The following is a 65769-nucleotide window of genomic DNA, read 5'->3' as shown; positions in this document are numbered from 1 at the left end:
GAAATACTATTACAAATTACAAAATAATTAAAAATTACATAATTAAAATCCTAAAAATTAAAAATTACACAATTAAAATCCTAAAAATTAAAAATTACACTACTCGTTGCCGAATTTCGCCCAAATGTGATTGATTAGATCTTTTTGTAGCTCAGTGTGGGCTCTTGTATCGCGCATTGTGTGTCTTCTTTCCATCCTCTCGTTCACCGTCGTATGCACACCTCGGCGTGGGGGAGACCTCGCGGTTGAGCTTCCGGCTTCATCCTCGTCGTAAAAGTTAGCCGCCATCGGTCCTTCGTCAGCTATAATCATGTTGTGCAAGATAATACACGTGTACATGATGTCGGCGATATTCTTAACGTACCAAAGCCGAGAAGGGGACTTCACAATGTTGAATCGGCCTTGAAGGACACCAAAAGCTCTTTCGATGTCATTCCGAGCAGACTCTTGACGCTGCGCAAAAAGAATCCGTCTTTGCTCTTGTGGATTGCTGAACGACTTCACGAAAGTCGACCACCTTGGGTAGACACCATCGGCGAGATAGTAACCCATGTGGTATGCATTTCCGTTGACGGTGAAGTCGATCGCCGGTGCTACACCATTCAAAACATCATCGAAGAGTGGTGAAAAATATAACACGTTCAAGTTGTTGTTGGATCCGACAACACCGAAATATGCATGCCAAATCCATAGGCGCTAATCGGCGACCGCTTCAAGGATAAGCGTTGGGCCGCCACCTTTGTGGCCGCTTAAGTGTTGCCCCCTCCAAGCAGTCGGACAATTTTTCCACTTCCAATGCATGCAGTCAATGTTAGGTTTGGTATACTGAAAAGCATGTTTCGAGCAAGTTTCGCTCGAATAGAATCTTGCTTGTATACGTAAAACTCTATAATCCACTTTTAACCCGATTCGGTATTATTCGAGCAGTTTCGCACGAATAAAATCAGTATATTATTACATTGTGTTTGCTTGTGCATTTAGAAGATGTTTTATAAACATTTGAATGTATAAGAATCAAACAAAGTCTAAGTCTTTTGCTTAGTAGACTGGTTGTGGGCGTCGTCCACTTTAAGGTAACACAATCGGTTCTATGCAATGATTTGCAAAAGACAAAGAAGAATTTCATAACCCAGATAGGCTAGGACTACCTATCGTGAAAGGTTGCAATGTCAGTCCGATTATTTCTAAGCCTTTCTGAAATAAGATGACGTTGGTGTGGTATAGCACTGAATGGATCTAACAGCAAGACGTGTCTTTATGCTATCTACCGAAAGACTAGGTCTTGATAAATAACTATTTCTTAATCTACATACGTTAGCATTGAGCATACGGTATTGATTATGCACTACTTTGACTTATCAAATGGTGCGGGTTTTTCGCAACCCAATAATCCCGATATATTGGGTAGTGGTGATTAATATCTAGCGGTGCTAGGATTGCTATTATGTTGAATCGTGCGCGAGGTGAGTCTCGTTTGATAATGTCCTCAAGAGGAGCTCGAACAAGGTTTTATTATTCGGAAAACTGGCCAGGTTGGAGTTTTATTACTCTATGAATAATAAATAAGTGTTTCTTGCTAAGTCCACTCTTGGAATTAATAAGATGTTAATTAATTAAGTCCATAGCAGACTTCAATTAATTAATGGACATTTATATCTTAAGCGCGAGAAATAAATCATATAAATAATGGAAACCCGGATTACTTGTAATTTCGAATTTGGATGGGGAGTGCAATATTACTTCTGTAGTGGCTGCCCGTAATATTCCAATATAAGCTTATATTAAATTGTGGGTTCAATTTAATTAGTAAAAAGCTAATTGGGAGAGCCCATATCCAAAACCTTCCATAGATCCCTGTCTGGGCCCAAAAGGAACTTAATATAAATAGGAGAATAAAGGAGACAGAATAATCACAATTTTATTTCTTGTAATTTTCGAAATTTTCGAAAATCTCCAGCTGAGGAGAATTTCGAATTCTACTCACTTTTCTAAAAGGATTTCTTCCGTCTTCTTTATTCGAGTCCTAGTATTTTGATAAGATCAGCCCACCCTGATATCGAGATACAGTTCGGGAACCAGAGAGAAGATCCGTGGTCTAGTATTGAAGATCATCACGTGGAGAAGGCGCAAGCAATCGTCGATTCTTTGGAGAATCAAATCGGTAACTCTAAACTGTAGTATTCATGTTTAGGATCTACTTTCTATGAGCATGAATTATTTGCGTTCTAGCATGCAATTATCTGTTTAACATGTGAATTGATTAATCGCATAATCGTTCAAATAGATCCTACGTCTGATTTATTTGTTTTGTACAAGTCTTCCGCTGTGCAAGGGGCACCAAACCCCATGCAGTCCAATGCTGCCTAGCATACCGGGAAAACCGTGGACTGTTTCGTGAAGACGAAGCAACCGTTGACAATCGTCGATGGTGGGTGCCCGAAGGAATTCCTCGCCGAAAGCAGAACGAACGCCATCGCAAAAATTCTCGAGGCATAGGATTCCAGTTGACTCACCGACATGCAAATACTCGTCGAAGAGGTCAGCCGTTTGCCCAGTAGCAAGTTGTCGGATGGCACAAGTACACTTTTGCAACGCCGTGAGACTTTGCCGACCGGTTGCGTCTGCACCTTCTTGAAAATATTCAACGCGGGTGGACAATGTGTTGACAATACGCATAAACAACCGTTTTGACATGCGAAAACGGCGCCGAAAGTAATCTTCTGGATACCGCGGCTGGTCGGAAAAATAGTCGGCAACGAGCCTTTCATGGGCTCCCTCTCGATCACGAGGGATGTAGCGACGTTTTGCTCTAGTTGGTTGAGGATGAGGGGCGGGTGTATTGGCGGCGATATAGGCTTCATAGGCGGCACGATATTGTTCATAATATTCTTGTTCTTCGCGCTCCGCTTCCGCAATGAGATTGGTGAAATCCATTTTTGAATTTTTTAGAGAGAGTTTGGGTGAGAGAGGATGATGTAGATGATTTAGTATGAAAAAGTATGAATGAGAGATAATTTGATGTGAAAAGTGGATGATGAATGTGTGTATTTATAGATGATTTTGGGATTAAAAAAAAATTAAATCACATAAATCCAAAAAAAGCGTCTATAAACGGCTCTATTTTTTGGGAATCCAAATTTTTTTTTTTATATTTTTTGGTATTATTTTGAATTATTTATGAATTTTTAAAAATAAAAATAAAAATCGAATTTGCCAACGGCTATGCCGTTGGCCAATAAGAAGACGCCACGTATGGCTGCTCAGCGGCACGGGCGTGCTCTTAGCTAAGAGCAGCGCCGTGCCGCTGGCACGGACGGACAACTCGCATCGGCGGACGGACGAGCTCGTGCTCAGCGGCACGGACGGACGGACGGCAAAACGAAACCACTGCGGATGCTCTTAGTTCTTACTTGAAAGGATGAGAAATACAGAGGGCTTATGTTGCATAAGAAAGAGTTACAAAGATAACTGCGAAATTCTATGATTACTTAATCTATAAAAAGTGGGAGAGGAAATTGTATTTGAGAAGAGATGAAAGACAAACAAAATTGGAGAACAATAAAGAAAGAAAAGAAATTAGACATATTTAGCACCCCCATATTTAACACACTTCTATGGCGAATTTTCTAAAGAGTCTCGAATAGTAACGCAGAAAACGAAAGTGAAAATTGAGCGAGGACGAGACGATATTCAAAATTCTGAAAACTACAGAGAGTGAAAAATGGAAAATATATCTATGCATATAAATATAATATTGAATAAAATTATATAGTGGAGTGTTAAGTACACTATCCTACGTAGATCCAGCCGCTCAAATTAAGTGCGCAGCAGAACAGTTCTTATAACTTATTATTATCTAAATCAATTGATAAGACTAAATTACTGACGCCTCATATTATGGAGTAACTTAATTTTTATTTTAAACAGTGGTTTATGACAGACACGACTATTTTTTCAGTTATCATGTGACATGAGAGGCAAAATGTGAAAGTGGATATAACAATAATATGTCCGGATAAGAAAAATTAGTTCGGAGGGGATGGTTGTCACTTTGTGCTCACTAAATCCGCCATTGCTATGAAAGTGCCTAAACATAGATTAAATTAAGAGTGAACTACAAAAATAGTCCCTGGACTATGGGTTTATCTCGCCCATAGTCCCTGGACTTTAAAAATATCGCCAGACAGTCCCTGGACTAAGGGTTTATCTCGAAATTGGTCCTTTTGACTTTTTTTTGTACGAAAATACCCTTTGATATTATTTTGTGGGGTTTGGGCAATTTGGTCTTTTTACACTTTTAACATTTTAAATCTGACATTATTTTAGTTATGTACTAACTTTGATATTATTTCAAAATTATCATTCTTCTTCGATTTGGTTATCTTTCACTGAATTTGTTTTTTTTTTTATTTCAATATTAGATTTAATTTTATAAAATTAAATTTAATATTTGAATTTTTAAATATCAATAAGTTTTTTTAATGAAAACTATTAATTCATGGACACTATAAATATTGATTAAAACTATTAATTTTTGTTATTTAATATAATATTCAATTGAATTGAAGAAGTACAGAAAAATAATATTAATCATGATGGAAAGATAAGAGTTATTCTATTTAGCCTTCATTCGGTTGTTATAATTGCTTGTGATTAAATATTATGAAGTTGACTAAAAATTTGATCCTACTTAAAATTTTATATAGGAGTATTTTTGTTGAAATTTTCTAGTAAATTTTGATTGTTTTCAAATTAATAAACGAAAATTATATTAGTCTTACATTAGATACATATTTATTTCAGAATAAATTGCGTTATATAATTTATTTATGATTAAAGCTAATTAAATATTGATTAAAACAAAGGCGTTGTCATACCTTATTGATTACATAGTACTATACACTATCAAATATTGATTATAACTATTAATTTTTGCTATTTAATAATTTTTATAATTAAATTTTTTTATTGATATTTAAAAATTAAAATTTAAAATTTTGTAAAATTAAATCTAATATTGAAATAAAGAAACAAAGTGAAGGATGACAAAAGGGAAAAAGGATGATAAATTTGAAATAATATCAAAGTTAGTACATAACTAAAATAATATCAGATTTAAAATGTTAAAAGTGTAAAAAGACTAAATTGTCCAAACCCCCCAAAATAATATCAAAGGGTATTTTCGTACCAAAAAAAGCCAAAAGGACCAATTCGAGATAAACCCTTAGTCCAGGGACTACTGACGATATTTTTAAAGTGTAGGGACTATGGGCGAGATAAATCCATAATCCATGGACCAAGATTATTAGTTTTAGTTTATATCGCCAACTCCCAACTCCAGTCTCCAGCCATTCGTCAGACCCAATGACCCATTCCCTAGACGCCAATTCCCATAACTCATTAATAAATGGTTACTCCTATATGGTAGACACATAATTACATAAATATTAAATAGCCATATGGAGTATATTATTTATTTTATATATATATATCGAATAAAATATCCTATTATGGCCAATCATATTATGGCTGCATAGATTCGTTTACATTACTAATTATTTTTGGCCTTTGGACGATTGAGAAAAATGTTTAAGTCCCTAACTGGTGATTATGAGAAATGAGCATTTGCCTAGTATTTAACCTATTAATGACCTTAATTAATGACGCTACTTTGGAATTGGGTTAGAATTAGGATAATTGGGTGGGATTGAGAGTTTGCGCGTTTTCTGTTCTGCTCATCTCATTCTCAACCCCTTTCCTTACTCTTCTTCAAATTTATTGCTTTTACTACATTCCTCTTCTATCTCTCTCGCCCAATTCATCTTACTGCACAACACTAGAGGAATCGGAGCTCAGCCATGTCGCTGCGGCCGGGCAGCAGGGCGGAGGTGCGGAAGAAAGGCTACAAGACAGGCGTCGACGCCGACGAGGCGCGGCGGCGGAGGGAGGACAATTTGGTCGAGATCAGGAAGAGTAAGCGGGAGGATAACCTTCTCAAGAAGCGCCGCGAGGGTCTTCTCAATGGAACCTTTCCCCAGCAGACGCCCCTCTTTACTCCCGATCCGTCACAATCCCCTGCCGCCGTCGAGAAAAAAGTTTGTATCTTCCTCATTTCTTTTACAAAGTTGGCGCCTTTTGGCTGTAAATTGCTATAATACACGGTGATCTGTTATTCTTATGACTGCTGATTTGAAATTGAGGGTCCGTGTGTTGTTTGGGTTGCTGAAAAAATTATGATCTGATAGTTTTTGAGGATCTCTGGGCTGGTATTCGGCAGATTGAATCTGCTTGGTATCTTATTGGGGCTGTCTAGATAATGCAGGAGAATGAAGCCTTTTCTCGAGTGATTTTGGTTTTGTATTGACATAAAGTAATCACCGAGGAATTGAGGATTGCTGCTGAAAGATGGTGTAATTATATTATCTTCTCGATGTGCTTTGGATTTACCCTAATTTTCCCAATCAAAATGGTGAAATTAACCAATGGATGATTGTTTTCTAGTTAATTGTGATGATTGCACCTTTAATGCTAAATGACCTTTTTAGTACAGTTTATAGGTCCAAGTATTTGAGATGTGACTTGAGGATTGCCATGCATATCTTGACCTCTTATGCTATAAAATTATTGTTGGATTTTTCATAACTTTTAAAACTGGCTCTAATTGGGGGCAGCTACAGTCACTTGATTCAAATGTTGAAGTTACCAGCACTTGATGCAATCTATTTTATGATGATGCTCACAGTGAATTCCTCTGGCAGTTAGAAAGTATACCTTCAATGGTGGAAGGAGTGTGGTCAAATGATACAAATGCTCAACTGGAGGCAACTACTCAGTTCAGAAAGCTTTTATCAATTGGTACTATCTATAAAAACCTGTACTATTTCCTTTGTTTTCTGGATTATATTTGCACAATATGTTTTGTGACGTCTCAACTTTGCAGAGCGAAGCCCACCTATTGATGAGGTGATTAAAGCTGGAGTTATCCCAAGATTTGTTGAGTTCCTTTCAAGGCAAGATTTGCCTCAGCTGCAAGTAAGTTCTCCATTTGGATAATTCTTTCATAATCTTGACAAATATAATCGTTAAGTTTTTCTTTATTTAATAAGTTTGAAGCTGCATGGGCTTTGACAAATGTTGCTTCTGGAACATCTGAACACACACGAGTTGTTATTGATCATGGTGCTGTACCTAAGTTTGTAGAACTCCTCAGTTCTGCCAGTGATGATGTTCGTGAGCAGGTATCTGAAGAGTTTTTCTCATATTTTTGTTACTTCTCAACCCAATTGTCGAGGTTGCTAAATGAAAATAGTCATTATTTATTATCAGTGTCCAAATGAGTGCTAATCCATCTTGACTTACTTCTCTTTTTCTGCAGGCAGTTTGGGCACTTGGAAATGTTGCTGGCGACTCTCCAAACTGTAGGGATCTTGTTCTTGGGCATGGTGCTCTTATGCCACTGCTAGCTCAGTTAAATGATAACTCAAAGCTCTCTATGCTAAGAAATGCTACATGGACACTGTCAAATTTCTGTCGCGGGAAGCCACCTACTCCATTTGAGCAGGTTGTTAGGATATAAGATCTAGTTTCTTGGTATTTTTAATATTGGGGTTGCGGAAATTTTACTGTAAATTGCGCTTCCATAGATATGTTCTAATAATTGATAAATTAGCCTTCTGATTTAGCATGGTCTTTCTCTGCACTTTTCAGGTAAGGCCTGCATTGCCCGTTCTACGACAACTTATTCATTTGAATGATGAGGAGGTTCTGACTGATGCTTGCTGGGCTCTTTCCTATCTGTCTGATGGAACAAATGACAAAATCCAAGCTGTGATTGAGGCAGGTGTCTGTCAAAGGCTTGTAGAGCTCCTACTGTATGTTCCTTTTCTTGCTTTGTTTTTCTTTTTTCTTTAAATAAATTAATCATAGTATTATTTCCATAATCTCATATTTCAGTTCATGGAATGTTATTCATTGCATCTGTGCAGAAGTACCAATATCTAGTTATCAATCATATGTTGCTAACAACAATTTGTTTCTCATGAAGCCATCCATCGCCCACTGTTCTAGTACCTGCTCTTCGGACTGTGGGGAATATTGTCACTGGCGATGATGCTCAGACACAGGTATCTGGCTACTCCATATGTTTCCTCTCTCTGCTTACTATTTTCTTCATAACTTGATGTCTTTTAGCTCTCCTTTTAGAAACTTGGAGAGAAATGTGCTTCCAGTAGTAGTCCCCTCCCCCATTTTTACCCCTGAATGCTAATGGTTCAGATTGCTGGATATACATCCATTATGATTATGGATGACCTTCTTTTTGTTGTAAAATAAATAAGGCAAATTAAGTTGTTTTTACAATTATTAATTTATTATGGTGTGAACGTATGTCATGACTAAATTAGTTATGGAAACCAATTCCCCTATCCTAAATAACTCAAAACTGTAAATTTTTCACCAACTCTCTCGATTTAATTATTTTCACAAACAATAGATCAAGTTAATAGTAATTTTATGAGGATTCTAGCGAAATTTTAATTGCATATGTTTACATTGAGAAAATTGCTATTCTGATTGTATTATATACATATGCCAATTGAGTTTGAAAATTACTGATTGAGTTTGTAATATATACTGATTGGGTTTTTAATATATGCTGATTGAGTTTCTAATATAGTTGATGGAGTTCTAATATATGGTGAGCTGATTGTGTTTCCAATATAAGCCAATTGATTTCTAATACATGCTGATTGAGTTTCTAATGTATATGCTGATTGGATTTCTCATACATAATTGAGTTTCATATATCCCTGATTGAGTTTTTAATATATTCTGATTGTGGTTCTAATATATGCTCATTTGAGTTTCTAATATATCGATTGTAATGTTAAATGAAAATGAATGCAATCAGCACAACCATAACATACAATGAACATATTTGAATAATACAATCAGTATATTTGTGACATAAAATCAACATTACCACAATCAATATTCAAATACAGTTTCCGTCCCCCTTTTAATATGATTTTATGAGATTCATGAGAGGTTATATTCCCGTTTCTAAGCATACTAATTTGCGTGAATCTTTATTTGTATTCCGTCATGCTTTTAATCTCAGCCATTGATATCGTACACCCAACTGTCCAGAATCGGTCCTAGTTAAACTATAAGGGCTGAATGCAGTTTAACGTGGCCCTATATACAAGAATTTCGGTGTTGCTAAAGCTTTACTGAGTTGTGTCATTGAAGACACCCATAGTAGGAAGGATTTTACTAATTGGCTGGAATAGGTTCCCGTATTAAGATCTCAATTGATATATGTGGAAGACACTATCTGTAGAATCTTATATGCATGCCATCTCTTTTTTTATGTGTAGTATACTTGTGGAAGCATCTTCACTCAGCTCTTGTTTAGTTTTAATAGTTCTATTCATAAATATGACTTCATGTGTTCCGTGTCGCATTTGTTAGACAAAAAGTATGAGATTTGTTAGAATTTACACTTTAATGATAGCTAATTTTTGGGTTTCTTGACTTCAACTTCATGTTCACAGAATGTTTACTGAGTTAATTTATTTGGCAGTTTGTAATAGACAATCAAGTGCTCCCTTGCCTCCAGCAGCTGCTTACTCAAAACCATAAGAAAAGCATAAAAAAGGAAGCTTGTTGGACGATCTCTAATATCACTGCTGGTAATAGAGCTCAAATTCAGGTACCCACTCCCCCCAATTGACACCCTTTCTCTGTTTCCTGCTAGTGAATTCCTATTTTACAACTGCATGAAGAAGATCCATTTTATGGAAGCCTGCAACTTGTGTAATCCATGATGAACTTGGGAACCTACTGCATCTTCTGATCAAACACAAATTAGTGGACACTGGACACTAATTGACTTTTTCAATTTGTTGTGCTTTTCAGTGGCTGTTCATTCTCTATATAGCTAGAAGGGAATCTATGTTAGATAGCTATTATTCATGCAAATGTATTGACTGAAAATCACACCTAATGTCTTCTCGAACATGGTTAGTTGAGAGTTGACATGATAATGTAAGACATTCTATATGGAAATACTGAGAAATAGTGCAAACAAGTAAACATATTCTTTTTTTGTTAGGTCAATTATCAATTCCAGTGTTATGATTTAGTTTTGATAAACGTTGTGGACAGGATGACTTTAAATTAATCTTTTAAAGGAACTGAAAAGGGTAGATGTTTACGATCTTAATATGAGCTTAACTGAATGGAATTATATGCATGAAGAGGCAAGTTCTTTATGATCTCTATGAATATGGACTGATTTTTTTTTGTAAATTTTCTTTTTCTTTAGAAGTAAGAGAGAAGGATTTTAAAGCATTTTTTTTGTACTTTTTAGTCTACCTATTTTTCTTTTGAGTCTTGTGATTGGTTTCCTATCTGCATCTCTGTTTAATTGCTCTGGAACAGGCTGTTATTGAGACGGGCATCATTCTGCCATTGGTGCAACTTCTTCAACATGCCGAGTTTGAAATAAAGAAAGAGGCTGCATGGGCCATCTCAAATGCAACCTCTGGTGGATCTCCAGAGCAGATTAGGTATGTCAAGTTTATATGGTTATAATCGCGGAGGTATTATACTTATATATATTCAGCTGATCTTAATACTTCATTAGAGATAAGCTCAAATGTACTCAATAAATTGAATTTAAAAGGAATAGGTAGTATTTTGGAAGGACATGGTGTCAGTAGTACCTCTACCCCCAAATGTAGTCCCCTCCTCTTTTCACATTTACTCCCTCATTTCCACGGAATTAGTCTTCTTTACCTTTTCTGGATGTCCCAAAATGTAGTCAAATTTCTTAATTTAAATTGTCTTGAAACTCTTATTTGATATTTGTGAAGATAGTACCATGAGCATTAAATCAGTGTGAAATAGAACAATTGCATATAAATTTCATTTATCAAAAAACATTTCAAACAATAGAGAATGAATTTTATAGCATGCCATCTAACTGCAGCCTAAGCATTTAGCAGTATAAGGTAATTTTCAGAAAATTGTATCTCTCGCTGGTTTTATCCATTCACTTTTGCTTTTGCTAGCAAGGATCGGCAAAGACTACTACTGTCCTTGTATCTATTCTTCCGCTTTTATGATTGTGGACCTCCATATGCCGATTGACTGTATGTAATGTCAAATTGCAGATTCTTAGTGACTCAAGGTTGTATTAAGCCACTGTGCGATCTCTTAATCTGTCCAGACGCAAGGATTGTTACTGTATGCCTGGAGGGACTTGAGAACATTTTGAAGATAGGTGAGGCTGATAAAGAAAATGGCCAAAATGGTGGAATCAATATATATGCACAAATGATTGATGATTGTGAAGGACTGGACAAAATAGAGAATCTCCAGAGCCATGACAATAATGAAATATACGAAAAGGCTGTGAAGATACTAGAGAAGTACTGGGTCGAGGAAGATGAGGATCAAAATCTGGCTGATGGTGCGGATGCAAATCAGGGAGATGGAGGCTTCAGCTTCGCCAATGGCAAGCCAAATGTTCCTCCTGGAGGCTTCAACTTTGGTTGAAAAGGTTTTATCAAGTGCCTCCTGATTTCAAGTTTGCTTATGTTTTTCGAGTTTCAAACTTTGTCTATGTGTCTGTTTCTGTTCTTGTTTTCGTCTGTCATAGTTTTTGGTCTCACAAATCGTATTTTGGATTGTTGGAAGTGTAAGCTTGCTTTGTAGTCCTTTTTACATTTAGGTGTAGTCATTTCAAGTCTCGAGGGATATTGCCAAGCTTCGTTGTTTTTTGTATTTTTGTGATAGCATTGATATAAGAATGGGGTAAAATTGTTGTATGATACTGATATATATAGATACTTTTCAAACATTTAATGTTACTATCTAGTGATAGGAAGAGAAGTAGAAAGGAGTGGTGTCACCTATTTGCAATGGACTCATAGAGATCTCAGAATTCCATTTCTATCACTCACATTTGAAATCAGTAGAACATTTCGATTGCCTTTTTTCTTCTTAAAAAAAATGGATATTCACGAATAATTCATAAATCAAAACAGTATTCCGTGAAAGGAATGGGCATGTGAAGAACGTGGCATACATCCATCAATGAATTGTGACCACCCTCAACACAATTTCTTTTTTGATTGGACGAAAATTTCCCTGCTCCTATTGTTGTTAACATCAACCTAAATAATGTGGGATGTCTCAACTACTTGTATTTATTGCTACAATTACTCTCAAAATTATTTGATTCATTAACCTAAATAATGGGGGCCGACTCCCTAATTATATTTATTTCAACCGTCCTAACATTATATGGCAACAACCAAATTGTAAGCTCCACAATTAACAATATTTTCTGAAATTTGCTTTTCTTTAAAAAAAGGGTTAATAAGTAAAACTAATTCATGTCACATAAAGCGACCTTATTTTAGCAAAAAATATAAAAGTATTACTAGTGTTTTGTGTTTCAAACTTTTAGCATATTACAGAAGGTGTTCTTAACTTTTGAAAAAACGAGAGTTGGATACATAAAAAACTATTAACCCTTCTTATTTAATTTTTGTTATCGTTTATGTGTTGAATTAAATTTCTATATAGCTAAGCATTTTTTAAAATACAGTGAGAATTGTGATATTTAAAGAAATTTGAGGATATTTTTTGAAATTAGAATTTTTTTACTATCAAGTACGTACTTTAGAAGCATCTTAGAAACAACCAAAATCGACCATAACATTTTATGAATAATTTAAATTTTCCAGAGTCATTCTTTAAGGTTTAAAAGGTAAATCTCTAAATATAATTAGCAATCGATGTGTGAAGTTCTACAACTTGTCAATTCTATTTAGTTGGACATATGTCCAAAAATTATGGGGTAGAGCGATTTTGTCAATTGTCAATTTTCACTTAACAGAAGTTGTCTTCTCTATCAAAAAATTTCCAAATGTGAAATCATCCAAAAATTTGAAAAATACATTTAAAGCGTAGGAATTTTAGGAAATCAGTAAACACCAAGCACTATAACTTTTCCATTAAAATTAAAAAATAGTTAGAGATACGAAAGCATTACATTTCTTTTTTGGCAAAGAGGTATGCATAAGACAAAGTTTAGAGCGAGAATGATTCAATTATTGATCTTTATCTTATTGGAAGGCTTACTAATACTAATGTACTAGTATACTACTACTATACACCATGCTATTATATGGTGTTTTTAGAGTAAACTAAACATGTACGACTATAAATTAGATTAGGTTAGTTCAACTGTATAGGGAATAAACTTCCATAAATTAAATAGTATCATTACTCATCAATAATTTTTAAAAAAATCTTTCCAAATGAAGCGGGAACGGCTCGAGGTGAAAGCTTTTGAAACTCCACCCACTTTAGGAAAGACAACGTCAATCATGCCAATGATTTACATTTCTAATGCAAGACTTTTAAATAGGACTACTTTTTTTTATTATTTGGAAATATACTTATTGCACCAAAAAGGCGATTCCATCGCCTTGGCGGCCCCCACACTTCAGTCTGACATCATGTGAGGGGGTTAAATCAGGGTACACAATAGCTCGTTAAGGGGGAGACCTTAACCCACTGACTGCCAAAAGCTCATCTCCCAAGGCCTCACACTTGCGTTGGACTAATACTAGTATTAGTTACTATCACCATAGCAAATAATAAAATATAAAAGATATGGTATACTAGTATACTGTCTTCATTAGTAAGGAAACAAGTTCCTCTATGATAGGGTAGTTGAAATTGAAATTTTGAAATGGTAGTTGAGATTTGATTGACATTTCAAAGGGATAGTAATGTATAATAAATTTTACAGAAAAACTCATAATTTAACAAACTTGGGTCACACGATGTTTTGGTGACTTCCTGTCAAAAGATGGGTGGGAGCATTCTCCTTCTAACTATAACTTTTACAACATAATAATAATAATAATAATAATAATAATAATAATAATAATAATAATAATAATAATAATAATAATACAAGTAGGACTGACATATTCTAATTTGTAGCTATGGTAGTAAAAGTGAGAGCCAAAATATGAGAAATCATATGGCTGGAAATGAAATACTATAAGCTTTGAGATATTATTATTTATATTTAATACTAGTAGCAGCTAATAAAGTGAATGAGGTGGGTAAACTGGAGTGCCCATAAACGTTGGAAATCTGCCTCGGATCGACCGAAGAAAAATCAACGGTTGAGATCGGCCCACAGTGTCCCCAATTATTATTAATAACTAGAATATTCGTCCCCAACCAAGAAAGCATATTTCAATATTCATCAAAACAGAAAACACACACACGGAGAGTGTGAACAGAGAGGGAAATGTCAGGTTGGACGGGGGCGACAGTTTCGCGGTTGCTGGACGTGAGCTTCTCGCTTCCGACGTCGCTTTTCCGGTGGCCGAGGCTCCTCACTTCCTACCTCACGCCGCCGCCGAGCAGCATCGCCAGCCTCACTTTGATCCGCCTCCCCGACGTGGACGACGTCGTCTGGTCCGTCATCTCCGCCATGGAATCGGTGGCGCTGGTCTCCTTCCTCTGCTTCTTCTTCGTTTTCTGCGGCTGCACTCTGTGAATCGGAAATTAATAGTCAGTATGTGGCGTGTAATTGTTCTAATATGCACTATGTTCGTGCCTCAGTTTTGTTGACTCTCGGTGGAGAAACGGCTGTTGGAATTTTGATGATGACGGCGCGTGATGTTAACGCGTGGTTTCTTCTCCCCCTTTTTGGGGTTTTCTGTTTAAAATTTTAGAGAGTGGCAGCCAATGATGGCCTGCCTCGTGACTGCTTTTGACTGCCCCTGGTCGAGGGTAGTTTTGTCAATGTATCATCATAAGTTAACTAATCATCTTTACTTTTCTTATGTTAGTAATTTCCATTATTACCAGGAGTCATGACTCATTACCGTGTGTCTCTTATCATCGCATATGTTCTCTTAGAAGTGGAGTAAAATATAAGAATAAAATCATGCTCCTACTAGAATATATACTCCCTCCGTTCCATAATTGTAGAGATATTTCTTTCCACTACGAAGATTAAGAAAAATGGATTAAGTAAAGCTGGAAGAATAAAATAGGAAATACGAAAAAGATAGAGAGGCGAAGAGAGAATAAAGTAAGATAGAGGAAGTGATAAAAAATGTGTTGACTTTTACTAGAAAGGGAAATGATTTCACTATTATGGAACGTACTAAACTGACAAAATGACTCTACTATTATAGTTGAACGGGAGTACAAATCAAATAACCCTATTAAAATCAGTCTGTTTATTCTTTTAACTTTGGGAAGAGACAGTTATCACAGTCAATGCCGCTTTGTATAGTACTGTAACTTTTGAAATGAAACAAATTACTAGTATAAGTAAATGGTGGTAGTACTTTTTCAATTGAAGCCATTGTCTAACTTGCAGACGAAATAAATCAGCATAAATTGTGGAAGAGATGATGATGTCAGACTACTACTAACTTTTGACCAAGCTGTCTGATTATGACTAATCCCGTGTAATAAGCGGAAATGTGACAGCACTAATTTCTCCTAATGCAATTTGGCTTCCTTTCCAATCAAAAGAATTGTATAAGTATTTCTACTTTTTTCCCTTGTTCCTCCTTATATAACATTCGTACTCCCAATTAGTTGTTATTATTGTCATTAAATTATTGCTATTATTATGTATATAATGGACCAACCAAAAGCAAGACAAGAAAAGTGTAGAACACATAATCTCTATAAGACTATAAGACTACTATTATTTCATTAAAGCTGCAAACTTTAACTAAATTTTTATTGGGTAACTAACTTTCTTTGATAATTGCGAACTATTAATGTGATATCTTAAAGTTTGAGCAGAACAGTATTCAATCAACCAAATTCTATGGATAGGAGGATCCTATCCCAAATTCTAAGTAACTGTCATAAACAAAGTCGCAAATGTCAGTGTCTTAAATTTATGAGTTCTCCTGTGCATACACGATAAAACACTTGTATAACTAAAAATAAACTACAGGTTATTGATTAATAAAGAAGACAAACTCATTCTCGCTCCACCAAGTATATAATTTGATAAGCAATCACTCACAAGAAACTTTCAACTAAAGACAATTTATTAAATGAACTATGTCGGTCACAAATCATACTACTCCATAAACAAAATAAAAGACTCGAATGAACTCAAAACACATGAAAGATAGAGAAGGTAGACATATGTGAAGAGTCAGTCCATCAATAAGTGTTAGGAGGAAGATCCCAATTTGTACAATGATGAATATCGGTGCAGCTGAAAATCCTGAAGACTCACAAAAGTCCTAAAAACAAAAGTCTCTAGATTGTGCTTTGTGATGTGCTGACTTCAACTAAGAGAGTGAGAGAGAAGGAATGAAAAGGCAAAAAAATAAATAAAAAGTTAGCTCTGTGGAGGCACCACACCGGTCTCTGATGCCACCCTCATTACTCTGTGAACTTTTTATGCTATGGCATAACTATGCTGCAGCCTGCAATAGTTGAAGAGAGCACTTTAGACTATATCAACCATCAAACTCATTGAGTAGTAAATTCCATTTACTTTGAAAATTTGGATGTTGTGACTAAATTACTTGCAGCATATCAAATTTCAAGGTTTGCAACATGACAAATGATACTGATAGAAATGTTTGGAGACCATGGGGGTGCTCTTGACAGTAAAGAATCCTAATGATAAAGTACATTGCAAAGAATTGCACTAGATATATGGTGACCTATATAGTAACAGCCATTTGAGGTCTCAAAACATCAAAAGTAGATTAAAAATCTACCATATGGATACTACTAAATAAGAAGCAGAGACATGCTCACTAGAACCCTTACATTACCTAATATTCATGAGACACTATTGTAATGGCTTAAATGTATGATATTTTGAACATGTTACTCTAATCAAATCTACCTGGAGAATTCCAAGGTTAAACAAGAAAAATACCTAAGTAATGGTGAGATATCACTAATTGGAGTCACACTTGTGAACCCAAAAATCATGAAGATTCAACAACTGAAGATCATGATATGCCATGACCCATTATATAATAACTATGAGAACATAAAGAAGAAATTGAAAGACATGTTCCAATGAGTACACTATTCTCTCTTCATTTCCAGTACCATATTCCACTTTATCACATTCTCAAATCTACGACCCATCTTTCACACGACAAAGGTAAATTTGATAACTGGCAATGAAGTCTTACTGATAGCTTAGACCTTGTCACACAATTACCTACAAGTCTACAACACTTTTGGGTAACCATGATTGGCAACGTGAATTATGATTTCTAATGGTATAGAAAGCAAGGGCAGCTTGAAGTGATAAGAGTACATGAAAACTGCAGCTATTGTGACCTCAGAACAAGTTTTCACAAATCAAATTAAAAAAAGGACGAGCGTGGCCTTTTTGTGTGTGATTGTGTGTTTGTGTCATATTAGAGGCACTAAAGCATCTATTCTAAAAGGGATGTCAAACGAATTCTTTCAAGCAATAACCTCATCGAATGGAACATACAGTGTCCTAATATTATGCAAGAAGTGGCATAAGCATCTTAGATTTGAAGCATAAGTTCACTTTGTCAAATATGCGTTCTGAGGTTACTAATACAGTACTCTTGATCCCGGAGTTAAACTAGACATCAACCAGTATTGGATTAGATATTAGCCAGAATCTACTTTAGAATATATCCAGATACTATGAAAATATAGCTTTGGTCTATTATATTTTCAATACCCAAAACTTGAATAGCTTATAGGCCATGACCAGCCAGAACCTACTTAGGCCATGCTTGGTATGATGGAATGGAATGAGGGTGGAATGGAATGAAGGTTGGAATGGAATGAGGATGGGAATGGAATGAGGATTCCATTCCATTCTTATGCTTGGTGAATGTAAGGAATACAAATGGAATGGAATTGATATTCCTTGATTGATTCCATTCCTTTGCTTGGTAACACAAATAATATAGGAATGGAATGAAATACAGACAATTAATTATTTTAAAATTTAATTTCAATTTTTAATTAATCATTATTAGTGGAATTAATTATCTCAGATGTATGATGTTGTAAACTACTGCAAACTGCAGTTAAACTAAAAAAGTTAAGATAGGCACTTCATTAAATCACCATAACCTAAAACGATGTGTCATATATTCCAGCATTCATTACACAGTCTATTATGGATAAAATGTTGTGTGTAGTGTGTGTAGTGTGTGTAATATTTGGAATTTTTTTTCAATTATTTAAAATTCCAAAATTGTATAAAATTTTAAAATTATAAATTAAGATGATATTGAAATCAAATATAATATAATATGTAGTAGAATTTTGTTAAAATTTAAATTAAGAAAAAAGAGAGAATGGGAATGGAAGTGGGAATGGAATGGTCATTCCTTAGCTAAATTGATGGAATGGTTATTCCCATGTGGAATGGAATGGTGATTCAAAAGGGAATGGTCATTCCTAAGAGCAAAATATACCAAGCAAAGGAATGGAATGGAGGTAGGAATGTCATTCCATTCCATCATACCAAGCATGGCCTTAGAGTTAGAGAGACAAAGAATCCAGGAATGAAAATCTTTAGACTAATGCACAACCCAAGAAAATAGACTGAGTATTGTAAGCACTAGATGCTTTAAGAATTATGAGGTTTGTGAGACCCACATATCACTAATTACAATACAAGCCATGAAACTAAAAAGGAAAAGCATTCAAATAAATCAACAAGATTTTACCTTCAAAGATGATAACCAGTAAAAAGGCCACAGTCACCAAGCATGCAAGAACATTAGTTTTCAATGATGATGCCTTCTCCTTTTTTACTTTCCTCATAGTCCTACTTCTTTCAATCGTTCTACGTTTCAACTTGAGGTCAGTAATTTCCTTCAACAACTTCAAGTCAGAAGCATCCAATAAAGGACCCCTAGGAGGACGAGGAGGCTTTGATGGCTTAGTAGAATTCTTCTGCTTCTTAGGCTTTTCATCATCTCCCTTCTTAAGCCCAACCTGTGCATATCTCCCCAACTGTTCCTTGTTCATGGCAAGAATTTCATCAGAACTTATTATTTTGTCATATTGTGAACACGAACAGTCTTCGTCACTTGTACATTCACTTAGTGAATCAGAACTAATTAACCCACTCCTGACCCTACCCAACAGCCTTTTTGAATTCGTATAACCACAGCCTAAATTTCTGCTCACATCCTCCTCACTTGTTGTTCCTCCACTCTCCAAGTCAATATCTAAATCTAAATCACTCCCGCTGGAAACCTGACTCATGCTCCAAAACCTCTTTATGAAGTTAACGGGCTAAAACAGCTAGTATACAGAACTATACTCAAACGTCCCAAAGGTTGTACCTTTCACAATATATCTAATTTTAAGCTAAGGATCTGCAAAAGCTAGTAGTTAAAGCTTCATCAATAGCAACAACTCATAGCTTCACTGACAATCATTCATATATATCCTTCGAATCCACATCGCTGTCTTTGCTTTGCTCCTGAACTGAATAGCATGAAACAGATTAAAATAGTTCGTATGACCGAATCCATACCAGAAAATCATGTCACTCCAAAACTACGATCCTTTAACAAAGAACTAACATATATACGCAATTAAGCAGCTTGGAACCAAGAAATCTATGATGATTTTGCAAACAAAAAAGCATTTTCACACTACTCTTGTTATCTATTTCATTATCTTCAGTTCTTCCCTGGAACAAGCAATAAATTCAACACTGTAGTTTCGAAAAGGATAACCCAGTAAACCTGTCTTTCGTCAATTAGATGGGATTCGGAAACGCTTTCCCACATTTCCTCAAAAATAAATCGTGGACAACAGCAGGAGCAAAACAAAAAAATGGGACATAGAGTGGAGGGGGGCGAGATTAATCGGGCATCCCTAACATGAGCAACAGAAACTGAGCATAATTTTTAGCACAGAGGGATAAAGGCATACAAGAAGATGCATTGAAGGTAGCGGAAAACAACGGGAAACAAGATTAAAATACCATTGAAGTAACAGAAACATAGTGAAGAAGAATTGTGAAGGAAGATTTACCCAACAGCTTCGAGTTTGATTTGGTCAAAGACCTTCCTTTAACTCTTCTGCTACTCCATTCAAGGGGAAAATTTGTATTGAAACGAATTGACTAGATCAACTTTTTTTTACATTAAAACTTCTAAATGCTAAATTTAATTAGTAATAAATACTCTTATTGGTGTTATTATTGTTAAATTTGATGTTTTTTTTCCGTTTAACTTCAATTATAGAAAAAGACTAGAGGAAAACAGAAAACAAAAAGCTGCACACAACAAGTGTCCTAAGACAATGCTGCTGACTCAGCATGAAAATATTTAAAATGAGAAATTATATGCCTAGTGAGCATTAATAGTTCAATGCATGTTTGACGTTATTTTTTTCTATATATTTTATTTGATTTTAATATATTAAAATATACATTATTAACAATTTTTCATTTTATAATTTTGTAAAATTCAAAGTTTATTTGTTATTTATTTATTTTTTAAAGTTATATATAAAACAAATAAATTTGATTTTTGATTTTTATAAAAATTTTAAATAAAAATACTAATAATAATTTTTAATATATTAAAATTAAACTGAATGATAAAACAAAATAAATATCGTATAATAAGAGTACAAGAGTATGCTCACAAATTTTGCTCACATAAGGTGTTACGGACCGAAAGTTGGTAACTAGAAAAACATGTTTCAAGACGAATGGTTACTTATATACGATATGCTTCAAACTCACTTTTACTTGTTATGAAAATAAGTGATTTTATCATATTGTGTTAGCTTATTTATTTAAGATATAGTTTACCACCATTCAATGTATAAGGCAAATGAATCTAAGTCTTTTATATCGTAGATTCAAAATAGTGGACATGTTTATCATGATAGGTGACTCAGTCAATACCTTGTAGAAGTAAAATCAAATTTCACAACCTATATATGTTTGACTACCTATCGATAAAGATGTAGCGTCGGTTCAAAAAATTTCCTTACATAAGAAAACTAACGACCTTGATCAAGGAATACATGGACAACAACATCATTTATTTGAGTAATTGTATCTTGTATTTCTTTTGGAGATTAGTGGCTCGACCTCCACAAATACATCAATAAGAGAAGCTAAGATATTGTTGTCACTCGGGAACAAATCCATTTGTGCAGAGAGGTATAGTAGTTTTTATGGAATAAAGTAGATGGAATAAATGTGAAATAGTGGTACTATTGTAGAGTTTGAATTTTGAATTAAAAATTCGTATAGTTTACCCGCCCATGAAAACCATCCTTACTTGCTCCCCCTTCCCATCCCATCCCCTTGCAACGGACGTTGCACCGCGGTGCCCACCTCCTGGTTGTGCAGTGTTCTCCAACCCGTTATTGATGCCCTTAGTGTTGGAATTCTGTGATACAAAGAGAGAGATATGGATGGTTAACATTCCATGTTAATGAAGATAGAGTTCCCATAATGAAGTTGGAGTTCCCATGTGATGATGGTTCATGTTCCAACTTCCAAGCCTCTTGAGGTGGTTAGAGTGCATTAATTCAATTGTGAATTGTGAATAGAGAAAAGAGAGATACAAAATAAAATGCAAAATTTGCCCAAGAGAGAGGAGAGGAAGAAAATACATCATTCTTGGGTGAAAAACACAAATCTGTAGGCAAGTTTTTCACCATGCACGGTCCAGGATCAAGCCACGATCGCATGATTAAACCTTCTCCGATCGAGCTGAAATTTTGCAGAGATTTCCCATACACATTGGACTAGCTAGTTCTGGACGGTTGGATTGTTCGATATACGATCTACATTTTCAGCCATTGTTTTAATTGAGATTTGTATACCAAGAACACTCCATTCTTGAAGTCTTGTTGATGGTAGATGTATTCCTCTAGCATTGGTCGATAGGGAAGAAATTGTATCCCCATTATCTTTGTTATAGCGAAAGTTGTTCGGAATTGGTCTTGTGATTTTTTCCCGCATTGGGGTTATTGTTGCATGCTCGATGTAGGAGCTGACGTCGGCATGCAACGTAGATGGTGACGCATGCGCCTAATCTGCTAGTAGGATGTGTGATGAATAAGTGCACGTGATTATACCACATTGGCATATGAAGGAGTGTGGTGGCTTGTGGAGGGAGTGTGGCAGAGTGTGGAGAGCTGAGATAACAGAATGGTGATGTGGATGTCGGCTGATAAAAGGAGAGGGGACCACAGGAATGAAGGTGTCGATTGTGTGTGTCGAGTCATGGGCCAGGATTGCTAATCCGAGGCAGAGTATCTTTCTCGTTTTCAGTGTTCATTCCTTTTTTAGCAACGTTGTAATTTCCCTTTCAGTATTATCAATAAAGCTCCATTTTATCCATATCTGTTCTCGTGTGGGTGTGTTATTTCGCTTTTGTGAGTGTGAGATTGGTTCTTAGCTCATCCTACGGCTGAGTACCTATCAAGTGGTATCCAGAGCCTTCGATTTCCGGACGATGCCGCCGCATATGCGTCTGTCAGAAACGGAGAAGCTGATGATGGAGGCGGTTTAACGGAGAGTGGAGGAGTTGCTGAGTCAGGTGGAGGAGAGGCAAGCAAGGACGGACGGAAAGATTGAGGAAATTCTGCAAGCGCTTACGACGCTCAGCAAAGGGAAGTCGATGGAAACACTGCTGGTGGGAAACGCGGAGGGAGGAAGTGGAGGAGCGATTCCTTCTGGGGGATTTCACGAGGAGCTAGGGAGGTCGACACGCTACGAGTTTCCAAAGTTCGACGGAGACGGGTTCGAGGGATGGATAATGCGGGCAGAATTCTTCTTCGAGGTAGCCAAGGTCGCAGATCGTGAGCGAGTAAAGGTGGCGGTTGTTCACCTTGAAGGAAAAGCCCTACAATGGCATCGGGGCTACATGAACTTGCAAGGGCCAGTGGCGGCTCACGACTGGAAATCTTACATTGTGGCGCTGGGGGCTCGATTTGGGGTGCAGGCATATGATGATCCTTTAGCGGAGCTACGCAACTTGCGCTAGACTGGATCGTTGCAAGATTACGTGAACTCCTTCGACGAGATCTGCCCGAGAACAGGTATACGCGAAGATCAAGCGTTAAGTCTATTTCTCTCTGGATTGGTTGCGGAATTGGAGATGTCGGTCCGAATGTTTAAATCCAGAGGGTTAGCCGAGGCATACTCGTTGGCAAAACTACAAGATATCACGGTTCGAGCTTTGGGAGGAAAGGCAAAGGGGATAGTGAATACAGGGGTGAATGCGGCCAGTCAGTATTCCAATACTAGATCTCTAGTTGTGACGGCAACGTCGTTTAAACCCAATGCGAACCCGGCAATGGGTGGGGGAAGGGATAACACGCGAATGGGCAACACTCGGTTGGGTCCAAAGCTATCAAACCAGGAGATGGATGAAAAAAGAGCAAAGGGCCAATGCTTTTGGTGCCCAGAAAAATATACACCTTCTCATAACTGTGGGAGGAGGAAGACGTTTTCTATTCACATGATTGAAGAAGTAGATGGGGCAGAGACGGGAGGGACGGTTGGGCTGGTCGAGGAACCGGACGAACCTGGTGAAGATCATTTGCAGTTATTGCTTCATGCCTTGTGTGGGAAAAATGGACCGCAAATCATGAGGATCAAGGGTACTTGCCAGAAGCGTATGTTGCGGGTGTTGATTGACTCGGGAAGTACTCATAACTTCTTAAATGAGCACTTAGCTGGGCGACTCAAGTGCAAACTCTCGCCGGTAACACCACGAAATGTGGAGATAGCCAATGGCCAATTATTGCAGTGCACCCACAAATGTGAGGAGTTCGTGTGGGAAATGCAGGGAGTGTCCTTCGTGGCAGAGGTTTATCTCATCGCATTAGAGTCCTATGATCTCATTTTGGGCGGTCAATGGCTGTCTACGTTGGGATATATTGGCTGGAACTTCGGTGAATTGAATATGGTCTTTGAACTGCGGGGAGAAAGGGTGGAATTGCAAGGAGAGTGTTGGCCATCGAAACCTGAGCAGCTCCACTGTCTACACATTTTGAACCCACAAGCAGGGGATGATAACATAGGAAAATTGAGTTTGATCATGCCCACAACAGAGGCAGATAACTGATCTTGTTTCACTGCAGAAACAGGGGAAGTGTGGCCAGAGTTAGAAGCCCTTCTCAAATCTCATGAGGTGGTCTTCGAGGAACCAAAGGGGCTACCGCCACAAAGGAAGCAAGACCATCGTATTATTCTCAAGGAAGGAGCAGAGGCGATCAATATTCGTCCCTATAAATATGCCTCCCAACAAAAGGATGTCATAGATTCTCTAGTGGAAGAGATGATGAAGAGTGGTATTATTTGGCCAAGCATGAGCCCTTTTGCCAGTCCAGTGGTGCTCGTGAAGAAGAAAGATGCTACATGGCGAATGTGCGTGGATTATCGAGGGTTAAACGCGATCACTATCAAGGATAAATATCCCATTCCCATCATTGAGAAGCTCTTGGATGAATTGGGAGGTGCACGGTGGTTCACGAAGATTGATCTGCGTTCGGGGTATTGGCAAGTAAGAATGGCCCCAAAAGACATATTCAAAACGGCCTTCAAGACACATGCCGGTCACTTCGAGTTCCTTGTCATGCCTTTCGGGTTAACCAACGCTCCGGCAACTTTCCAAAATTTGATGAACACTGTCTTCAAGGATTATTTGAGGAAATTTGTGTTAGTCTTCTTTGATGATATACTAATCTATAGTGCTACGAAAGTTGATCATGTGCAGCACCTATCTATGGTACTTGAGCTTATGCAGGAACATAGTCTCTTCGCCAAACGGTCTAAATGCAGCTTTGGTTGTGAAAAGGTGGAGTATCTTGGGCACGTAATCTCTAAGGAAGGGGTAGCTACCGATGAAGGCAAGATTGAGGCTGTGAAGGCTTGGCCTAAGCCAAGAACTGTTAAGCACGTGCGAAGTTTTTTGGGGCTAACCGGGTATTACCGGAGGTTTGTTCAAGGTTATGGGGCAATTGCTAAGCCATTGATAAACCTTATCTAGAATTCTACCTTTACTTGGACGGAGGAGGCTCAAGGTGCTTTTGAAAAATTGAAGGGGGCTCTTATTTCAACACCGGTGTTGGCACTGCCTGATTTTGCTAAGGACTTTACAGTGGAGACCGACGCATCCGGGGTGGGCATTGGGGCTATATTGATGCAGGAGGGGCACCCGATAGCCTACATTAGTAAGGCGTTGTCCCCAAAGTACCAAGGCCTTTCGGTCTATGAAAAGGAGCTGTTGGCGATTCTTCTAGCTGTGAAGAAGTGGTATCATTACCTTCAATGCCAAAGGTTCATAATCTTAACGGATCATCAAAGCTTAAAGTACTTGTTGGAGCAAAAGTTGACAACGCCTACACAACAAGCATGGATGGCAAAGCTAATGCACTTCGATTATGAGATTCGATACAAAAAGGGGGTTGAGAACTCAGCAGCTGACGCCCTCTCCAGAGTTCCTGAGGTCATGCTACATACTCTTACTTCCTTTGTTATTCCTGTAGAGTTGGTAGGCAAGATCAAGGAGTCTTGGCAGGAAGATTCTCACGTTCAGTCCATCATCACAAGTAAGGAGCACAGGGTGGAGGTTCATCCGAAGTATACCTAGCTGAATGGTGAATTAAGGAGGTCTGGCAGGCTGGTGGTGGGGCACAATTTAGAGCTGAAGGCACAAATACTCTCTCTGTTTCATGGCTCGATGTTGGCGGGCCACTCTGGTGCTTTGGCAACGTATAAAAGATTGTCTTCCTTGCTATATTGGCCAAAGATGTTGTGAGATGTTAGGGAGTTTGTGCGGCTATGTGTGACTTGTCAGAGGTTCAAGTCAGGCAACTCGCCACCTGCAGGGCTGCTCCAACCGTTGCCTTTGCTCACGGCGCTCTTCACGGATCTCACCATGGACTTCATTGAAGCTCTACCCACTTCGCAAGGGAAGAATACCATCTTTGTCATTGTTGATCGGCTGAGCAAGTTTGCTCACTTTGTGGCTTTATCTCACCCATTCACCGCCAAGACGGTGGCTGAGGCATTCCTCAATTCAGTGTTCAAACTCCACGGGTTGCCTTCACGGATAGTAAGTGATCGGGGTTCTATCTTCATGGGGGCTTTTTGGAAGGAGTTGTTTGCTTTCCTCGGGGTTGAGCTTTTGTATTCCACGGCCTATCATCCTGAGACCGATGGCCAATCGGAGGTGGTCAATAGGTGTCTTCAATGTTACTTAAGATGCTCGGTGGGGGAGAAGCCCAACTCGTGGGCACAATGGTTAGGGCTGGCAGAGCATTGGTATAACACCACCTACCACTCCAGTATCAAGATGGCGTTGTATGGCTATGCTCCCCCGTTACATATTCCCTATCTTTCGGGTGATTCAAGGGTGGAAGCGGTGGATATCACACTGAGGGATCGTGAAGAGATGATCGTTGTACTCAAACGGAACTTACAGAAGGTTGTTGACCGTATGATAGTGCAAGTTAATCGGCACAGGGTGGACAAGGTGTTTGAGATTGGTGAATGGGTTTGGCTAAAGTTGCGTGAATACAGGCAGACATCAATCCGGGGGAAGCATCAGAAGTTCGAGCCTAAGTTCTATGGGCCATATCAGATTGTTGATCGAGTAGGCGAGGTGGCTTATAAACTCAACTTGCCTCAATCCGCAGCTATCCACAATGTGTTTCATGCTTCACTTTTGAAGGCTGCGTCTCCACCGACTGACCCTGTTCCCGATCTACCCCCTGTTTCTCATATCCACGATGCAGTGCCGTTGGCAATCTTGGAGAGGAAAATGGTGAAATGCCGCAATGCAGCGGCGACTCAGTGGTTGATCCATTGGTCTGGAAGTTCTCCGGCGGATGCCTCATGGGAGTTCGCTGATGTAATCAAAGAACGGTTCCCTTGGTTCCTTGAGGGCAAGGAACCTTAAGGGGAGGGTATTGTTGCATGCTCGATGTAGGAGCTGACGTCGGCATGCAACGTAGATGGTGACGCATGCGCCTAATCATGCTAGTAGGATGTGTGATGAATAAGTGCACGTGATTATACCACATTGGCATATGAAGGAGTGTGGTGGCTTGTGGAGGGAGTGTGGCAGAGTGTGGAGAGCTGAGATAACAGAATGGTGATGTGGATGTCGGCTGATAAAAGGAGAGGGAACCACAGGAATGAAGGTGTCGATTGTGTGTGTTGAGTCATGGGCCAGGATTGCTAATCCGAGGCAGAGTATCTTTCTCGTTTTCAGTGTTCATTCCTTTTTTAGCAACGTTGTAATTTCCCTTTCAGTATTATCAATAAAGCTCCATTTTATCCATATCTGTTCTCGTGTGGGTGCGTTATTTCGCTTCTGTGAGTGTGAGATTGGTTCTTAGCTCATCCTACGGCTGAGTACCTATCAGTTTTTCATGCAAGTCTTAGTGTCCTTTTCTCTGTTGCATTTTTGGATATTCTCTACTCGATTGGTACGGATTGAATAAACTTGGGGAGATGATAATTTATCTCGAGTTTATTTTTTACTGTATTTTGTTTTCGTTGCGCCACTCCTCTCCAACACACGAATGTGACATGGGATTTGTGAATTAAGAATAACAGCAAACTCCAGCTCTTATTTAGGGTGGTATATTTTAAAAAGGAAATACATATGATAATACTGAGCAATTAAACCTCGAAAGTGAGCTTATGGCCAATCTTGTAAGAAGCAAAAGCATCAATGCAAGCATACTCAACTTGAGCCTCACTGAGCACTCTAGCCTCCCAATTACTTCGGCTTCAACATGTTGAGCCCACACAATTCCTTCGCAAGATCCTTCAGCCCGGGCCTGTTAAACCTGTAAGGCCAGTGGGCTTTAGCTGCAGCCCGAATGTCCTTGCTCTTGAGGCAATCCAGCCCGTACTCATCCCTCAACTTCTTCACATCGTCTTCCACCTCGATCCCTACGAATGTGAAATTAGGGCTGAGGAGAAAGTCCTTGATCGATTGGGGGATCTGGTCCATGTAGAAGAGCTGCATGATGAGGCATTTGTCGTTGATGCACAGCTGGAGTGTAGCGGACTTGTTGCTCATGTAGCTGACGTGGTGGGGCCGCCACTCGACATCGAGGCCGACCACCGTGGGGCTTGTGCCGTGGAGGGCGGTGATCTCGCGGACCCAGTCGGAGGCGATGTTGGCCTTGTCGGTCACGGTGGTCTCGATGGTTGTTCCGGCGAAGGTGACATGGTATTTGGAGGTTCTAGGGTTCAACGAAATTGAAGACATTTCTGTTTTGATTTAGTGATCATAGTGATGGTGATTGCATTACTATCCTATTTATAATGATTGAATGGTTCATATACAAATGCATGTGTAGTTAGGAGTATACTACAGAAGATAAAGGGTTTGTTGTTTAAGAGATTTCTCATCTTCTTTACTGGACCTAATTTGATGCATAAGTTAACTGTCGAATGAAGAAGATGAATAGAAGTTGGGACCGATGTCATTATTCTGTATGGAGTAAGTGCATGGGCAATTAATATATGGAGGAAAAACCGCTTTGTAGTTTTGAACTAAAACAATGTTCGATTCATCTACAAAAATCAGTTTTATTAGATTATTTTCAAAATTTCCATTTTATCTACGTATAAATTTAGCCGGGCCGACTAATTTCTCACTTCTTTTTACCCAATCCGGATCACTTAATGCATTCCCTAATTCATTTCCTACTCCACCCCTCACATACATGAGAGTGGATCCCACTATAATATAATATGTTTGTGAGGGGTGAAGTAGGAAATGCACTAGGTGATCCGAACCGCTTTTTACCTCACAAAAATAAGTACCAAGTGAGTAATTCCGTTAGATATAACGGAAACCGCATCACAGAAATAAGTAGTGACATTAGTGAATAATTCCGTTGGATATAACGGCGGTATTGCTGCTGAAAAATTCGACACCAGAAAAAATAAAGAGGGAAAAAATGAGAGAAAATCTTCTAACAGCTACACGATTGCGCAGAAATTATGCATGTTACGATAAGGTTGTCAACTCCCTACTACCATAAACCAGACTCAAACACTCTCCTTGCTTGATCACCAACAACACAATCGATGGCCTTGAGACCAGTTCCAACCCCCTTTTCACTATGCAGTTCAAGAACCCACATCAATAATCTGCGCTTCTTCAACTCCAAATCAAGATTTCTCGAAAACCAGTTGCTCAGAAAGGATAAATCTTCGAATTTATGTGGGAGGAGAACGATTGGAAGAACGGTGAAGGCGTGCGTGAGATTGGAAGAGAGAAACCCGCAGGAAACCGGCAGCAGCGACTGGGGGGAAGTGTCGGCGGTGCTGTTTGACATGGACGGGGTGCTGTGTAACAGCGAGGAGCTCTCCAGGTTGGCGGCGGTCGATGTTTTCGCGGAGATGGGAGTTCAAGTCACGGTTGAAGACTTCGTGCCTTTCATGGGCACAGGTAGGTAATCTCATGTTTTTGTTTCCACTAACTGTTTCTTATCAATGTGCAATCTCTAGAGATACTTTTTAAGATGTGGTCCATTAATTTGAATCAGGTGAAGCTAAATTTTTGGGAGGTGTTGCTTCTGTGAAGGGCGTGGAGGGATTTAATCCCGAGTCCGCAAAGAAGAGATTCTTTGAGATATATCTGGATAAGGTGATTCAACATAATATCATGCGATTCATTTATTTACCTGTTTCATTATATTGATAATCAGTTTGATTTGATTAAAGCATTTGACTTTTTCTAGTATGCAAAGCCAAATTCTGGCATAGGCTTCCCTGGTGCATACGAACTTGTAGTGCAGGTATACCTGCAACAAAGGCATTTTATTGCTCATTTCACAATTTTATTTGCTGTTGAATTTAATGCTACTGAATAACAGTGTAAAACCAAAGGCCTTAAAGTTGCTGTTGCATCTAGTGCTGACCGTATCAAGGTTGATGCCAATTTAGCAGCTGCTGGTTTGCAATTATCAATGTGAGTTTAGTTGTAAAATCTTGATAACATTGTTTACACGGTTAAAAGCAATCTTGAAGTAACAATGGAGAAAAGGTTGTACTAACAAAGAGATAGAATGTTAACTTTGTCTCAAGACTCATTCGAGATTGAACCTCTTTTAATGGCAGGAATGTTGATTCATCCTAGGCATTTTAATCAATATCATTATTATTCTAAACTCTAGCTCCATATGAGTGTTAATACGACTGTGTGAATACTTGGACATAGTGCATCGTAATGACCATATGCAAATAATGATTGGTCAGTAGAACCATCACAGAGTTGAGCATTTAAGTAATGCAAGGCACTTGTGATGGCTACTGACATATCATCATGTAATGATTTGAAAAACTTTTATGTGATTATACCATTTTCCAGGTTGTGAGTCTGTTCTATTTCTGTTACATGAACAGGTTTGATGCTATTGTGTCTGCGGATGCATTTGAAAACTTGAAACCTGCCCCTGATATTTTCTTAGCTGCATCAAAGATATTGGATGTGCCAACAAATGAGGTGTGCTTCACTGCTTCTATAACTTCCTTTCTTGGTGGCTATTGTCCTTTGGTTCTTATTCTTATTTATTTTGGTGTTAGGGCTGTCCTTTTAGTTCTTATTCTTAATTCTTATTAGGCATTATTAAGTTTACTGTTATCATCCAATAGTTATTTGGACATTTCAGATATCTGTACATTGTAAAATATCTAGTTACAGCTCTTTGCTACAGAACTCATTGATCCTTTTAAAATATAAATATTGAGGGCTTGCCCAGTATGAAAAGATTGTTAGAACTTAGACTGATGGGAGGAATCTTTGTGCAGTGTCTTGTGATTGAAGATGCATTAGCAGGAATTCAAGCTGCAAAATCTGCTGGCATGAGGTAAGGATTTGTGGCATTTTTATCACTTGGATTGTTCAGCATTGCTCCCGACTCTATCTGCAGGGTTCTCTTTGTTGCATTTGAGTGCATTGATGTAAGTCTATAATTTCGCTTCATATGCCAAATTTCCGTCTTGTTCTGGTTTCAAAATTATCATATGTAATGAGATTTTTGAACTACAGCATGTTGCGATAGGTTGGGCTATACCTATTAATGTATGTAAAAGTATGACTAAATGCTCCACATTATAACAGAGTAAAAATCACAGAGAATATTAAAATGTTTTTGGTTTGACGCCCAACAGCAAGTGATACTACCTTACTATATCCCAGACTTTATTTGCGAAGTCTTCTAGGTTTTCAAGTGCTTGCTTTTTCTTTTATAACCAAAGGAACCAAGATATGCTGGGTACAGCAGTTTTCTATAAGAACAAAAATCAATAATGATTGCCACACACCCATAAAAGCCCCACCTTTTTAGACAGCTTGTTCTGCAATTCGTCTGATTTCACAACCGCTTTTTTTTTCTATTAGGTCCGTGCACGACTCACAATACTCACTACACTTTTAAAGCAGGACCCTTTCTCCACTCCTCACTCACACACCACCAACCATTTTATTAAAACCCGTGCTCTTGATGGAAGCGGTATCTCCTATTTAGAGTTACTCCCTCCGCCCCACTCAAGATGGCCACATTCTTGAGTGGCATGGGATTTTAGGAAGAGTTGTTAGGTGGAATAAAGTAGAGAGGAAAAAAGTAGTTGAATATTTTAATGAGGAGAGAGGAGAGAGGATGTTATTTCCAAAATTGGAAAGTGGTCATCTGATTGGGACAAACAAAAAAGGAAAGGTGATCATCTTGAATGGGACGGAGGGGCTATCTTATTATGATTATCCAGTGTAGTTTTTTTTTTACTTTTGTTTTCTTGTTTTGTTTTGTATATTTTTTTTTATGTATATCTGTTCTTGGTTTTTGTGTGATTAACAGTTTGACCTCTTTGAGAAGAGGAAAGTAGGTGTGGGGAAGGGTTTGGACCCTAAATCTGTTGTCTAGAGGTTATAAAGCATTATCATATTATTCAAATGTATCAGTTTAATGTTGAGCATCGGTCTACTTTCTTTTCTTTTTGCTGATCATCAATTAAATGTCACCCCCTTTCCTCTTCTCTTTCTCCACTTCGACAAATTTATGGGTTTTAAGAGAATTTGGTGCGCTTGCAGATGTATAGCTGTTACAACGACATTAGCTGAAGATACTTTGAGGGCTGCTGGTCCATCACTTATCAGGAAGGAGATAGGAGATATTTCCCTTGATGATATTCTTAATGGTGGCTCTGATTCTCATAGTATGTAGTTGTGGAAGTACACATTATTTCCATTTTGCATCATAAATGATGAACTAGGCTGAGATTCCTCTTGTATAAGATCTGAAACATATTTTTTATAAGTTCCATGTATATGACAGATTTTATTCATTTTGATGATTAAAAATTTTGTTTTCACTATTTATGCTTTTTTGTTGCTTTAAACTTCATTCCTTCTTTCAGGCGATCAAGGGTAAACTCTCTTAGCTATGCACTTTCTGCAATAGCATTGGTGCTTGATGTTGAAAATTTCTGATGCAAAACAATATCTAATGACAAGAAATATTGCAGATCCAGAGAGGCAACCTTCTCAAAACAATAGTGCTTCCGCACAAAGTCTGTCCGATTTGTACAGTAAAGAAAGTGAAGCATTTCAGGGTAAAGATTCTATGGCAGATCCAATCTTCTCATTTGGAGGGTAAGGTTTGCATAGGAACTGCAATATCTAGATGACCTCTTAAACTAGTTAGAAACCTATTATTGGGAAATGCAATTTTGTTTACTCTCATAGAGTTTGCTAGAGAAAGATCATCTAGGCTTGGACATTAGGAATGCTATGTTCCAATTTGTTGTGGCCAGAGGGCCTCAGTAGATATCTGACTCTGCTATTAGTCATGATTGCCTATTTTAGTTACTGAATTGAATGACTGTACATTTTTATTTGTTTAATAAATAAGCACCTGACTTCAAATTTGTTTGGTCTCTTCTTCTTACTCATCACATGTTTTCACTTGACCAGTTATTCATGATGAACTTTAAATGCTATGAGTAGTGTAAAAAGGACCATTCAGTCCGTTACTACTTGAACTGTAGAATGATTCTTTGACAGGTTTCAGGGTTCTCGGCGTAATATTTTGAGATATGGAAGTTTGGGAATCGCTCTTTCTTGCGTTGCCTTTATTGTCACAAACCGTAAGGTACTACTTTTATTTGAAAAATGCAACTTGAGAAATTGATGACCTATGCTTCATTAGTTTAATTAAAGATGTATCTTTGCAAGCTTTCATGTCTATGCAGGCTATGCAGTATGCATCTCCAAAAGCCATCTGGAATGCATTATTTGGGGCTGGCAGTCCTTCTTTTGGACCCAAAAAAGGTCTATCATCAATAAACTTTTGTTAATTTCATCGTCCTCATGATCGTATGTTTTTCGCTGTTGATTATAAGATAAAAAAATACAATCTAGTCCCTTTTGATTGGTTGCAGAAGAATCTCGTGATGATAGAATCCAACAGTTTGTCAACTACATATCTGATCTGGAGAAAAAGTATATAGAACTTTGATTTGTTAATAAATTTTTAAGATACTTATGCAAACTGACGCATGCTACTTTTTGTTATATAAGGGGAACTGCGACAACTGTGCCGGAGTTTCCATCCAAGCTAGACTGGCTGAACACGGCTCCCCTTCAGCTACAAAGGGTATATCTGTGCACTATTAAGTTTGCTTTTTTACTTTTATCTGACCTGATTGAATAGGTTCACTTGAAAAGAAAATATGTTCCAATCTATACGCCCGCTTAGATAGTAGAAGCAAGTGTAGATCAAGTACACAGTGCTACTTCTGATGAAATCCTTTTATCGGACAGGATTTGAGAGGAAAAGTGGTTATTCTCGATTTTTGGACCTATTGCTGCATAAACTGCATGCATGTCTTACCAGATCTTGAGTTTCTTGAGAAAAAGTATAAAGATGCACCGGTATGATCTTTTTCTTCTATCTTTTCATATTTCATATTATTTCTCTAGTTGTTTTATTTACGTTATAGTTGATCGGGGTGAAAGTTATCTGGTTCAAGAGTTGCTTTTATGTTGATTTCATTTATGTTCTATCTCAAATTCAAGTTCCTTTCTTTTCTTTCAAATTTTTTTTATCACTTGATAATCTATATAAATGGAAAATGATGTCCACTAAAAAATTTACTATAACCTATATTCAGCAAAAGTTGATTATGTCCATCAATTTTAGTTATTATTGAAACTACCATTTCTTATCCCATATCAACTTGGCAAGGATCTTGTCTAGCTATATATGAGTAAATAACCCTCCCCCCTTATGAGGCCTTTTAAGGGGGTGAGTGACTCATTTCTACATGATGATATCAGAACAGAACCAAGTCGATTATTGATCTCTTTGTCTATCTCTTTGTTTCACACGTGGAAGTTTGATGTGCATTCCTTCCCACATGTCATTTGGTGTTCACCGTCTAAAGTTATGTAGAAGATACAATCTATAAATTATTGTATGATAATGAATTCCCATGTTGTTTATAACGTTATTATGTCATGGTTTGTAAATGTTGTGAGTAATATATGGTTATTGCAGTTTGCTGTAGTAGGAGTTCACTCTGCCAAGTTTGATAACGAGAAAGACTTGGAGGCTATTAGAAATGCAGTTTTAAGATATGGAATCACTCACCCGGTATGTTTATGCATTCACCTGACTGTTTATTGGCTATTAAATTTTGACAGTGTGACTTAGGCAGGACCATCTAACTTAACAAAGTCAGGAGCATGGAGAATTTAGAAGATTATTACCAATAAGATGAAGTAGTAAGGCCTTCTTGGTATGATGGAATGGAATGCGGGTGGAAGGGAATAAAGGTAGGAATGGAATGAAATGACAACTCTTTGCAATTTTATTTCATTCCCTCCTTCATTCCATCATACCATGCAAATGAATAGCATGGAAGCAGGAATCACATTGCATTCCATCATACCGTGAAGGGCCTAATAAGACATTTGGATCAACATTATACAAGCATATAATGTTTACAAAATATAAAGTCACACTTTAAGGTTGCTTTCTATATCTGATCCCTTTTTTAGAATACTATAGCTGATCCTTAATTAAGCAAAAATAAGCTATAGTTTATGTTACTGGTTGCTGATTCTTTATTCCATTCAGGGATAAATACCACCACCCAGAAACTCCTAATGGAAAAAAGGAATGTAAATAAAAATTAAAAAAGCTAAAAAAAAGGTGAAAACGAAGGGAAATGAAAAAAGAAGAAGCCAAAGAAAGTGGTTTGTTGCATTGATGGTGGAAATGGTAGCAGCAGCCATGCTGGCCAAGAATAGATATGCGAATAGTATAAAAGGGGAGTAACAACATATGAAAGAAAAATAAGATCTAGATGGATCAAGTTTTATCACCACAATCAATCCAACACCACTGACCTCTATGTAAATATTTTCATGCCTATCTATGCATAATCGACTTTCTGGAAAGGCCAATCATATTTTGATCAGTCTTCACTGTGCTACTTTTGAAACTGACTCAGGTGGTGAATGATGGTGATATGTATTTGTGGAGAGAGTTGGGTATAAACTCATGGCCCACATTTGCCATTGTTGGGCCAAACGGGAAGCTTATAGCACAAGTATCTGGTGAGGGTCGCCGGAAGGTAATCACTTATGCATAGAGTAACGCAAAGATAATTCATCATTTTCTTGTTACCTCTGGCATATTTGTCTCTAAACTTTCTAGTGCTGATGTGTATGTATAGGAAAGAGATAACTGTGCTTGCATCAGTTCAGTCTTGGGCTTAATTCAGTTATATGCCTGTCTAATTGTTGGCATCATGTTCTTTTAATAGTTTGGTCCAACCCATTGCTAATACCTGATTGTGATTGATCATCTGATTCACTTTCAACTCAGTAGTCTGCTAATAATTTGGTTTGTTTCTTGTCTTTGTTTCTCTTTTCCTATGAAGATTATGTAGAGCAGATATTATGTTCATGATGTTTCACTGATATTGTTTCAATTTGTTTCTGAGTTTATCCATCTAGGGTCTGTACCCATTAGAAATCACTACATTTCCATTTTGGATTGTATAATATTGTTGCTCCAGAATGTATATACTTTCTACAGTTTATCACAATTAGGCATCGCTGTAACTTTAAAATAAGGTTCATTTGCAGATCAAATATATTATACTCAGTACTGAATGATATAAACAGCATTAACTTTGTATATACTTTCCTTCGCAAGGATCTCGATGATTTGGTTGAAGCAGCATTACTATATTATGGTAGTAAGAAAGTTTTGGACAACAGACCTCTTCCTTTGAGTTTGGAAAAGGACAATGATCCTCGATTATTGACATCCCCATTGAAATTTCCTGGTAAATTGGAGGTTGATGTTCTCAATAACCGGCTCTTCATTTCTGACAGCAACCACAACCGCATTGTAAGTGTCCATTATCTACCTAATCTCCTTGTCTTTGTAAAAGGGAAGGCTTCTTCCTCTCTTTGTGATTCCGCTTCTGTAATCGTGTCTCAAAAGGCTAGCAATTACCTTATTGCATCTGTTTGCTTTTTCCTAGAGTGAGATGCATCAAATTGGTATCATTAAATAACCATCACATTCATCTTTGTATTGCTTTTTTTAAAAACTTTTTTCTGGTGATGTACAGTTGATTATACTTGGAAGGAAATCAGCAGGAAAATATATAAAGTTTCAGCATTTTCTAGAAATGTTAGCTTTTAAAACACATCCTAAGCTGCATACCTTATCTTCATTTTCATAAAGTGATGTTGCCAGTGGCCACATCATATATTCTCAGCACACATTATCTTATTTATTTGAATGGAAGCCAAAGCTTGTGGAGATGCATGTAGACTGAGAATACCTATTCGAGTTTTGATTGGTTTCAGGTAGTCACTGATCTTGATGGTAACTTCAAAATGCAAATTGGAAGCTCTGGAGAAGAGGGCTTTCGTGATGGTAACTTTGATGATGCCACGTTCAACCGCCCACAGGTAATAGTATTTTTATTCTTTTCACACTCATCTACTTTTTCAGTTGCTTGTACATTTTGAATCTGGCAATACTTAAATAGTGATAACATTTCGTATGATTTGTAGGGACTTGCCTATAATGCAAAGAAAAACCTCCTATATGTAGCTGACACTGAAAATCACGCTCTAAGGTAGCAGTTCCCCATTGAAATTTTTTTAGCTTTCTGCATTCTGAATGCATTTTCCTTTGTATTCTTTAGGGTGATTGATTTCGTCAATGAGACAGTGCAAACACTTGCTGGAAATGGAAAAAAGGGTTCTGACTACCAGGGAGGAGGGTCTGGAACATCCCAGGCAAGATTTTCTATTGTATTATTCAGATAGTACTTAATCTGCAATGATAAGCTCACTGCATGGCTTGACATTCTTAAACTTTTATATTTTCAGCTCCTTAATTCACCCTGGGATGTCTGCTTTGATCCTGTGAACGATATGGTTTACATTGCGATGGCCGGCCAGCATCAGATTTGGACATATGCACCAGATGGAACGACTAGAACTTTTAGTGGTGACGGCTATGAAAGAAATTTGAATGGTTCGAGGTAAAATATGTGTTGCAGTTATGCTGAAGTTAGGCTTCTGAACTAAAAAGTGACGTGAATTCGCCTCATATTAGGTTCACGAGCTGGGTTGCCATGACATTTTATACAGTTTTCACAAGCAATTATGGATCTTCACTAGTCTACGACTATGACTATAGAATCCAAGTCCAGTGTTTATTTTCATCTTTAGTCGCTTGTTTGCGTAATGCCATTGCCTAAACAGTTAGTGATGATATACTTTGATAGTGATAATCATCATAGTTTTCAATGAATTGCTAACTTGCTTTAGGCTAAAAAATTACCCGTGAAGCATAGATATCATAACATCATACTTTTCATACTTGTGTGATTCTTATCTTGCACAATATCTGTGCTTTCTGGGATTATTCATTTATTCCAACATTTATCCTGACTGAGTTCTTTAATACGCTGATACAGTTCTGGAAACACTTCATTTGCTCAACCGTCTGGAATTGCATTGTCACCTGGTACATGTTGACACATCAAAATTAGCTGCATATTATTGGTGAACTGCTATGGTTTATATGATAAATTGTAAATTTTGAATATTTGTACTCGTTTCATTTGGTAGATTTAAAGGAAGCATACATTGCTGATAGTGAGAGTAGCTCAATTCGAGCACTAGATCTAAAAACAGGAGGATCAAGGTTACTAGCTGGTGGAGATCCGATATTCTCGGACAATTTGTTCAAGGCACTCTTCTACCCGCTCAAAGTTTATAATCTAGCTCTATATATGCAAAAAGTAAACATATTTGTTAACTTCACTTTGTTATTTGTTGCAGTTTGGAGACAATGATGGAGTAGGTTCCGAAGTACTTCTTCAGCATCCTTTGGGAGTATTTTGTGGCTGTGATGGTCATATTTATATAGCAGATTCTTATAACCACAAGGTAACTTAACTGCATAAGAAGATGATAGTAATATGAGCTTTGTAGGTGTAAGAGTGCTATTCTACTATTTTATTTTAGAATAAAGTTCACCCTCTGCTTGTTAATTTACGTTTCAGATTAAGAAGCTGGATTTAGCTAGTAAAAGAGTCACAACATTAGCTGGCACCGGGAAGGCTGGATTCAAGGATGGGCCAGTTTTGGAAGCCCAGGTTGAAAAGATACTTATATTTAGCTCTTCAGTATTTGTTTAATTTAAATGCACATGTTACTGCAGATATTACTTTTTCATGACCCTAGACTGCAATGGGTATAAGGAAGGATAAACTCCATTCAAACCCTAATACCTTGTTTGTTTTGACGTATTAAAAAATCTGGACAGACTGTCTACAATTTCGGGCAACACCGTTTCCCTTGGGCAAGTATAATTTTATACCAAGGGAGGATTTTATAATCTTCTACCACCTTTTAGGCTTTCATCATTCAAAACAAATAAGGTGTAAAAATGTGGTATAAGGCTTCTTTAATACCACCTTTTATTCCTCAGTGGAGTGAAAATGGGGAATAAGAAAGAGTGGGAGTATGGAATAGAAAGGAGGAATTTAAAGGGTGAGGCCTCGTTTTCTCTTACCACCAAAGAGTAAAGTATATGAGATGAATACGAATGATTGTAAACATTATGCTTTGATCTTTTTAATGTGTAGGTGATAGGAATCATTCAGACTTTTGAATACCGAGTCTAACATTATAATGATCCTAATTCAACCTAGAAGTCCTTAATTATTATATGCTTGAATATACATGTATACTATTAGCGTCACCTTGACGGTTTGTTTTGTCCCTTGAAATATTATCGCTAATGAATTCAAAATGTGCAGCTTTCTGAGCCTTCCGGACTCGTCGAAGCTGGAAATGGTAATTTCTCTGCTGCAAACTCAGTCGAAAGAAGGGTTGTTAATATTGTACTACAAGCTTTCTACGATTTTTTGATTGAAAATTTTGAAAATAATCTATCGAAATAGATTGGATGATGGTTTAGATGTGAAAATAGTGTATGAGTATTTTGTGGTTTGGATTGAATGCGTCTTCTTCCACAGCTTGAACTTATGTTTTCACCTCATAGTCAAGAAACCTTATATTTGACATTGTTTCAGGAAGATTACTCATAGCTGATACAAATAATAGCTTAATAAGGTACTTGGACCTGAACAAGAAAGTACCAGCACTTCTTACTCTGGAGCTGAAAGGCGTCCAACCTCCTACCCCAAAATCAACAAAATCACCACGCCGTCTAAGGAGGAGAGCCACATCTGACACGGAGACCGTAGTCATCGATGGTGGTTCCATCAATGAGGGGAGACTACGTCTGGAAATGCGGGTACTAGAAGGCTACCATTTCTCAAAGGTTCGCTTTGTCCCTCTCTCAAGTTTAAATATGTAGATAGTATATTCTGATGTTCATATTCTATAATAATCTGTTCTTGTTGTTCCACACTTTACACTTCCATGCATGTCTAGGAAGCACAAAGTAAATTCAGCGTGGAAATTGAGCCAGAAAATGCAGTATCTGTCGATCCTATGGATGGTAATATCATCCCTGAAGGGTCAGCGGTTCTACAGTTCAAACGATCCTCCCCTTCACCTTCCAAGTGTAGAATTTTCTGCAAGGTATGTCCTATCTTTAATTGCTCTGTTTAGAATAGTTATAGCTTTTGTTTAGTTCCTTCAATTTCTGTTATAATAATCAAAGTTCCTTTTAGATGTTGTCCAAAGCATTGTAGATAGATATCTGATTATATTGGTTTGAAGGAAATGTTGAAGTATGTTAGTAACATTGAAGCTTTGATCCACAGGTTTACTACTGTAAGGAAGATGAAGTGTGTCTATACCAGCCTTTGATGTTCGAAGTGTCTTTTCAAGAAGTTGCTCCCGACCAAGCAGCTGCAGCAGAGATACCATTGCAGTACGTCGTGAAACCTAAAACGGAGACATACAATCAGCAAACTCCACTCGCCCGCTGAGCTTCACTGGTGAATTTACATGTACCTATGTTGCATTTATACAGCCATTCTGCAAATATTGTTGATTAAGAAAAATGTTCATGTATTAATATATCTCACATTGAAAAACAGTCTTTGTTCTGAGACTGCTTCATTGAAGAAAAAGCAATTTATGACATAGTATTCCTTTTATTTTGGTTGGATGTTTAAATTGTCCAAATTAAGGGTATAACTCAGTTAAACTGAGTTTGCAGCAGAGAAATGGTTAAATAATTTTCCATGGGGAAGTACTACCTTAGAGCGTGATTTTCAGTGCAGCTACATATAGTAGGTTTTTCTTTGCATTATAGGCAAGTCCCTGCAAATCATACAATATGTGATCACTATTTCAGCATTGCCAAATTCAAAATGTACGACCAACTGAAAAAGAGATTAGCAGACTACCGAGTTTAAAGTGAATCAGATAACCAATCACAATCAGGTATTTACTCCATGTCCAATATCTAACCGTAAACGCGAACGAGTTTTGAGAAAAAGTTAGTAGAATGTGGAGCACATTTTTATATAGTAGTACTCCTTCCGTCCCATAAAAGTTGACACACTTTCCTTTTTACTTTCTCCCACAAAAGATGTCACATTTTCCTTTTTGGAAAAAGTTCTCTCTCACATGAATATAAAAATTATATTTTCTCTCTCCATTTAACACACAAAACAAAACCTCCTAAAATCCCGTGCAATTTTCAAAGTATGTCAACTTCTCTGGGACGGAGGGAGTATTAGTTTTATAATATAATGTGGGCGGAATGAATTAGTGGAATGTAGGGTCAACTTACCAAATATAGTAAAAATGAAATGTGACATTTACGAATGAAAAGGGAAAAATGAGACATTTGATGGTGGACGGAGGGAATATTAGTAAATGGTTGGACCAAACTATTAAAAGAAAGAACATGATACCAACAATTAGATTGAAAAGTAAAAGATTAAAATAATTTGACCTCAATTTAGAAATGCTTTCTTTTGCGTCCTAAATTATGATTATTTTTTAAAATTTCTGAACGATAGTAATTGCGTCTCAATTTGTGTTGCTAAAATTTAAGTTTTCTTTAGTGTAGGTCCATAAATGATAAACAAAAAGAGAAAGAAAAACATTCTTAAATGAATATAACTATGGATTGCGTTAGTGTGCTAACTATCTTAATGTGATACTCCCTCTGTCCGCGGATAGGAGTCCTGTTTTGCCATTTTAGTCCGTCCGGGAATAGAAGTCCCGGTTCACTTTTACCATAAATGGTAATAGGGTCTCACCTTCTGATGCACTATTTTTAGCACTATTAATACCTGCAAGTATACAGAATAGAAATAGTATAGCCAAAGGTAGGGATGTCAATATAGCCCGCAACCCGTGGGCCGGCCCGAATAGCCCGCCAAATTTACAGGGTTAGGGCTGAAAATTTCTAGCCCGATAAAATTACAGCCCGATTAGCCCGCACCCGATTAACCCGCAACCCGTTAGGGCCAGGCCCGAAAACCCGATGGGCTGGCCCGGAAACCCGATAAGATTTCTATCGTTCTATTTGTTTGACTCTAATTCGACAATTCATTGATATTTTATAATATAGATTACTAAAAAAATAACTTTCAATTTTATATATTAAATATATAAATTATATATTAAATTTTTATTAACATAATAATAGATATATAAATTAGAAACTTCAAATTCATTAAAATATATACTTTTAAATTTCTAAAACATGTTTTAAAATTTCTTGATTTTATGTTTTATTTTACATAAATCTCAAATATTAGTATTTGGTCATGTTTATGTTTGAGTTTAAGCATATATCTCAAATTTATCATAATTAAATATTTTACATTTTATAAATATAATAATTTTCACTATTATTTATTGGATTGAGCGCATGTTAATTTTATCGTTAGCAACCCGATTAACCCGCTGGGCTAGCCCGAAACCCGAGCTTTTAGGGTTAGGGTTGAACTTTTATAACCCGAAAAAATCACAGTCCGATTAGCCCGCACCCGATTGACCCGCAACCTGAATAGGGCTGGCCCGAAACCCGATGGGCTGGCCCGATTGACATCCCTAGCCAAAGGTCAGTACCAGATATCGAATACGGGGAAGAAGAACACAAAGTGTCTATCTCCTACTAGAACTAAATTACTATCTGGAGAACCGAAAGATTTTGAAAACTTTTGAAAACAGAAAATATGTAAAAGCAAATAACAACTGATTGCAAATAAATGATGGAGATAAAATATAGAGATGAGGGGAATTCCAGGGATGTGCGTTCACAATTATGGGTATACAAATTCCAAACTACAACACCCTAGCACAGTTACTACTTTGATAGGACGAGTCACCTAGCTTATGCTCATGCGATACAAACATTGATTACAAGATTAGGGTTGTCAATCCTAACACGTAACTCCATAAAGTTCCTAAGACCCTTGAAAAGCCCCCACTCTCAATTAAAAGTGTCGTTTTAAAGGAAGCTAACTGTAGTGTCTACTAAGTGGATCTAACTCGTTAGAACTCTCTCACAGTTATGAAGCAAGTTATATTATATCATGCAAGATTGTGTCACTCAATCATGCAGCATCAGAATTACTTAGGAAAGAAACAAAGTAAAAACGAAACGGATATTAAATAGAAAACTGGAATTGTATAACCAAAGTCGTTACTAACACATCCCTAGAATCCTATGAGTTTAGTTACACATATTGGAATAAGCTAAACACATAGATTGAAGGGAAAACAATTTGAACATAAAACTAAAGCAAATAAAACCCGTAGGTTGAATCCTTGTCGTTCTTGATGTTCTTGAAATCCTTCTTCAACTCCTTGCACAAATGACGTACTCTAGCTTTTAATCTCTGGGAATTTATGTTGCAAAAAGAAGCTCCGGTTTGATGAAGCTCGAGGTCCTATTTATAGGGGAAAGTCAATCCTCATTGTAGAAGGAAAAGATCTTCAAAATATGGTAAATCTTGGAGCAGATCTAGGTCTGATCGGATTCGCCGCCTTTCTGCGCCGGACCCGCCGCACCTTGGCCGGCGGTCGCTGCGTTGCGTCCAGTAGTCTCTGTTCCTTCGGCGGCGGACCGCCATATGACTTCTGGCGGTCGCCGGCGAGACTCGTTTCCAAGCGTAAGTTTCGCTACATAGCTCTGACCGCTGGGCGCCGGCAGTCGCCGTACAGCTTGCGGCGGTCGCCGTCGCCGTCTGACTCCAGAATTTCCAGACTTTGCGTTTTGACTCCCTTTTTCGGCTCAAATATGCACATTTATCACAAAACACGTCAAAATACCAAAATATATAAAATATGCTAATAATGGACATGTAGATGACTTTGACATAAAAAACGGACCAAATAATGGCCATAAAACAATGCAAAATCCGAGCGTATCCCTTCCACTAACTCATTCTACTCACATTTCATTTAAAACTAATATATACAAGTGAGACTCTTAATAACGAACGAAGAGAGTACTTGCTAACTAATCAACACATTATATTAAAAGAGTCCAAACTGAATAGAGCGTTATTAAAATATAATTAGGCACAAGCAAGTTTGCTTCTAGATTAATGTTGAAAATTAAATTTACATTTAAGCATGTCTTAAATGAATAAGTTACTTATTAATTACAATTAGGGCTCGTTTGATAAGTGACGTGGAATATATCTAGGTTAGTTAGTGACCAATATTTAGAACCAAGTTAGGGAAAGATATGATTTTAATAACACATGTTTGATACCTTAGTTAAATTTTTTCTAATAAATCTATTTTATTTGATAGGGAAGTTATGAAATCAGAAATTAATATGCAATGACAAATTTGGCCTAAATAAATTCATTTATTTCATGTATTGTCCTTTTCCATTGACCTAATCAAATCTTCTATATTTAGATATACTCTGCGTAGGAAACAAAAAGATTTGGCTCTCTTTTTTCCCTTCTTATTCTCACGACTAAATCTGCACGCCAAACCTAAATCAAACTATGTTTATTTCCTATATATACTCTATGTGAGGGGGCAAAAAAGAAGAGAACATCCAATTTTGCCTTATTTTTCCCTTCGTATTATTCACGGAGGCTTGTTCTTGTGCACTGTTCTTTGAAAGGTAAAAAAAATTCTCTTTTCTTCCTTCGTAATACTCTTGTTACACACAATAAAATTACCATGATAAACAAAATAAATCCTTCACCATTGGAAGAATAAATAAAGCTCTATTGTTGGCACAAAGAAACAGACTATGATCAATTACACTGCATAAGGAATTAATGAAACCAATACATACATATATTGTTATTTAATACTTGCTTTATGTAATGACGGCAGACCATTTGCAGCAAAGTCTTTGTTGGACCAGATGTGTCAAAATGGTTATTTGCCGAATGCAGAAGTATACAATGAGTTAATTTGTTCTATTTCTAGGGGAAAATTTGTCGAGGAAGCACTGGAGTTGAAAATGGAGATGGTGTCAAAAGTTTGAAGCCTAAAATGAGTGCATATGGAGCTATTATTGGAGGTATGTGTCAAACAGAAATTCTTGCTGTAAATTCTAATAGAAAGAGAGAAAGAATTGAAAGAGCGTTGGAAGAAAAGGGTATGAAGGAGATAAAATTGTACTCCCTCCATCCGCCATCAGGAGTCTCATTCCTTGGCGACACGAATTTTAAGAAATGTTAAAAAAAGTGGGTGGAAAAAAAGTTAGTGGAATAGGGGTCTCACTTGTATGTATTAGTTTTAAATGAAATGTGAGTGGAATGAGTTAATTGAAGGTGTGACCCTATTACTACCATTTATGATAATAGTGAACCGGGACTCTTATTCGCGGACGGACTAAAATGGAAAAACGGGACTCCTATTCACGGACGGAGGGAGTATTTGGATTCATGAATAGAGGCAGATTGCTATCCGACGAATTTGAAGAGATACATATGTTAGGGTTTGTATACTAGAAATCACGTTTCGAGTGATTGAATACTGTAAATCTCTTATTTTATTTTCCAAAGAATAAAACAGATTATTTTTGTCATAATGTTGTTATGTTTTATATTTAATGGATGTTAATGCATGTTTAAATGTATAAGTTAACTTAACAAAGTCTAAGTCTTTGTTTTAGTAGACCGGTTGTGGGCGGCGTCCACTTTAAGATAACACAAAGTCCTAAACAAAGAAAAAAAAGAATTTCACAACCTAGATGGAATTAGACTATCCATCGTGAAAGGTTGCAATGTCAGTCCGCATATTTCTAAGTCTTACTGAAATAAGATGACATTGGTGTGGTAAAGCACTGAACGGATCTAACAGCAAGACTTGTCCTTGGGCTATCTACTGAAAGGCGAGGTCTTGATAAATATTTGTTTCTTAATCAATGTAGGTTAGCATTGAGCATACGGTATTGATTATGCATTACTTTGACTTATCAAATGGTGCGGGTTTTTCGTAACCCAATAATCCTGATATATTGGGTAGTGGTAATTAATATCTAGCGGTGCTAAGATTGCTATTATATTGAATCGTGCGCGAGGTGAGTCTCGTTTTATAATGCCCTCAAGAGGAGCGCGAAACAAGGTTTTATTATTCGGAACCTAGCTAGTTGGAGTTTGATCACTCTATGAATAATAAATAAGCGTTTCATGCTAAGTCCACTCTTGGAATTAATAAGAAATTAGTTAATTAAGTCTATAGCAAACATTAATTAATTAATGGATATTTTTATCTTAAGCGTGGAAAATGAAAGTTAAAACTTAAAACAGAAACCCGGATTACTTATAATTTCGGATTTGGATGGGGAGAGTTCAATATTACTTCTGTAGTAGCTGCTAGTATTCCGGTGAGATCAGCCCACACTGATATTGGAGTACAGTTCGGGAACAAGAGAGAAAATCTGTGGTCTAGTATTCAAAGCGTCACGTGGTGAAGTCGCTAGCCATCATCAATTCTTTGGAGAATTAATTAGGTATTATTTCTGTTCCGGAGAAAAGCATGTTTTAGGTTTCAATATTCTTAAAGCATGATTAATTCAAGTTATGAGCATGATACATGTGAGAATTACACGAATAGCTTTTGTCTGAATAATCTGCTAAATAGATCTGATTATTATGTGATTTATTTGTGTGATTAATAATTATTAAATTATGATAGTCTGACGCACGCTTCCGCTGCCAGTTCCTTCAACATATCAGCTCATTTTGACGCTGAATCTGCCGAGCCGAGATGGGCTTTAGAGAAAAACAAGGGCTTGTAAGAGCATCCGCAGCGGTGCTCGCTGGGACGGCGCTGCTCGATGCATCGAGCACGTCCGTGCTAATGAGCAGGCGACATGACGCGTTTCTATTCGCCAATGGTTTATCGTTGGATTTTCTTTTTTCTTTTTTTAAAATCGAAAATATTACCAAAAATAAAAAAATATATTTTCAGATTTGCAAAAATATAGCCGTTTTATTACCCTTTTTTGAAAATTTTTAAATTTTTTAATCCCAAAATCATCTATAAATACACACATTCATCATCCATTTTTGACATCAAATTATCACTCATTCATATATTTTCATACAACTCATCTACATCAAATTGTGTAATGTTTAGCTTTTAGGATTTTAATTATGTAATTTTTAATTTTTTTGTAATTTGTAATATTTCGTATTTTTAATGCATTTTAATATTGTGAAAATATTTTTATTTAAATTGAATAATAGAATGTTGGAACCCTTCAACATATCCTTGTGGAAGAGTATGTATAGATGATAGTAGTACTTCTTTTATTTGGATTTAGGCCATCCAACCAGCTTTTGGTTTAAAATATTTTGATATCTTATTATATTTAAAAGATAAAGATTTCTGTAACTAGAATTTTCAATTCTATAAAGAGTGAACTACATAAATGGTACCTGATCTTTCACTTTCGTACATAAATGGTACCTGATCTTTATTTTATATCATTTTTGGTACCCGGTGATAAAAATAATCCTAGGTACCAAATATGTGATTTTTTTTCATGGAGGATATTTTTGGAAATTTCCATTAAATAGTACCAATTATGTGATTATTTTTTCTTCCTTTCTTATTTCTCTTTTTCTTCTTCTTTATTTTTTCTACATTTTCTTCTTTCTTTTTAGTATTTTATCTTCCTTTTTTTTATTTTTTTTCTCCTTAGTTTATATTTCTTCTTCCTTCTTTTTAGTGGTTTATACATATATCTAATTGCATTCATAATATAAATAAAAAATAAAATACCTAATTAAATTAATTATTTAAAGTAATTAAATCAATTGAATATTTTTTACTAAATAATTTTATACTCATTTTAAGGTTGAAACACCTAGCTAAAAATATTCAACTTTTTATATCATTATGAATGTACTTCACAATGTTAAATTTTTATTAAGGCTATATTGATTAGTTACTAATTTAATGTAAATTAATAATAATAATTATTACATAATATTATGTGATTAATAATTTATATAATTATACTATAATTATTTATTAATTACTATCAATTTTGAGTATTATAACAATAATAATAGTTATAATTATATTTAAGTATATTTGAATGATATTAAAAATGAATATTAATATTAATATTGATTATAATATCACTTTTGGTACTAATTATGTTTGCCCAAAACACCCTCTATGATATAAATGGGAAAATATATTTGTTTAAAGGGTATTTTGAGAAGAAAATTGCATCATGTACTAAAAATGTGATTTATATATACTAAAAATGATATAAAATAAAAATCAGGTACCATTAACGTGCAAAAGTGAAAGATCAGGTACCATTTATGTAATTCACTCTTCCATAAAAGTAACTACTAGTATCATATGTCTTAAATATTATGTTTAGTAGCTACTTGTCCTCAACATTACAAAAGGGTAGTACTATTTTAGATCCAATTAATCAATTATGTTCGTTCCCGGAATTTTATTCTTTGCTAAGTTGGTAAACAATATTACTACTCTTTTCGTCTTAAAATAATTGTGTAATACTCCTTCCGTCTCACTTTAGCAGTCTCATTGATTTTTCTGTCATCTTTTTGTAAAAATAATAAAAAATACTTTACCATTACTTTAACTATTTTTTATTATTTTTACAAAAAGAGGACAGAAAAGTCAATGGGACTGCTAAAGCCGGACGGAGGGAGTATTTGAGGTGAGTAACAATTATTAACATAAAAATAATTATACATTTGGCTAGGTTATATTTTTTATTTGGATTTAAGCCATGTAACCAGGTTTTGATTTAAAAAATTATGATAGCTTATTGAAATTAAAGGATAAAGATTTTTCAGCAAAATTTTTCGATTCTAAGAAAGTATTGTTAGTTGCGTTTGATATGGACATTACAATTACACTTGGTAATTTCTTGTCTTCAACACTGAGAAATTTTGTATATCTATACTAATGTGACAGCGCCATTAAATGACAATGGTCAACTTAATTTTGTACCTAAATTTTGTCCAGATCAATAAGTAAAAATTATATCTATAGACAGACAACAAATAAATTTTGTCCAGATCAATAAGTAAAAGTTCTACCCAATAGAAAATATCGTCAGCCCAATAAAAATATAAACAGAACGGCCCAAACACCTAAAGCCTAGAATTAAGGATGTCAATCGGGCTAATCTAATGGATTTTGGGTAACCCTACTCCAGGTTGCAGGCTAATCAGACTGAAATTTTATCGGATTAAAAATTTGCAACATAATCCTAAAAATTTCTGTTTTTAAATATAATTATTTTTTAATCATTTTAATTTATTTATATAGAAAGTTTGTATTTGTTCTTTTTAGTTTGGAAAAGATAAACTTTTGTCCATCTTGCAACATGTTGTCTAACATTTACATTTGTCATAATAGGTAACATAAGACATGTATATCAACTTGATTAAAATAATTTATTAATAGGAGTATAATTTAATGGCACCCCATCGCCACCCTAGACTAATTTCTTAGCCCAAATTGGGTCTTGGGAATATGTCCAAATCTTATCCGCTATAAACCTTGCATCGTCAGGTTTGGCAGGTTTGGCATTGCAAACTTTTATGCAAATTTCTGTAATATCGTTAACCATAACATTAAAACATGAACCACTTAAAAATTTTCAGTGTTAAAAATTGGCCAGCATCCCCTGGTGGAGTATAGGGGTGGGTCGATACGATATATCGTATCGAGAACGTTGTATCGTGTATTGTATCGAAAATATCGATATGAAAGAATTTCATATCGTTATCGTATCGAAAGTTTCGATATATCGAATTTCTATATATCGAACTTTCGATATAAAAAAATTTCATATCGTTATCGTATCGATATTTCGATATATCGTATCGAAATTCGATACGTTAAATATCGGTATATATCGAAAATTTCGATATATATCGATATATATCGAAAATAAAATATCGATATATATCGAAAATATCGATATATCAAAAATTTGCGATATATATCGTATTTTCGATATAAAACGATATATCGCGATATAAGGAAATTCATATCGTTATCGTATCGAAAACTTACGATACGATATCGTATCGTATCGAAAATTACGATATATCGAAAATTCGATAATTTTTTGATATTTTTCAATACGATACGAGCGATATATCATTTTTTCGATATTTTTTCCCAGCCCTAGTGGAGTATCTGACATAGATTCATCTAAGATTGCTGCGAAGATTACAAGGAGTGTCACCAACCTTATCGTCGGTTTGACTCTTGTCATATTTCTTTCGTTTGTTCAAATATAATTTTTCATCAGTCTTTACATACGCAGCCCATTTTAGATAGGTTTCTTATGAATTTAATGTTGAAAATCTAACCTATCTTCAATTAAATTCATTATTAATTGCATTGCCAAAACATAACTTTTGAGTTTGAACCGAACTAGGAATATGTTTTTAAATTACAAAATCGCCATTGTTATGCATCTTACTATACTCCCTCCGTTCTCGAATATGAGTCTCATTTCTTTTCGGCACGCGTTTTAAGAAATGTTAAGAAAATTGGGTGGAAGAAAACTAGTAAAATATGAGTCTCATTTGTATATAATCGTGTTATATACATTATCCAATTTATCATTTCCAATCTCATTAGATGCATATTTATTTTGTAATAAATCGTGTTATATGATATATTTATGATTAAAACTATTAAAACTATTAAACCTTTTTCCGGGACTATTTGTGTAGTTCACTTTTTTTTTCAAATTATAGACTACGAGATGATTGAAAAATATTAAAATTATAATATAATTAATCATTTTTTAAAGTTACAGAGCTAATCTTAATTTAACTAAATTTTATGTTTTTTTATTTTTTTCCCCATTTATCCTTTTCATAAAACACGGGATGAGTAGTATTTTATCCGTTACTGCACATTTTCAACTCCATCAGAAAAAAAGAAGGATTTTCCACATTTTCTGGCAACAATTTAGCACGAAACAAAATCAAAAGTGCGAGCCGAATTCACGGGTTTCAATCTATCAGCTGCATGAAGAAGAAGTAGAATTAGGTGTAGACATCAAGGATAGTTTTGGATTCAAGAGAAATATGGTTATCGGCGTGGTTACCACTGCTCAGTCCGCCGGTTTGGTTTTCCGTCGCCGTCTGCAAGCTATTGCTACGCCGTTTTCTCCTTTTATCAGGTTACGCCCTCCACGACGGCCGAATACCTGTCTCATCCCTAGTAGGTACCATCCGCTTCGCTGCTATTGGAAAAACGTACTATCTTTTGCCGCTATAAGTAGTTAATTGAAACTATGTTATTAGGTTTTCTTTAATTCACTTCCTGTTTCACCTGAAATAGTGAGACTCAGGTGTTAAAAACACTCCAATATGATGTAGTACTACTAGTTTATTGTTATTCATCTTTTATTTTCTTGCAGGCTTGACTCTTTTAGTTTAAGGTGTTCATTCACTGACACTGATGTCTGTGACTATGTTGCTAATGATGAAGTCGATGAGGATCATACTACATCTCCTTGTTCAGTTCCAGTTGTTCGTCTGAAATCTGATTGCCTGGACGCAGAAGGACTTCATTTACTTGGTGGCAATTTTGTGGATACGGTATTCACAGCATTGCCTGTAAGTTTTGTGAGATTCCTCCATTTTTCGAAACAGTGAATTCTGCACTCTTACGTTGGCTGTGCTTCTCCTTGGGGTTTATGTAGGTCTTGTCCGAAGAGGAGCAGAACACCATTGCTTCAACTCCTGCTCATCCAGCTGGACTCTATGGTTAGTTTTCTCCTGTGGGAAGTTAGAGCAACACATGCTTGATGTGATGGTGACATATTTACTAAGTTTAACATGTAGTATATCCAAGTACACATATTTTCCTATGGAAAGCTTTTATGATAAAAAATTAATATAATACTACGTTATTCTCTGGTCTATAAGATATTTGATTAAACTGTTACAACTATAGAGGGACTGGAAACTTCCCAATTGACTAGGTTTTTAAGTGTTGCCTGATCATTGAAATATTGCTTGGCATGAAATCACTGTTTACCAAAGGAATTTTAAGAAAAGGTGAAACTAGTTGATGAAAAGAGATATTTCTCGTTGATCCATGATTCCATGTCATATATTGCTACAATTCTTGAAAGTCTAGAACTAATTTCTCACCATGTTCCTGTTAATGAAAGCAAATTTTATATCCAGCATATTATGGTATTTATTTGTATGATTGAATCTTCTAATGAAATTGAATGTGTAACTAGCTTTATACGCTAGCTGCTTGGTCGGGAATTTGGTTGAACAGCTGTGGAATTTTGCTTGGCCTGCTTCTATTGCATTGATTCATCCAAGTCTTCTTCCAGTGGCTGTCATGGGCTTCTTTGCGAAGGTATCCGTTCCTACAATCATTAGGCCATCAAATTTAGGATCCATGGAATTACCTATTGTACTGCAAGAATTGATGTTCTATGTTAAGACAATTGAAATGATTTTTATTATTTTTTTATTTTTTATTTATAGTTTAAAAAAAACAATTGAAATGAGTTATAGTCATAGAGAATCATGATGATGTTCGAACCTGGGTCTTGGATCTATCAAGAAGTTCTCTTGCAACTCCTTTGCGACATCTATCTTTCCTATAATTCCCTTACTTCATTTCCCTTCATTTAAAACTATCGCTTATGCCCTGCCTAGAAAAGTTCAGGTCTTTTCATGGATATTGGTCACATTCGATGTGTTACAAAGACGCTTGTCATACATTCTCTTTCCCCAATGGTGTTATGTAATTAGCCTGAAGACCTAAAACTTATCATTTGTGCAGCTCTCTAACGCTTATATTATGACATAAGAGTGTTGAATGCACTGGGTGCAAAGTAGATTCCTCCACATCATCTACTGTTTTGTTACCATCTAATTTTGTCAGGTTCACATGAAAAATGGGTAAAGCACTGTGCGGGGTTACCATTCTGGTCCCCTCCCTTTATAATCAAACTCACCCTTTTCCTAGTAAAATTCCATATTTGGTTGTATTACAAAAAGGAAAGAAAAGAAAAAGAAAGGAAAACTATTGAACCTTCTGTATCTTAACAGCTTGCTGTAATAGTTGGAGGGCCTTTGGTAGGGAAGCTGATGGACTGCTTTCCAAGAGTGCCTGCATATAATTGTTTGACTGTTATCCAGGTAATTTTACTGGGACTACAAGAATGTTCAATTTCAACATTTGGCCAAAAGTTATATTCTCATACTCATTCACTCCAGGTTGCTTCTCAATTGTTATCCGTTGGAATGATAATTAATTCAAATATTATACACCCCAATTCTGTGTCTCCTGTACTTCTCCAACCTTGGTTTGTTATGCTTGTATTAGCTCTAGCCATAGAGAGGCTCTCCGGACTAGCTCTAGGGGTTGCTATGGAGCGTGATTGGGTTGTTTTGGTATTTCCTTTTTCTTCTTAACTAGTAATTTGGAACCTCCTTTAAGTATTTTCTCTTATTTATACTGTTAATATGATATTTCAGTTAGCAGGAACAAATAGACCGGTTGCTCTCGCTCAAGCAAATGCAATGCTTAGTAGAATTGATCTACTCTGTGAGGTGATCATCAATGTCTTCAAGTCTGTTTTTGTATCTCTTTAGTGAATTTATAGTTTATTAGCTCTGGTGCTTATAGCTTTCATATTCTTGTAATCATAGATTGCAGGGGCATCATTATTTGGCATATTGTTATCTAAGTATGAACCTGTGATGTGCTTAAAACTAGCAGCTAGCTTGATGATGTGTTCACTGCCCATTTTGGTAATATGCAGCCTTTCTATTTCAAAATTGTCCATTACGTCTAAATGTTTATCAATTTTAGCTGGCCTTTGCTCTGTGGCAGATTTTCCTCACATGGCTAACGAACAAGCTTTCTGCTGGTGTTCTGGCCCATGCCAAATCTCTACAAACTGGTTCTGGATGTTCACCTACAGGATATTCCCATGAGACTGAAAATATATGTAATATCAGTGTTTTCAATCTTTTTCTCAGTTTTGTTCTGTTGTATTATCTGATTTAGCTGTCCTTCTCTTCTGCACAGTGACATCAGGTATACATGCTATAAAGCATGGATGGTTTGAATACATTCAGCAGCCTGTTCTGCCGGCAAGCCTGGCCTATGTTTTACTCTTCTTCAACGTTGCTCTTGCTCCTGGCGGCCTAATGACTGCTTTCTTAACACATCATGGTATTGTCCACTCTTTGAATTTTGCAAACAGCTCGATGAGTAGCATCTGCTGGCCTTGATTTAGAAGAAACTGATTAGTGCATGGCCATGTCAGTATAGTATAATTATTTTTTTTTATCTTTTATTTTTATTCCTTGGATAGTTATTTGACTGAAAAAATCTGCTTTTATCAACTTTCATATGCCCCATTTTGAATCTCATTTAATCCATTGATTGATTTCTTTTCTTCCACCAACTAATGTGTCTAGTCTACTGCTTGTTTGGTTACCTGGCTTGCTGTTGATGTGAACATTTAGTTTGCAAAAAGGCTAGTCACTTGTCACACTTCTAAATTCCTTTTGTAAAAAGGCGAAACACAACCTGCTGGAGAAGCATGGGAAGGTATAATGCCATTATTAAAGAAATGGGAATAAAGTGCTAAACTTGTTTATCTCAGGAAAATGAATAACTTAAGCAGGAAAGAACTTGCAAGTTATTCTGTTGGTAAATTGGTTTACAATTTGAAGGTCATGAGGGGAGATACTAATTTTAGGAAAAGTAGATTAGCTTAGTTTCTTTGAGGAGACCATTTGTTTGTATTTGGAGTTGGTGATCCACTGCTTCCACTAGCAGATACAAGAGACTCTTAGCGAACATACAATACTATTTCTATTTGGTTTTATTGGAGGTATATGCCTATTTTTGTGAAAAAAGTAAAAGAAACAAACCTGATATCTTATACTCCCTCCGTCCGCCATTGGGAGTCCCATTTATGGGCAGCACGAGTTTTAAGAAATGTTAAGAAAAGTGGGTGGGGAAAAGTTAGTGGAATAGGGATCCCACTTGTATATATTAGTTTTAAATGAAATGTGAGTGGAATGAGTTAGTGGAAGGTTGGACCCTATTACCATTTATGGAAAAGTGAACCGGGACTCCTAATCGCTGACGGACTAAAATGGAAAAACAGGACTCCTATTCGCGGGCAGAGGGAGTACCTAATTACCTATACTATTCCACTAAATGTTGAGGAACCTACAATCTATATCTCTTTGTTTCACAATTCTCCATGGAACACTAACTACATGTAAGGATGTAACATTTATGTTTGGATGGATGATTAGCTCATCAGTTACAAAATTGGAGTATTGAGTTAAGTAGGGACCTAAAAGATCCAATGTTATTCTTTGTTTTGGTAGACAATGATTGCATGAATCCAGTTGGCCTTTTTTCTTTGTTGAGCCTGAGCGCTGGAAGTTTATGATGAAACATAAAACGTGAAATGTTGATAGGGTTGGGCATTTAGAGGCTTTTGATGTTGATATAAGTATATAATTTTGCTTTTATGTTCTCATCTTGGTTATAGAACAATGACTAACGATTTTGTATTCTTTTTCTATTCGACTAACAATGCATTTTTTGTCAGAGAAATGGACAGATGTTATGTCATAGAAAGCTGTACTGATGTTCTCAACATTGTTTCCAGGCTCATGCATTTTTAAATTACCCAACTTACATGCATGTCCTCTGATCTCTCCTGTTCTTTGTACTGATCCTTGTCTCTCTGAAGGATGTGAAATTTAATGTTTGAAGATAATATTTTCCCCTTCATATTGGTTCTCTTTCTTTGTATTCATGTGGTTGTTATTGCTACAGGTCTAAATCCTTCAATTATTGGAGCCTTCAGTGGATTATGCGCTTTCATGGGTGTCACGGCAACTTTTGTGTCCACAAAAATGGTCAACCAACTAGGCATTCTGAAGGTGTTGTTCTTAAAGTATTTATTTGTTGAAAGATCTTATGTTGTTGTTACTCATCTTTGGTCATAATGTTAATCTTTTACACCAGGCTGGAGCAGCTGGTCTTGTCTTTCAGGCTTCACTTCTTACCATAGCAGTTGGTGTATATTGGAGTGGTTCTTTTTCTCACAAGATTCCACTCATGTTGTTTTTGTTTTTAGTTGTAAGTTTCTTCACTGTTTTCATCTAAAACTTGAAAATAATAACCACGTGAAATGGATGCATTTGAAGTTGCATTCACCTAATCACTGAGTGCCAGACAACTAAACCGCTGCATTACCAAAAAAGAACACACGGTCTTCTTAATAGATTTTGTTTCAAGATACTTATATAATTACAATAGATTTAATGTTTGACATATTAATTATCATGTGTGTTGGCGACCCATATGGAATATGGGGGTGCATATTTGAACAGGATTGTGTTCTTCTTAGATACTTGTAAATCATATACCTTATAGATACTTGTAAAATAAAAGGTGGGTATATATTTATCGTGTTTTGCTTGTCTTAATCTTGTAGGATGTGTGGTGCGCCTTGACATTCTCTAATGTGTCAAATATATTTGACCTGTCTCTGTTATATGTTCAAATTTAATTATTTATTCTTTATGACAAGAAAAAGCTTGAGATTTTATCAATATCTTGTGTATGCATATAATAAAGTTCTTTCGCAACTTGAAACTATATCAGAGCTTCATTTGGATCTCGCTGTTAAAGTACTCATATGCTAGAACAATTTGTATTGGCAGGTATTGTCTAGACTGGGGCACATGTCATATGATGTTATAGGGGCACAGATTTTACAAACTGGGATCCCTGCCTCTAAAGCTAATCTCATTGGAACAACTGAGATTTCATTTGCTAGTTTGGCAGAGTCGATAATGCTAGGGGTTGCCATAATTGCAAATGATGTTTCACAATTTGGATTTCTGGTGATGCTGTCGCTTCTGTCAGTAGTTGGAGCAGCTTGTTTATACTGTAGATGGTTGAAGAAACCAACTGACATTCAACGAGATCTTTTTTCTTTTGAGCTGCTGCAGTCTTCATAAAGTAAGTAGATAACTCTATGTTCCTAGTGTTTTATTTTGTTTGTATGCTGATAACTTCCCAAGAAGTACTATCCTGCTGAATGTCAACTTCGAATGATGATTGTCTAACAAAGAAATATGAGGAACAAATATGCATTAAATCTGGTTCACATCCCCCTGAGAGGTAATGAGTATTAGAATGGTATGGTAGTTTTCAAAGTAAGAAACAATGGAAAATTTTTATCTTCTTGAGTAGAAAATCTCACAGTAATAGTTTGTCCAAATTCTAGAAAACAGAAACTGGAATGAGTCCTTGGTTAAGAAAATAAAATTAGAGGAGTAAGAGAAGATTGTTAGTTGATTTCAAAGAGTTGAGCAAGAGCTAGGAGTTAATTCCCTGGTGCTGATGTTAGTTAGTCCCTCAAAATATGCTACTAATTAGAAATATAAAATCATGTTAATCAAATCTCCTAATTGTTAACCTTATCCAAGGATTTCCCTTGAGACTATTCATCCTGCATGCATAGACTTGCTGAACCTAGTGCCATGCCAGATCCATTTGGCATGTTTTTGAAGCTGGATATTTCATGTTGTGGGCTTGATATTTCATGGCAAGATAAAGATTGTAATATATCTGTTTCTGGATTCAGGATACCTGTAAAATCATCCCAAATTTCTAACCGAGCATCCCTTGTCATTTTGGACAGTGGCAGTTGATCTAGGAGGAATTGGAAGAACAAAGCAAGTAAATAATGATTAGGAAATCTCAAATTGCCCACTTTACTTGATGCTTGAAACCCCAATCAAATAATTTGGCATTGTGGCTGAAAATTTGACATTTCTAAGTCTAGAACTGAATTACTAATGTATTTGCTGTGTAAATAGGTCTGCAGATTGCCTCTAGTTTGTAAAATGATACTACATTTTTTTTTTTTTGTGTACCTCAGCTGCAGGGCTAACTTCAGCAACTGAAATGAAACTGGATTCAAGTATGAGGTGGAGTTATCTCTAACTGGCTAGAAGCCTTAAGTATAACATCCTGTCACTCAGATACTAGCCGTGGCAGTACGAAGAAGGCATTTCCCATGGTATACGTACATGATAGCTCATCAGATGGCAATGATCATGTACACATATGATATCAGTCAGAATAGTCTCTTTCTATAGGCAGGCTGTAAATACATACACATACTTTCTAATCAATTGTTCAAGAAATGTAATTTCCTTTCGCTAAGCATCTATTCTTCTGTATGTGGACACCATTATACGAGCGACCATCCTGAGAAGAGAAGAGCTATGGTGCATTAATTTAGAAGTTTAGCAATGGCCTGCAACTGAAGGGAAAAGATGGCATGCAAATATCAGCAATCATGAAAATACAGTCTACCAATATATGACATTCATTTATTTTGGTACGTTTTTAATAGTCGGCTTGCCTTGTGGCTGGTCCCTTTTATTGCTCGTCTTTTCATCTGTTTGGTACACTTTACCGAATAATTCACTGTTGATAAATGCGAGTGAGCAAGATGGATACAAAATGATGGAAATTTATTGAATCGGAGTACTGAACATAGATGCATTTGATTATTGCTTCTTGAAGTGGTACTGCAGCTTTGCTAAAGATAGCCGATGAAGTAAAACATAATCGAGTGGCAGAACAGGGCTTGCGGGAGGAACAATCGGAGAGATTCAGGCTTTGTTCACTGTGGACCACCAATTTGCTGTCAAACAATAACAGTAATGATCTTTTCTTTTCTCTCCCTTGTTGTATATGCATGTGCTGTAACATCTGCTTTGATGATCTTTATCTGTGGGGATATGAAAGGTGCTAGTTTCATTAAAGTTTCTACGCGTACGTTTTGTGGATGGGGTCATTTTATGCAATTCTGTTAGAATCTTTATTAGGGTCAACCAAAAATAATTTCATCAGCACCGTACATCTGGAAAGATGAAAATATGAAATTTGTGAGTGCTGTTGGTTAGGACACAGCTCCTATAATGTTCAACGTGTATAATTGGTTATAGTGTGTTGCATAGTTGTGGAGATGAAATGCGTTAGGTTGGAGAAGCTTTCTAGTATTAATTATTAGTATTAAAAGTAGAATTTATCATTTTTTGTGGTCAAGTTGAATGCTCCAGGACGAAGTAACAGTGTCTATAACTTTCTTTACATGTGTGATTTTGGACTATCATATTATTTTGCATTTCTAAAGTATTGACATATTATTACTTGTTTTGTCTAATGGCGTTTGAGTTGGCGGAAACCGGGACTGATTTTTAAAACAACAAATTTAGTATCAACAATTTTATTGTTTTTTACATTCTTTTCTCACTAGTAAGAGCAAGACCTCTTCTTATTATCCTACAAAAATGATTCTTTACGTTAAACTACTGTCCTCAAGGAATGAGAGCGTCCTTATAAAATTGGATGTCTATTATAGCTTTTATATAGTAGTACTATAAATTAAAAGTAATGATATAAGAAATACTCATATGGTAGTATTATTTGTAGCAGTAACAGTTACTATATTTATTCTGAGTTTCACAATCACATGCATTATAAAATGACTGGAAATCTGGCCTACTAGTTGGAGTCTTGGATGTGAATTATCTTATCAATTGATTGCACTCTCTTGTCATAAATCAAGTAGTACTACATTTGGTTACTCTTTTATAATTTAGTTTATTTTTATATTTTTGAGAAATTGAAAATCACTAACGTGTTCAAACAATGCATAAAAAACGAAATGTAGCAATTTCGGTCGCATGCCAATGCAAATGCGCATACTATTACTTAGAACTAAATAAAGTCATGACTTACTTGTAAGAAGTTATTTGGTCGACACAAAATTGGCACGACAAAGATTGAATTTTATTACATAAATTATGAAATTAAATGTTTCTTATTGTACTTTACTGTCTAAATAATTATAATAAATATAATTATACTTATATATCCATCCCATGGAGCTGTACCATCAATCCATCACGTCCGCAAATGGGAAAGAGACTTCTGTGCTCAACGGTTTTTTTTTTAATTTTGTTGTATGAAATTAAACATGCATATGATATTTTTCACGTACAAATTTGTATGTATGAAATTAGTAATAACTAATAATACATCCCCGGTTGGATCCGCCCCTAAGTACTGGTCTCAGACCGGCGAGGAGTACTCAACGCGGATGAACAGCAGCAACTCAAGCGTGGCTCAGGAGACCACCACCGTAGAGTCTCCAACAGCGATTGGGCGCCTGAACAGCTCCTCCAGGACCAGACCTGCAGACCACCACCATACACTCATCAACTCATTAATAATAAAATGAGTATACTAAATAAAGAAATCAAGTCGCCGCATTATATTATATCTAGGTAACATATGATATGAGACATCCAATAGTTGTCACGTCGAAATCGAAATTGAAAATCACAATTTAAGTTGTTTGAGCAAACAATTTAATTTTGTCACGAAATAAAACAATCTGTGTTGCTGGGAAAATGACAACCAAGATAAAAGGAATAAAACTTGAATTAAGAAAATACAAAAACACACATTTGCATATTTGTTGGAGCTATCCTATTCTAGAATATTTGTTACAAATTCATCCACTCAATATATCCCACCGCTTAGATGAAACATCCCTCTAATGAATGAAGATCTTTAAATTAATACGTATTGCGGCCGAAGTTTGTTTATGTAATAACTAATCATATCAAATCTAAGTACTGATTGACAGTGACACCAAAGTTTTTGCCAACAAATGAAGGTGTTTTGTCATGACATATTTTAGCTAGATTAAGAGTAGTGAGTAATTAGTGGAGGGAATGCACATGCAATGCATCCTAATCACATCGTGTGATATATATAATCTAATATCATCATTATGGAACTGAATTATCAACTCCATAACTGATTTGATATTTCTTTAACTCTCAGACGTTAATTATGCAAAAAAAAAAAAACCTGATTAGTTGGAAAACGATTAGTGTGTTAGGTTTAATTTAATACAATTACGACAAAGCAATCTTAATTAATTTGAGATATCCATTCAAAATGCACTCTTATATTCACATTAATTTTAAACAGCCATTTTCAATTAACTAGAGAAATTAGAATGATTGGACTAGTTCATATGGCAAAGTTTACCACAACCATAAGACTTGTTTGGCACGAGGGCCGGGGTCCAATCATGTTTAGTTGCAGTATTTATTTGTCCACCTTACACTATTACTCTCTCTGTCCAATAAAAAGAGTTCTATTTCTTCATATTAGTCCATCTGTGAATAGGAATCTCGGTTCATTTATAGTATAAATAGTAATAAGCTTCACATTTCACTAACACATTCCACTCACATTTCATTTAAAACTAATACTCCCTCCGTTCCATAGTAATGGAGACGTTTCTTTTCGGCACGGAGATTAAGAAAAATTGTTTTAGGTGAGTTAAGTAAATGGAGAATAAAGTGGAAAATGAAAAAGGTAGAGAGATGAAGAGAGAAAAAAGTAAGAGAAAGTAAAGTAATTATGGAAAAATGTGTTGACTCTTACTAAAAAGGGAAATGACTCTATTACTATGGAACGTACCAAAACGATAAAATGACTCTATTACTATGGAACGGAGGGAGTATATACAATTGGAACTCATATACCACTAACTTTTTCCCCCATTTTTCTTAGGAGTAACACTTTTTAAAACTCGTGCTAGAAAGAAATGAAACACACATTCGCAAACGAAGAGAGTACTATTAATGAGTTAATAGTCATTTAAACCATGAAGTTTAATAAAATTTCAGCCAATCTTATAAGATTTGAATAAACTGAAATAGTAGTAAATCATTAAATTCCAAATCCTTTGTTTGGCAAAATGAAATAATTGATATGTAATTGAATTTAAAAAAATGAATGTGAGTGTGTTGTGTGTGTGTGTGTGTTTGCTTTGTGTGTGTGTTTGTTGTGTGTGCTGTGTGTGTGTGCAGTGTGTTTGTGCAGTGGGTGTGTGTGTTTGTTGTGTGTGTTTGCGTGTGTGTGAGGATGTGTATAGTGTGTGTGTGTGAATGTGTGTGTGCAATATGTGTAAGAATTATGCATTGTGTGTATAATTTAATAAATATTTGAAATTCCACTACTTTTAATATGGAATTCAAATTGTGGAATATTAGGATTTGGAATTGTAATTTAATTCCAAATCTAAAAAAATTTATAATACCAAACACTAGATTTGAAATTGAAGGCTTCAATTCCAATTCCATACTATCCAATTTCATATACCAAACACAGTGTTTTATTTTTTAACTTCAAAATTTAAAATAGATTGATTGGCCTCCAAGACCGCAGTATGAAAATTGATTAATTAAAATTAGCTTGATACTATCGCACTTTTACACACGCATACGCCCACAGTCATGTCATATGAAGTATTCCACTAAACCTTTCCTACCGTCATCACTCTTCTCTCTCTCAAAATACATAATTTATAGAAAAAGGTCGCCCGTGTTTATCGCGCTCTCTGTCATACTTTGGCATAGTTATATCATTCTAATATCAAACAGTATTTTACTATGCTTTTCAACTTGTCATGTGTCGTGTTTGCGCCAAACCAAAATCTGTTTACTCCTTCGTCCCCCTTTGAAAGTCCCAACTAAATTCAGCACAGATATTAAAAAATATAAAGAAAAGTTGATAAAAAAAATTATAGAATGTGAGTTTAACTTTTTTATATTAATTTAATAATAAAATATAAGTGAAAAAATGTGAGGCATAATATTATTTATGGAATAAGCGACTCACACTCCTTTTTGGGACGTCCCAAGATAAGTGACTTATTTCCTTTTTTTTATTCTCTCCTACTTTTTCTCTCTACTTTATTTACTCTATTACTTTATTCATTTTTCACTCTACTAACAAAACCTCATTTCTTTAAATCTCGTTCCAAAAAGTTTGTGCTCAGTTATCTTCGGACGGAGGGAGTACTTTCCCCCAATTCTATTTTCGACCATTTCTAGCTAAAATTATGTTAGTGGGCTAAATAAATACTCTCGCCATCTCATCACAAGTGAGGCGTTTCTTTTCGGCCGTTGTTTCGCAAAGATGAGAATAAATAATTAGAGTGAAGAGAAAGTAAACTAAAAGAGATAATAATATATACATTATTCTCTTACTTACTTTACTTTCTCTCCATTCTAACTATTTAGTACTATCAATTTTGCAAAACAACGTCTGAGCTGAACCGTCTCACTTGTAGTGGGACGAAGGGAGTAGATTAAAATAAAAAAGAAAAATTATAGAAATGACAATTGAATAAAGTAAAAGAGAAGAAAGATTGTTATATTTTGCTAAAAAAAAGGCTCAACTACAATAGGACAGCCCTAAAAAAAATATGACTCAGCTATAGCGGGATGGAAAGGGTACTTATTTCATCTCAATCTAAACGAGAAATTTCTATTTTAAAATACTAATTTAGATAGTGATGTTTGATAAAATAAATTATAAATATTGTAAATAATAAAATATAAAAAAATAGAGAATATAATATGAAAAATAAGAAAATAAAGTAAAGAGTTAAATACTACTCCCTTCGTTCCACAGTAATAGATGCATTTCATTTTCTGCACTCGTTTTGGAAAAATGATATTAAATTGTAAAAGTGAAGAAATAAGTAAAGTAAGAGAGAGAATAACGTAGAGAAAAGTCTTATCTACAATATTCCCTCTCCTAATTTACTTTTTTTCACTTTAACTATTTATAATTATTTTTTTAAAATGAATGTGCAAAATAAAATGTCTCTATTACTGTGGAACGGATGTAGTATTAATTACTCCTTCAGTTCCCTAAGAATATGACTCAGATATACTCCCTCCGTCTCATATAAGTTGAGACAAAACTTTTGGGCACGGAGATTAAGAATTTATATTAAATAAATAGGAGAGATGAAAAAAGTAGGAAAGATAAGAGAGAGTAAAGTAAATGATGGAATAAAGTAAGAGTGATTAGATGTTTTGTTTTTTGTTAAAAAAGGAAATGACTCAACTTTATTGAGATGGAATAAAAAAGAATACGATTCAACTTTTAGGGACGGAGGGAGTAGCATGGACTGATGGAGTATTAAAAAAGGAAAATTAATCAAATAAACCGGTGCATGTTGGGTTGATGATGTAGACTTATTACATGAAGTAGATATGAAATGGTATACTAAACTGAACATATTACGTCATCTTCCTAGCTAATCAATAGGGAGTAGTATTTCAGATAAATTACATCAAGGCCGTCAATGCGCCATTTATTATTTGATTGATTGACCTCATTTCACAACAAGCAAGTTTTATGGTGATGAAAATACATTTTAGGGCTATGCTTGCACACTATGCCCTCCAATTTTTATTTCATTTATATAAATAACACAAAATGCAAATTGTCAAATTTTATATCTCTACTAAAACGACGTTATTTTGTTAGAGCATCTCTAATAAAAAAAATGAAAGAAATATATCTATCTATTTATATTCTATAAAGTGAAATATATCCTTTTAAAAAATAATATATTCCAAAAGAAAAAAATATATAGAAAGATAACTCATTTTTTTAAAAATAAAATAATAATATAAAATGCATTGGAAAACATAAAGTGTAATACCTTCTCAAATATACCTTTTTTCCTTGAGGAATAGTTTTTCGTGAAAAAAAGGCAAATATGGTAGTAGTTACTCCCTCCGTTTCTTCATAGTTGAGTCATTTTACCATTTCGGAAAGTTTCTCCATAGTTGAGTCGTTTCCTTATATGGTACTCCCTCCGTCCCGGGGTATTAGACTCACTTCTTTTGGGCACATGATTTAAGGAATTGATATTTAAATAGTTAAAGTGGAGAGAGTAAAGTATGAGAGAGGGAAAAAGTAGGAAGAGAAGAGAGAAAAAAGTAGGTGGAGAATAAAATAAGATAGATGCTTTTTGCTAAAAAAGGAAATGAGTCTAGTAAGTTGGGACATCCCAAAAGGGAAAGTTGGTCTAATATCTTGGGACGGAGGGAGTAACTTTTTCCTCTTTCTTACTTTACTCTCTCATACTTTATTCTCTCTACTTTATTCACTTTATACTTTATTCTCTCTACCTTTTCCTCTCTCTTACTTTTTTATCTATTTATTTAACACACCCAACATTTATTTCTAAAACTCTGTGCCAAAAAGTTCCGCCTCAACTATGAAGAAACGGAGGGAGTATAAGATTTCACATCTCCATTGATGGAGAGGTAAAAATACCTCTTTAAAATGGAAAAAGGTATAATACATTCTCAAATACTTATTTTTTTGAAAAATGATTTTTCATAGAGAAAAGGTAAACATGGTAGTTATATGATTGAACCTCTCCATTTATCTCTCCCCTTGGAGATGCTCTTAGAGTATGTATTTTTTCTTTTCTTTTCCTCTTCACCACCGGTCAATGCAGTTTGACTGTGTTTTAAAGGTGACAAAAGATTTAATTTTGTGAAATTAAATACTTCCTACATCCCCAAAGAATATGCACTTTAGGAATAGCACGGGTTTTAATGTAAAGTTGGTAAAGTAAGAGAGATGTAGAGAGGAAAAATAAGTAATTATTGTTAGTGGAGAATGAGTCTCACCTCATTAGAGAGAAATTTTTTTCTAAAATTAGAAAACGTATATTATTGTGGATGGATTAAAAAGGAAAGAGTGCATATTCTTGTGG

General features: G+C 35.9%; 4 protein-coding genes and 1 pseudogene across 14 annotated transcripts; 3 read left to right on the top strand and 2 right to left on the bottom strand.

Annotated features, from left to right (window-relative positions):
• Positions 1–5678: 5678 nt before the first annotated feature.
• Positions 5679–11866, top strand: LOC125221961 (importin subunit alpha-4-like). The gene is made up of 10 exons (XM_048124318.1): positions 5679–6095; positions 6759–6855; positions 6941–7032; positions 7107–7238; positions 7376–7561; positions 7708–7871; positions 8045–8123; positions 9584–9712; positions 10444–10571; positions 11178–11866. The coding sequence occupies exons 1-10, from the start codon at positions 5859–5861 to the stop codon at positions 11560–11562; spliced, it is 1629 nt and encodes a 542-aa protein (XP_047980275.1). The 5' UTR covers positions 5679–5858; the 3' UTR covers positions 11563–11866.
• Positions 11867–16220: 4354 nt separating this feature from the next.
• On the bottom strand, positions 16221–20234 carry LOC125218105. Of its 5 annotated transcripts, XR_007175881.1 has the most exons (4): positions 20095–20234; positions 19395–19539; positions 18771–19059; positions 16221–16508 (listed from the first exon to the last, which is right to left on the bottom strand). XR_007175881.1 is itself a non-coding variant. In XM_048119701.1 (3 exons), the coding sequence occupies exons 2-3, from the start codon at positions 19312–19314 to the stop codon at positions 16486–16488; spliced, it is 567 nt and encodes a 188-aa protein (XP_047975658.1). In that variant the 5' UTR covers positions 19315–19539; positions 20095–20234; the 3' UTR covers positions 16221–16485. The 5 variants fall into 5 exon arrangements, 4 of the variants coding, with proteins under 4 accessions (XP_047975658.1, XP_047975659.1, XP_047975661.1 ...); XM_048119701.1 differs by having other exon boundaries at positions 18771–19539; XM_048119702.1 differs by having other exon boundaries at positions 18771–19539; positions 20045–20172.
• Positions 20235–27727: 7493 nt separating this feature from the next.
• Positions 27728–28325, bottom strand: LOC125220978 (annotated as a pseudogene).
• A 697-nt stretch (positions 28326–29022) lies between these two features.
• Positions 29023–40744, top strand: LOC125221690 (protein SUPPRESSOR OF QUENCHING 1, chloroplastic). 2 transcript variants are annotated; one of them, XM_048123898.1, is made up of 28 exons: positions 29023–29516; positions 29614–29714; positions 29809–29865; positions 29944–30038; positions 30473–30572; positions 30878–30936; positions 32157–32281; positions 32591–32717; positions 33129–33216; positions 33300–33394; positions 33504–33566; positions 33645–33720; positions 33888–33998; positions 34624–34719; positions 35582–35704; positions 36292–36489; positions 36957–37061; positions 37167–37231; positions 37301–37394; positions 37488–37642; positions 38081–38130; positions 38235–38356; positions 38448–38555; positions 38672–38764; positions 39431–39467; positions 39707–39957; positions 40071–40220; positions 40406–40744. In XM_048123898.1, exons 1-28 carry the CDS (start codon positions 29153–29155, stop codon positions 40571–40573), a joined length of 3276 nt encoding a protein of 1091 aa, XP_047979855.1. In that variant the 5' UTR covers positions 29023–29152; the 3' UTR covers positions 40574–40744. The 2 variants fall into 2 exon arrangements, with proteins under 2 accessions (XP_047979855.1, XP_047979856.1); XM_048123899.1 differs by having other exon boundaries at positions 29024–29516; positions 33317–33395; positions 33506–33566.
• Positions 40745–50971: 10227 nt separating this feature from the next.
• On the top strand, positions 50972–58922 carry LOC125222640 (solute carrier family 40 member 3, chloroplastic-like). Of its 6 annotated transcripts, none has more exons than XR_007176593.1 (15): positions 50972–51282; positions 51478–51676; positions 51763–51826; positions 52312–52436; positions 53138–53227; positions 53306–53482; positions 53567–53641; positions 53741–53842; positions 53925–54042; positions 54123–54269; positions 55902–56008; positions 56094–56207; positions 56795–57095; positions 58021–58485; positions 58685–58922. XR_007176593.1 is itself a non-coding variant. In XM_048125364.1 (14 exons), exons 1-13 carry the CDS (start codon positions 51143–51145, stop codon positions 57092–57094), a joined length of 1683 nt encoding a protein of 560 aa, XP_047981321.1. In that variant the 5' UTR covers positions 50972–51142; the 3' UTR covers position 57095; positions 58021–58922. The 6 variants fall into 6 exon arrangements, 3 of the variants coding, with proteins under 3 accessions (XP_047981321.1, XP_047981319.1, XP_047981320.1); XR_007176591.1 differs by having other exon boundaries at positions 58674–58922; XR_007176592.1 differs by having other exon boundaries at positions 58592–58922.
• The last annotated feature ends 6847 nt before the right edge of the window (positions 58923–65769 follow it).

This window comes from Salvia hispanica, chromosome 4, assembly GCF_023119035.1.
Source record: "Salvia hispanica cultivar TCC Black 2014 chromosome 4, UniMelb_Shisp_WGS_1.0, whole genome shotgun sequence".
NCBI classification, from domain to species: Eukaryota; Viridiplantae; Streptophyta; class Magnoliopsida; order Lamiales; family Lamiaceae; genus Salvia; species Salvia hispanica.
Note: the sequence above shows the minus strand (reverse complement) of the source record. Positions and strands in the feature narration are given on the sequence as shown.

What these genes read in the sequence shown, in the direction of transcription:
- LOC125222640 (XM_048125362.1), top strand. Translation starts at nt 51,143, where the DNA reads ATGGTTATCGGCGTGGTTACCACTGCTCAGTCCGCCGGTTTGGTTTTC. An exon ending in CCATGAGACTGAAAATATAT is followed by an intron (nt 54,043 to 54,122) that starts GTAATATCAGTG and finishes TCTTCTGCACAG; the next exon opens with TGACATCAGGTATACATGCT. An exon ending in TGCTTTCTTAACACATCATG is followed by an intron (nt 54,270 to 55,901) that starts GTATTGTCCACT and finishes TTATTGCTACAG; the next exon opens with GTCTAAATCCTTCAATTATT.
- LOC125218105 (XM_048119701.1), bottom strand. Translation starts at nt 19,314, where the DNA reads ATGAGTCAGGTTTCCAGCGGGAGTGATTTAGATTTAGATATTGACTTG. An exon ending in ACTGGTTATCATCTTTGAAG is followed by an intron (nt 16,509 to 18,770) that starts GTAAAATCTTGT and finishes CAACTATTGCAG; the next exon opens with GCTGCAGCATAGTTATGCCA.
- LOC125221961 (XM_048124318.1), top strand. Translation starts at nt 5,859, where the DNA reads ATGTCGCTGCGGCCGGGCAGCAGGGCGGAGGTGCGGAAGAAAGGCTAC. An exon ending in AGGCTTGTAGAGCTCCTACT is followed by an intron (nt 7,872 to 8,044) that starts GTATGTTCCTTT and finishes TTTCTCATGAAG; the next exon opens with CCATCCATCGCCCACTGTTC. An exon ending in GTAATAGAGCTCAAATTCAG is followed by an intron (nt 9,713 to 10,443) that starts GTACCCACTCCC and finishes GCTCTGGAACAG; the next exon opens with GCTGTTATTGAGACGGGCAT.
- LOC125221690 (XM_048123898.1), top strand. Translation starts at nt 29,153, where the DNA reads ATGGCCTTGAGACCAGTTCCAACCCCCTTTTCACTATGCAGTTCAAGA. An exon ending in CCACGTTCAACCGCCCACAG is followed by an intron (nt 37,062 to 37,166) that starts GTAATAGTATTT and finishes TATGATTTGTAG; the next exon opens with GGACTTGCCTATAATGCAAA. An exon ending in GGCCAGTTTTGGAAGCCCAG is followed by an intron (nt 38,765 to 39,430) that starts GTTGAAAAGATA and finishes CAAAATGTGCAG; the next exon opens with CTTTCTGAGCCTTCCGGACT.